Source organism: Oncorhynchus mykiss, chromosome 24 (assembly GCF_057628025.1).
Source record: "Oncorhynchus mykiss isolate SJ-2025 chromosome 24, ASM5762802v1, whole genome shotgun sequence".
NCBI classification, from domain to species: Eukaryota; Metazoa; Chordata; class Actinopteri; order Salmoniformes; family Salmonidae; genus Oncorhynchus; species Oncorhynchus mykiss.
Window position 1 is genome coordinate 40,386,081 of NC_143045.1, and position 72,089 is coordinate 40,458,169.

A 72,089-nucleotide genomic window follows, 5' to 3' on the forward strand; every position below is an offset into this window, starting at 1 on the left:
CTTAAATCTGACTACTATGTGGACTGGACAAGAGTTTTTGGAGAGATTGAGAGCTTTTCAGTGAAAAGCACAATTAATAGGACTCGCCACACACGGCACACACCACACACAGCACACACAGCCTAGCCTAAATCAGCTGGTGAACTGCAGGGGGAGCAGGCAATGGGGTGAGGGCAGACAAGCAGACACATCTCGCTTGGTTAGCTAACCAGTCACCACCAGCCTTCTAGTTAGAAACCCCTTTTGACTGGTTAAGAAACGCAAGCTGTTTTACTAAACTAAAAACAACATTAAGTTTCAATAGTAAAACAACAGTGTAGCTATGGTTTTTTATTACACCCTCACTGTCTCTCAAACCTTGCACTTTTCTCAACTATTTTTCTTAGCCAGGTTCTGTAGCCAACGTAGTAGCCAAGTCTTCCTGTTTTCCTCAGAGAAAACATCTTGATTTTATCCCTAACCATTCAAAAGATATCACCCGTAATATTTTTTTTTACATTTAATTAGTCAAGTCAGTTAAGAACAAATTCTTATTGACAATGATGACCTACCGGGGAACAGTGGGTTTAACTGCCTTGTTCAGGGACAGAGCAACATATTTTTACCTTGTCAGCTTGGGGATTTGATCTAGCAACCTTTGAGAAGTTTAGATAGCTGGCTAGATTAACTAACTATCAAAACATTTCTAGCTGACATGGCTAATTGAGTGACCGACATAAAAAGGAAAAACTGCTGATGCCCAATAATTTTCTTGAAATTTCACCTGGTGTATTCTATTACTCTTACTCTCAATATTAAATTGAGATCTCCCGACTGAGTTCCAAAAATAACTGTCTATGGCTGGAGCCGGCCCTGAGAGGCCAGCAGCCTGGGAGAGAAGAGTGCAACTGCAGCCCGCAATTCGGGGCGTTCCTGCATGTGGGCATTCCTGCATCTGCAGGAACCCCTCTTTATACTTCTATTGGTCAATTATTAAGCTAGAACAGGTGGGAGGCGGGGCCGCTCCGGAACAGGTGGGAGGCGGGGCCGCTCCGGAACAGCTGGGAGGCGGGGCCGCTCCGGAACAGGTGGGAGGCGGGGCCGCTCCGGAACAGGTGGGAGGCGGGGCCGCTCCGGAACAGGTGGGAGGCGGGGCCGCTCCGGAACAGGTGGGAGGCGGGGCCGCTCCGGAACGGTAGGTGACAGCAATGCACCGTGACGTTGGATGCCAACCCACAATTAACCCCACAGATGAAGAAGAGGCGGGGGTACAACGGTAGCTAACTATAGCTAGTACACACCGGTAGAAAAGATTTGTAGAACTAACCCGGAAGTGTCCTTCGCCCCCGCCTGTCAGGCACTGTTTTTCACTGTTTTCCCCAGTTCTGTTAACGATGGTGAGGGCAGGTGCTTGGCAAGCGGGAGCGAAGGACAGTGTCTACCCGGCACATGCTAACTAGCGAAGAGGACTCCGGCACATGCTAACTAGCGAAGAGGACTCCGGCACATGCTAACTAGCGAAGAGGACTCCGGCACATGCTAACTAGCGAAGAGGACTCCGGCACATGCTAACTAGCGAAGAGGACTCCGGCACATGCTAACTAGCGAAGAGGACTCCGGCACATGGGAGGAGGGGGGACGAAACAACTCAGATAATACTTTTATTTCCCATTTTGACCCACATTCATGATGATGTCGCGCTAGAGAGGTGGTGTTCATGAAGGAACCAATGGGATGCTGGAGGGGTGGGGGGGGGGGGGGGGGTTGATGAAGGAATGACGAACTGTGGGCTGCAGTTGCACACTATTGGAGAGTTATTCCTGGGAGGACAGGGGCATGCTATTCCTGGGAGGACGGGGGGGAGTTATTCCTGGGAGGACGGGGGGAGTTATTCCTGGGATTACGGGGGTAGTTATTCCTGGGAGGACAGGGGGAGTTATTCCTGGGAGTACGGGGGGGGGGGGGGGAATTATTATTCCTGGGAGGACAGGGGGAGGCATTTCAGGGAGGACGGGGGTAGGCATTTCAGGGAGGACGGGGGGAGGCATTTCAGGGAGGACAGGGGGAGGCATTTCAGGGAGGACAGGGGGAGGCATTTCAGGGAGGACAGGGGGAGGCATTTCAGGGAGGACGGGGGGAGGCATTTCAGGGAGGACAGGGGGAGGCATTTCAGGGAGGACAGGGGGAGGCATTTCAGGGAGGACAGGGGGAGGCATTTCAGGGAGGACAGGGGAGCCATTCCTGCAGGATGGGACCTGTGTACTTTAGATACAACAGACACGGTCGTCGTATAGAGGAGACCAAGGCACAGCGTGATATGAATACATTCTTCTTTTAATAAAGAAAGACCACTAAACAAACGTTCCACTATATAGACCGAGTGCTGACATCCTACTACACATAGACAATAAGCCACAAAACCAAAATGGAAAATGGCAACCTAAATAGGATCCCCAATCAGAGACAACGATAAACAGCTGCCTCTGATTGGGAACCAATTCAGGCCACCATAGACCTACATTACCTAGACATAGAAAAACCCCAAAGATATACAAAAACCCTAGACAGGAGAAAACACACATACCCACCCTCGTCACACCCTGATCTGACCAAAATAACAGATAAAACATAGATCAGGGCGTGACGGACACGCTCGGTAGTAACTGATTTTAGATTATGTCAGTTGGGGGCGATCTAATCAGAACAATAACGATGCACTGTGTCACACCCTGATCTGTTTCACCTGTCCTCGTTATTGTCTCCACCCCCTCCAGGTGTCGCTTGTTTTCCCCAGTGTATTTATCCCTGTGTTTCCTGTCTCTCTGGGCCAGTGTATGTATTCCTGTGTTTCCTGTCTCTCTGTGACAGTGTATTTATCCCTGTGTTTCCTGTCTCTCTGGGCCAGTGTATGTATTCCTGTGTTTCCTGTCTCTCCTGGCCAGTGTATGTATCCCTGTGTTTCCTGTCTCTCTGGGTCAGTGTATGTATCCCTGTGTTTCCTGTCTCTCTGGGTCAGTGTATGTATCCCTGTGTTTCCTGTTTCTCTGTACCAGTGTATGTATCCCTGTGTTTCCTGTCTCTCTGGGCCAGTGTATGTATCCCTGTGTTTCCTGTCTCTCTGTACCAGTGTATTTATCCCTGTGTTTCCTGTCTCTCTGGGCCAGTGTATGTATCCCTGTGTTTCCTGTCTCTCTGTACCAGTATGTATCCCTGTGTTTCCTGTCTCTCTGGGCCAGTGTATGTATCCCTGTGTTTCCTATCTCTCTGTACCAGTGTATTTATCCCTGTGTTTCCTATCTCTCTGGGCCAGTGTATTTATCCCTGTGTTTCCTATCTCTCTGGGCCAGTGTATGTATCCCTGTGTTTCCTATCTCTCTGTACCAGTGTATTTATCCCTGTGTTTCCTATCTCTCTGGGCCAGTGTATTTATCCCTGTGTTTCCTATCTCTCTGGGCCAGTGTATGTATCCCTGTGTTTCCTATCTCTCTGGGCCAGTTTGTCTTGTATGTCCAAGCCTACCAGCGGTTTCCCCGGTTTCCTGCTTTGCCGTTTCTCCTTTTGCAAGTCCTCCCGGTTCTGACCCTTGCTTGTTTTCTGGACTCCATGCCTGCCCTTCGGTACCTCCTGAACTGGTTGGGACCTTTTGCCTGTCCACGACCATTCTCTTGCCTATTCCCTTTGGATCTATTAAACATCTTAAACTCCAACCATCTGCCTCCTGTGTCTGCATCTGGGTCTCGCCTTGTGTCATGATAGCAATGTGTCTATGTCGTCGAGATATTAGCAAAGATACCTCAAATGTTTAGGCAGACATTTTTAATTCCAAAATTCACTGGAATGCATTCTGCTTTAAGCTAGATATTCATACAATTATTTTTTAATGTTTTAAACATAATTAAAGAGTTTTTGCTACCAAATATGATAACTGTTCTGCAAATTTAGGCTAAAAAAGAGCACATAAACCTATTAAAAATGGCCCATGTGGATAAAACAGGCTCTGCAAGCCCTTATAATCCATAGGATTAAGTGGAATTGTTTAAAAATCCTTAAACATAAACATGAGAAGCAGCGGCTTTGCTTCCCAAGCGCTCTCCTCTTGATAGGGAGACGGTGCTCAGTTGTGATGTTCTACCTCACTTCTGCACGCTTTTTACGCGCACGGTGGGAAGCTAATTAAAGTGGATATCGGACTCCTTCATCCTCGCAGGGGGCCACACGTCAGAGTAACGTTTAAAACGCAGATATCTTTCATGTGCATGATGGTGTGATTCATTTCACTTGAGTTGTTGGGTTAATAAAGCACTCTGTCTTGAAGTCACTCTGCACCATGACGAACTCATGAGCGCTTAGTGTACAGTGGATTTTTGGAAAGCAGTCCCCCCCCCCATCTGGAAAAGAAAGGTTTCAAACGCACATTTTCAAAACTCAACGAAAGCCCTTCAACTAGCACTTTTGAACTCTGTCGAGATGGCAATGGCATCGCTCCCGTGCGCTCTCTGCATAATATGGATATTTCTGATCTGTCATTCGACGGGAACGAGATATATATACCAGTTTCCCGGCGTAACTGATCAACGTGTCAGCTCGGAGCGGAGCGCGAGTACCGGTTCACCTCTCAGCGGATCAAACACCCAGCCCAGGTGAGCGCATTACGGACGGATAGGATCTTTTGCGGGGATGGTCAGGGTTAGCCAAGTAACATCATTTATTTACAATGTCACCATAGGAAGAGTGATGTCAAAATGTTTGACTATTGATAATCAGACCGACGCGGAAACGGGCAAGAGGTGACCCTTTCTATTATCGTATGATCGACATCTATAGTGGGTAAAAATACAGATTAATGGGATTAGGGAGAAGGTTTTGGAGTGTTTGAGAACCTTACTAAAAGGGTAGTAGTCAGTGTGACCTGTGATAGATGTTTAAGATAACAAGTCCGATATGATCTGTCTGTAATTACAGGAACTGGTGCCAGTTCACAGTGTCGAGGACGGTGACATGCCAGGTGCGCAATGGGACAGAGACCACAGTGCAGAGAGTGTTCCAAGGCTGCCGCTGGCCAGGACCCTGCTCCAAACTCATCAGGTAGGACTGGATGGACCAGACGACCCCAGAGTCCTGTTTTTGATATAAATACGGTATTTTATACTGTATATAGTAGTACTCGTCCAAATGATGACTTTCCTGTCAGCTACAGGACCGTGGTCAGGCCGTCTTACAAAGTGGCCTATCGGCAGGTCACTGCTCTGGAGTGGAGGTGCTGTCCTGGGTTTGCAGGAGATCAATGTCAAGTAGGTAAGCATCCACACTTATAATCATGCTCTCTATCTTACCTCGTCCTAATGAAAACCCATATAACCCTGTATCTTACCTCACCCGAATGTAAACCTATGTAACCCTGTATCTTACCTCACCCTAATGTTAACCCATGGGGCGGCAGGGTATCCTAGTGGTTAGAGCGTTGGACTAGTAACCAAAAGTTTGCAAGTTCAAACCCCCGAGCTGACAAGGTTTAAATCTGTCGTTCTAGCCCCTGAACAGGCAGTTAACCCACTGTTCCTTGGCCATCATTGAAAATAAGAATTTGTTCTTAACTGACTTGCCTAGTTAAATAAAGGTAAAATTTAAAAAAATAACCCTGTGTCTTTCTTCACCCTAATGTAAACCTATATAACCCTGTATCCTCACCCAAATGTAAACCTATATACCCTGTATCTTCACCCTAATGTAAACCCATATAACCCTGTATCTTCACCCTAATGTAAACCTATATAACCCTGTATCTTCACCCTAATGTAAACCTATATAACCCTGTATCTTCACCCTAATGTAAACCTGTGTGATCAGTGATGTAGTGGTGAAGATGTGGTATAATGTGATCAGTGATGTGGTATAATGTGATCAGTGATGTAGTGGTGAAGATGTGGTATAATGTGATCAGTGATGTAGTGGTGAAGATGTGGTATAAGGTGATCAGTGATGTAGTGGTAAAGATGTAGTATAATGTGATCAGTGATGTAGATGTAAGGATGTGGTATAATGTGATCAGTGATGTGGTATAATGTGATCAGTGATGTAGTGGTGAAGATGTGGTATAATGTGATCAGTGATGTAGTATAATGTGATCAGTGATGTAGTGGTGAAGATGTGGTATAATGTGATCAGTGATGTAGTGGTGAAGATGTGGTATAATGTGATCAGTGATGTAGTGGTGAAGATGTGGTATAATGTGATCAGTGATGTAGTGGTGAAGATGTGGTATAATGTGATCAGTGATGTAGTGGTAAATAGAAAGATGTGGTATAATGTGATCAGTGATGTAGTGGTAAAGATGTGGTATAATGTGATCAGTGATGTAGTGGTGAAGATGTGGTATAATGTGATCAGTGATGTAGTGGTAAAGATGTGGTATAATGTGATCAGTGATGTAGTGGTGAAGATGTGGTATAATGTGATCAGTGATGTAGTGGTGAAGATGTGGTATAATGTGATCAGTGATGTAGTGGTAAGGATGTGGTATAATGTGATCAGTGATGTAGTGGTAAGGATGTGGTATAATGTGATCAGTGATGTAGTATAATGTGATCAGTGATGTAGTGGTGAAGATGTGGTATAATGTGATCAGTGATGTAGTGGTGAAGATGTGGTATAATGTGATCAGTGATGTAGTGGTGAAGATGTGGTATAATGTGATCAGTGATGTAGTGGTGAAGATGTGGTATAATGTGATCAGTGATGTAGTGGTGAAGATGTGGTATAATGTGATCAGTGAAGATGTGGTATAATGTGATCAGTGATGTAGTGGTGAAGATGTGGTATAATGTGATCAGTGATGTAGTGGTGAAGATGTGGTATAATGTGATGTAGTGGTGAAGATGTGGTATAATGTGATCAGTGATGTAGTGGTAAAAAAGTCTCTTTGTGAAAAGTAACGCTCCCTTATACTTTCAATGCATTTTTGGATAAACTGTTTTTACTCGCATCTACCCTCCACGGGTTACAACCCTCTGCCTTAATCCTTTACCTCAGTAATCTCAGTCATCTCAGTCATCTTAGTTCAGCAAAGTACTGTATGTACTCTATGTGATCAGGGTTTTAAAGGTGTTGGCCAGTTGCTGTTGTATGGGACTGTAACAGACTCGACATTAGTATGGCACATCTGAGGTAAAAGTACAGAGTTTGTGAGATAGCCGTTTCCTGGCACACGAGGGAGAAAAGTAATAGTGTGAAGAATTGAAGCTACTGCATGATATACTGCTGGTTGGTATACTGCTACAGTACTGTAGCTGTGATATACTGCTGGTTGGTATACTGCTACAGTACTGTAGTTGTGATATACTGCTGGATGGTATACTGCTAGCTATGATATACTGCTGGTTGGTATACTGCTAGGTATGATATACTGCTGGTTGGTATACTGCTACAGTACTGTAGCTGTGATATGCTGCTGGTTGGTATACTGCTACAGTACTGTAGCTGTGATATACTGCTGGATGGTATACTGCTAGCTATGATATACTGCTGGTTGGTATACTGCTAGGTATGATATACTGCTGGTTGGTATACTGCTACAGTACTGTAGCTGTGATATACTGCTGGTTGGTATACTGCTGCAGTACTGTAGCTGTGATATACTGCTGGTTGGTATACTGCTGCAGTACTGTAGCTATGATATACTGCTGGTTGGTATACTGCTACAGTACTGTAGCTGTGATATACTGCTGGTTGGTATACTGCTACAGTACTGTAGCTGTGATATACTGCTGGTTGGTATACTGCTGGTTGGTATACTGTTGTAGTACTGTAGCTGTGATATACTGCTAGTTGGTATACTGCTACAGTACTGTATCTGTGATATACTGCTGGTTGGTATACTGCTACAGTACTGTAGCTATGATATACTGCTGGTTGGCATACTGCTACAGTACTGTAGCTGTGATATACTGCTGGTTGGTATACTGCTACAGTACTGTAGCTGTGATATACTGCTGGTTGGTATACTGCTACAGTACTGTAGCTGTGATATACTGCTGGTTGGTATACTGCTACAGTACTGTAGCTGTGATATACTGCTGGTTGGTATACTGCTACAGTACTGTAGCTGTGATATACTGCTGGTTGATATACTGCTACAGTACTGTAGCTGTGATATACTGCTGGTTGGTATACTGCTGGTTGGTATACTGCTACAGTACTGTAGCTATGATATACTGCTGGTTGGCATACTGCTGGTTGGTATACTGCTACAGTACTGTAGCTATGATATACTACTGGTTGGTATACTGCTACAGTACTGTAGCTGTGATATACTGCTGGTTGGTATACTGCTACAGTACTGTAGCTGTGATATACTGCTGGTTGGTATACTGCTGCAGTACTGTAGCTGTGATATACTGCTGGTTGGCATACTGCTACATTACTGTAGCTGTGATATACTGCTGGTTGGTATACTGCTACAGTACTGTAGCTGTGACATACTGCTGGTTGGTATACTGCTACAGTACTGTAGCTGTGATATACTGCTGGTTGGCATACTGCTACAGTACTGTAGCTGTGATATACTGCTGGTTGGTATACTGCTACAGTACTGTAGCTGTGATATACTGCTGGTTGGTATACTGCTACAGTACTGTAGCTGTGATATACTGCTGGTTGGTATACTGCTACAGTACTGTAGCTGTGATATACTGCTGGTTGGTATACTGCTACAGTACTGTAGCTGTGATATACTGCTGGTTGGTATACTGCTACAGTACTGTAGCTGTGATATACTGCTGGTTGGTATACTGCTACAGTACTGTAGCTGTGATATACTGCTGGTTGGTATACTGCTACAGTACTGTAGCTGTGATATACTGCTGGTTGGTATACTGCTACAGTACTGTAGCTATTTTAGTTTGGGACATGTGAGCCTTTTTTTTAATTACATTTAGGAACATATTCCACAATAAAAGTAAGATGAAAGGGATGCTGTGGTTAAGTGGTTGTGTACCTGCTCATCAGGCCTTTAATCAACTCTATGAAACAAATAACAGCAGTGTAGAGATTCTTGTAAAGCGGTCGGGAGGCAGCCTAGTAAAGAGAGAGGTTAGACTGGGGGGTGGGGACCACTAGACTCCCAGCCTAGTAAAGAGAGAGGTTAGACTGGGGGGGAGGGCACTAGACTCCCAGCCTAATAAAGAGAGAGGTTAGACTGGGGGGGGGGGCACTAGACTCCCAGCCTAGTAAAGATAGAGATTAGACTGGGGGGGACCACTAGACTCCCAGCCTAGTAAAGAGAGAGGTTAGACTGGGGGGGACCACTAGACTCCCAGCCTAGTAAAGAGAGAGGTTAGACTGGGGGGGACCACTAGACTCCCAGCCTAGTAAAGAGAGAGGTTAGACTGGGGGAGGAACACTAGACTCCCAGCCTAGTAAAGAGAGAGGTTAGACTGGGAGGGACCACTAGACTCCCAGCCTAGTAAAGAGAGAGGTTAGACTGGGGGGGACCACTAGACTCCCAGCCTAGTAAAGAGAGAGGTTAGACTGGGGGGGACCACTAGACTCCCAGCCTAGTAAAGAGAGAGGTTAGACTGGGGGGGGACCACTAGACTCCCAGCCTAGTAAAGAGAGAGGTTAGACTGGGGGGGACCACTAGACTCCCAGCCTAGTAAAGAGAGAGGTTAGACTGGGGGGGGACCACTAGACTCCCAGCCTAGTAAAGAGAGAGGTTAGACTGGGGGGGACCACTAGACTCCCAGCCTAGTAAAGAGAGAGGTTATACTGGGGGGGGGCACTAGACTCCCAGCCTAGTAAAGAGAGAGGTTAGACTGGGGGGGGACCACTAGACTCCCAGCCTAATAAAGAGAGAGGTTAGACTGGGGGGGGGGGACACTAGACTCCCAGCCTAGTAAAGAGAGAGGTTAGACTGGGGGGGAACACTAGACTCCCAGCCTAGTAAAGAGAGAGGTTAGACTGGGGGGGGACCACTAGACTCCCAGCCTAGTAAAGAGAGAGGTTAGACTGGGGGGGGGGGGGAACACTAGACTCCCAGCCTAGTAAATAGAGAGGTTAGACTGGGGGGGGGGGGACACTAGACTCCCAGCCTAGTAAAGAGAGAGGTTAGACTGGGGGGGGACCACTAGACTCCCAGCCTAGTAAAGAGAGAGGTTAGACTGGGGGGGGACCACTAGACTCCCAGCCTAGTAAAGAGAGAGGTTAGACTGGGGGGGGGGGGGGACACTAGACTCCCAGCCTAGTAAAGAGAGAGGTTAGACTGGGGGAGGGGGCACTAGACTCCCAGCCTAGTAAAGAGAGAGGTTAGACTGGGGGGGACCACTAGACTCCCAGCCTAGTAAAGAGAGAGGTTAGACTGGGGGGGAACACTAGACTCCCAGCCTAGTAAAGGGAGAGGTTAGACTGGGGGGGGACCACTAGACTCCCAGCCTAGTAAAGAGAGAGGTTAGACTGGGGGGGGGGGGACACTAGACTCCCAGCCTAGTAAAGAGAGAGGTTAGACTGGGGGAGGGGGCACTAGACTCCCAGCCTAGTAAAGAGAGAGGTTAGACTGGGGGGGACCACTAGACTCCCAGCCTAGTAAAGAGAGAGGTTAGACTGGGGGGGGGCACTAGACTCCCAGCCTAGTAAAGAGAGAGGTTAGACTGGGGGGGGACCACTAGACTCCCAGCCTAATAAAGAGAGAGGTTAGACTGGGGGGGGGGGGCACTAGACTCCCAGCCTAGTAAAGAGAGAGGTTAGACTGGGGGGGAACACTAGACTCCCAGCCTAGTAAAGAGAGAGGTTAGACTGGGGGGGGACCACTAGACTCCCAGCCTAGTAAAGAGAGAGGTTAGACTGGGGGGGGGGAACACTAGACTCCCAGCCTAGTAAATAGAGAGGTTAGACTGGGGGGGGGGGACACTAGACTCCCAGCCTAGTAAAGAGAGAGGTTAGACTGGGGGGGGGACCACTAGACTCCCAGCCTAGTAAAGAGAGAGGTTAGACTGGGGGGGGACCACTAGACTCCCAGCCTAGTAAAGAGAGAGGTTAGACTGGGGGGGGGGGGGGGGAACACTAGACTCCCAGCCTAGTAAAGAGAGAGGTTAGACTGGGGGGGAGGGCACTAGACTCCCAGCCTAGTAAAGAGAGAGGTTAGACTGGGGGGGGACCACTAGACTCCCAGCCTTGTAAAGAGAGAGGTTAGACTGGGGGAGGGGCACTAGACTCCCAGCCTAGTAAAGAGAGAGGTTAGACTGGGGGAGGGGGCACTAGACTCCCAGCCTAGTAAAGAGAGAGGTTAGACTGGGGGGGACCACTAGACTCCCAGCCTAGTAAAGAGAGAGGTTAGACTGGGGGGGAACACTAGACTCCCAGCCTAGTAAAGAGAGAGGTTAGACTGGGGGGGGGGGACACTAGACTCCCAGCCTAGTAAAGAGAGAGGTTAGACTGGGGGAGGGGGCACTAGACTCCCAGCCTAGTAAAGAGAGAGGTTAGACTGGGGGGGACCACTAGACTCCCAGCCTAGTAAAGAGAGAGGTTAGACTGGGGGGGAGGGGCACTAGACTCCCAGCCTAGTAAAGAGAGAGGTTAGACTGGGGGGGGAGGGGCACTAGACTCCCAGCCTAGTAAAGAGAGAGGTTAGACTGGGGGGGGGGGCACTAGACTCCCAGCCTAGTAAAGAGAGAGGTTAGACTGGGGGGGGGGCACTAGACTCACAGCCTAGTATAGAGAGAGGTTAGACTGGGGGAGGGGGCACTAGACTCCCAGCCTAGTAAAGAGAGAGGTTAGACTGGGGGGGGGCACTAGACTCACAGCCTAGTAAAGAGAGAGGTTAGACTGGGGGGGGACCACTAGACTCCCAGCCTAGTAAAGAGAGAGGTTAGACTGAGGGGGGGGGACCACTAGACTCCCAGCCTAGTAAAGAGAGAGGTTAGACTGGGGGGGACCACTAGACTCCCAGCCTAGTAAAGAGAGAGGTTAGACTGGGGGGGACCACTAGACTCCCAGCCTAGTAAAGAGAGAGGTTAGACTGGGGGGGGGCACTAGACTCACAGCCTAGTATAGAGAGAGGTTAGACTGGGGGGGGCACTAGACTCACAGCCTAGTAAAGAGCGAGGTTAGACTGGGGGGGGGGGGCACTAGACTCTCAGCCTAATAAAGAGAGATGTTAGACTGGGGGGGCCACTAGTCTCCCAGCCCAGTAAAGAGAGAGGTTAGACTGGGGGGGCCACTAGACTCACAGCCTAGTAAAGAGCGAGGTTAGACTGGGGGGGACAACTAGACTCCCAGCCTAGTAAAGAGAGATGTTAGACTGGGGGGGCTACTAGACTCCCAGCCTAGTAAAGAGAGAGGTTAGACTGGGGGGGCCACTAGTCTCCCAGCCTAGTAAAGATAGAGGTTAGACTGGGGGGGGGCACTAGTCTCCCAGCCCAGTAAAGAGAGAGGTTAGACTGGGGGGGCCACTAGACTCCCAGCCTAGTAAAGAGAGAGGTTAGACTGGGGGGGCCACTAGTCTCCCAGCCTAGTAAAGATAGAGGTTAGACTGGGGGGGGCCACTAGTCTCCCAGCCCAGTAAAGAGAGAGGTTAGACTGGGGGGGCCACTAGACTCCCAGCCTAGTAAAGATAGGGGTTAGACTGGGGGGACCACTAGTCTCTCAGCCCAGTAAAGAGAGAAGTTGGACTGGGGGGAACAGGCCAATAATCTTTGTGAGATGAGGTGTAGACCTGCCAGACTGAGGGAGTGATGTCACTAACAGTCTGCTCCACTTTCAGGAGTGTGGGGTGTGATGGAGAGATGTAGGGAGACTGATTAAAGAGAGAGTTTGAGGAGAGGGTTGATAGAGAAAGACAACGGTGTCAGACAGAGAGAGAGACAGAGAGAGAGAAATATTTGAGAGAAAAGGCAAGAAGGGCCTTCTATGCCATCAATATGAACATACAATTCGACATACCAATTAGGATCTGTCTAAAAAATACTTTAATCAGTCATAGAGCCCATTGCCCTTTATGGTTGTGAGGTCTGGGGTCCAGCTCACCAACCAAGAATTCACAAAATCGGACAAACATGAAATTGAGACTCTGCATGCAGAATTCTGCAAAAATGTGGCTCTTTGGCTCTGTTCACAAACACAAACACACCAAATCATGAGAAAACAAAAGATAATTACTTGACACATTGGAAATAATTAACAAAAAAACAGAGCAAACTAGAATGCTATTTGGCCCTAAACAGAGAGTACACAGCGGCAGAATACCTGACTACTGTGACTGACCCAAACTTAAGGAAAGCTTTGACTATGTACAGACTCAGTGAGCATAGCCTTGCTATTGAGAAAGGCCGCCGTAGGCAGACCTGGCTCTCAAGAGAAGACAGGCTATGTGCACACTGCCCACAAAATGAGGTGGAAACTGAGCTGCACTTCCTAACCTCCGGCCAAATGTATGACCATATTAGAGACACATATTTCCCTCAGATTACACAGATCCACAAATAATTCCAAAACAAACCCAATTTTGATAAACTCCCATATCTACTGGGTGAAATACCACAGTGTGCCATCACAGCAGCAAGATGTGTGACCTGTTGCCACAAGAAAAGGGCAACCAGTGAAGAACAAACACCATTGTTAATACAGCCATTTTTATTGTTTACTTCACTTTTGTAGATCTTCTACTGCACTTGCTTTGGCAATGTTAACATATGTTTCCCATGCCAATAAAGCCCCTTGAATTGAATTGAGAGAGAGAACGAGGGAGAGAGAGAGATGCCAGTCCTGCCCCTTACATACTGTATATCCCAGAGGGCTCCATGGTGTTGCCCCAAGCTGCCCAAGCAACACTCGTTTTGTGGGAAAGTGACCCTACTGGAGCTGATAAGTGTGACGTGCTGTAGCCGGGCCTCAATAACGAACTGACTATCCATGGTATCAACATGATAGTTTTGAGGACTGACTATTCATGATATCAACATTATAGTTTTGAGGACTGACTATCCATGATATCAACATGATAGTTTTGAGGACTGACTATCCATGGTATCAACATGATAGTTTTGAGGACTGACTATCCATGGTATCAACATGATAGTTTTGAGGACTGACTATCCATGGTATCAACATGATAGTTTTGAGGACTGACTATCCATGATATCAACATGATAGTTTTGAGGACTGACTATCCATGATATCAACATTATAGTTTTGAGGACTGACTATCCATGGTATCAACATGATAGTTTTGAGGACTGACTATCCATGATATCAACATGATAGTTTTGAGGACTGACTATCCATGATATCAACATTATAGTTTTGAGGACTGACTATCCATGATATCAACATGATAGTTTTGAGGACTGACTCTCCATGATATCAACATGATAGTTTTGAGGACTGACTATCCATGATATCAACATGATAGTTTTGAGGACTGACTCTCCATGATATCAACATGATAGTTTTAACCATGTTTTTACATATACTTGTTAACAAACATTGGCTTAAAACAAGCTTCCCACTGGGCACAGATGGCAATTTTTAATTGAAATGACTAGGAAACAATGTTGATTCAACCAATATGTGCCCATTGTGTCTATTCTTCAAGAATTAAGGAGTACATATCATGAATTTATACGTCCAAAATTAGAGTCAATCTTCCATATCTCCCCTCTAATGGTCATGGGAAGGTTTTGGGAAGGTAAGGTGATCTTAGATCCAAAATTAGAGTCAATCTTCCATATCTCCCCTCTAATGGTCATGGGAAGGTTTTGGGAAGGTAAGGTGATCTTAGATCCAAAATTAGAGTCAATCTTCCATATCTCCCCTCTAATGGTCATGGGAAGGTTTTGGGAAGGTAAGGTGATCTTAGATCACTGCCATCGGTGAGACACCTTCTGTTTATGCCCACTAATCAACTTTGAAGGCCAAAGTCCCATAGGGCGGCTCACAATCGGCCCAATGTCGTCCGGGGTTTGGCAGGTGTAGGCCGTCATTGTAAATAAGAATTTGTTCTTAACTGACTTGCCTAGGTAAATAAAGGTTCAATTTTTAATACATTTTTTTTAAATACGTTGTTTTCTCAGCCCTGTCTGTGTGTCCTCTGGCAGCTGGGTCATGTTGGATATTTCAGAAGACTGGCTGATACATCAATCAAACTGCTCGCTTGTTGTCCTCTCTCCTCTTCTTCTCCTCTTCTCCTCCTCTTCTCCTCCTCTCTCCTCTTCTCTTCTCTCCTCTTCTCCTCTTCTCTCTTCTCTCCTCTTCTCTCCTCCTCTCCTCCTCTCTCCTCTTCCCCTCTCCTCCTCTCTCCTCTTCACTCCTCCTCTCATCCTCTCTCCTCTTCTCTCCTCCTCTCTCCTCTTCTCCTCCTCTTCTCCTCCTCTCTCCTCTTCTCTTCTCTCCTCTTCTCTCTTCTCTCTTCTCTCCTCTTCTCTCCTCCTCTCCTCCTCTCTCCTCTTCTCCTCTCCTCCTCTCTCCTCTTCACTCCTCTTCTCCTCTCCTCCTCTCTCCTCTTCTCTCCTCTTCTCCTCTTCTCTCCTCTTCTCCTCTTCTCCTCTTCACTCCTCTTCTCCTCTCCTCTTCTCTCCTCTCCTCTTCTCTCCTCTTCTCTCCTCTTCTCTCCTCTTCCCTTCTGTTCTCTTCTCTCCTCTCCTCCTCTCTCTTCTCTCCTTCCTCTCTTCTTCTCTTATTTTAGCCTTATTTTCTCTACTCTCATCTTCCCTTCTATAAAATACACCACCATTGATCATTTTGTTCTCAATCAATGTTTCCATAATGGATTCTTGCTGAGGCGGGAAAAATGTATGTGTATGCTTCCTGCCCCTGTGTGCTTCCTGCTTGTGCGTACATGGGTCAGTGTGTGTGTAGTGTAGAAATATTATGGCATGGGAAACATTTGGGAGAAATGTGGAAGTAATTTAGCTGCCGTTGGCCCCTGGCCCCTCTCCACTCTTTCTTAGCAGCACCTTGATGCCTATCTCCACACATTAACAAGGTAATGGGGCTGTGTGAGGAGGAAGCTCTTTAGAGGCAATACCAGGACCTTCCCTGGAGTCGCTTTGCTTTACTGGCAAGACAAGACAACTTCCACATAGTGCACTTCACCAACACTTACTGAATAGACAAGCTCTCAACATCCTGCATACATAACCACAACCTTACTGAGTAGATCTTTCTACTCCCAGCGCGATTAGTTAATATATTCCCATGTGCTAACCTGAATCCTTTTAACAGTTGAACGCCCAGGAGGAGCTTCGTGAAAATGAGGGAGGATTTTAAAGAATATTAACATCCATTTAGGAGGAATTATTCAGCTGTCAATCAAGTATTACTTATTACGTTATAGGTTATCCTTGCTAAGAGTTTTGTAGGGTTTAGTATCAACAGTTCCATTATTCAACACCTCTCCTATCTAGCTCTCATCGCCTCTCCTTCCCCCTCAGCTCTCTCTTCCTCTCCTCCTCCCTCAGCTCTCCCTTCCTCCCTCAGCTCTCCCTTCCTCTCTTCCTACCTCAGCTCTCCCTTCCTCTCTTCCTACCTCAGCTCTCCCTTCCTCTCTTCCTACCTCAGCTCTCCCTTCCTCCCTCAGCTCTCCCTTCTTGTCTTCCTCCCTCAGCTCTCCCTTCCTGTCTTCCTCCCTCAGCTCTCCCTTCCTCTCCTCCTCCCTCAGCTCTCCCTTCCTCTCCTCCTCCCTCAGCTCTCCCTTCCTTTCCTCCTCCCTCAGCTCTCCCTTCCTCTCTTCCCACCTCAGCTCTCCCTTCCCCTCCTCCTCCCCCAGCTCTCCCTTCCTCTCCTCCTCCCTCAGCTCTCCCTTCCTCTCCTCCTCCCTCAGCTCTCCCTTCCTCTCCTCCTCCCTAAGCTCTCCCTTCCTCTCCTCCTCCCTCAGCTCTCCCTTCCTCTCCTCCTCCCTCAGCTCTCCCTTCCTCTCCTCCTCTCTAAGCTCTCCCTTCCTCTCCTCCTCTCTAAGCTCTCGCTTTCTCTCCTTCCCTGGGTTCTCCTTTCCATTTCTCTCTCTCTGTCCTTCTCTACCAACCCTCTCTCCCTCTCTCCTCCAATCTGTATTTCCTCTCTTCTCAGTTGAAGTGATAAAACAGCACCATATCCCCCATGTGGTGTAATGTTTGACTCTTACAGTGAGAGGGAACGATGAGTAATGTGACTGCCTATGGCTGTTCTGAGAGCAGACGGAAGCCAGACAGTCACCATTGACCCCTAGGCGGTTCGGGAGATCCGTACCTGATCCTGGACCTGTCAGTTTGTCTGTTTCCTAAGGGCATCTATCTGAACAGTCTGTAGTTGTCGTGTCCTGATGATGTGTGGAACAACAGTCTGTAGTTGTCGTGTCCTGATGATGTGTGGAACAACAGTCTGTAGTTGTCGTGTCCTTGGCCAGATGATGTGTGGATCAACAGTCTGTAGTTGTGTCCTGGTGATGTGTGGAACAACAGTCTGTAGTTGTCGTGTCCTGATGATGTGTGGATCAACAGTCTGTAGTCGTTGTGTCCTGATGATGTGTGGATCAACAGTCTGTAGTTGTCGTGTCCTGATGATGTGTGGATCAACGGTCTGTAGTTGTGTCCTGATGATGTGTGGAACAACAGTCTGTAGTTGTCGTGTCCTGATGATGTGTGGAACAACAGTCTGTAGTTGTGTCCTGATGATGTGTGGAACAACAGTCTGTAGTTGTCGTGTCCTGATGATGTGTGGATCAACAGTCTGTAGTTGTCGTGTCCTGATGATGTGTGGATCAACAGTCTGTAGTTGTCGTGTCCTGATGATGTGTGGATCAACAGTCTGTAGTTGTCGTGTCCTGATGATGTGTGGATCAACAGTCTGTAGTTGTCGTGTCCTGATGATGTGTGGATCAACAGTCTGTAGTTGTTGTGTCCTGATGTGTAGATCAACAGTCTGTAGTTGTCGTGTCCTGATGATGTGTGGATCAACGGTCTGTAGTTGTCGTGTCCTGATGATGTGTGGAACAACAGTCTGTAGTTGTCGTGTCCTGATGATGTGTGGAACAACAGTCTGTAGTTGTCATGTCCTGATGATGTGTGGATCAACAGTCTGTAGTTGTCGTGTCCTGATGATGTGTGGAACAACAGTCTGTAGTTGTGTCCTGGTGATGTGTGGAACAACAGTCTGTAGTTGTTGTGTCCTGATGATGTGTGGAACAACAGTCTGTAGTTGTGTCCTGGTGATGTGTGGAACAACAGTCTGTAGTTGTGTCCTGATGATGTGTGGATCAACAGTCTGTAGTTGTCGTGTCCTGATGATGTGTGGAACAACAGTCTGTAGTTGTGTCCTGGTGATGTGTGGAACAACAGTCTGTAGTTGTTGTGTCCTGATGATGTGTGGAACAACAGTCTGTAGTCGTTGTGTCCTGATGATGTGTGGATCAACAGTCTGTAGTCGTTGTGTCCTGATGATGTGTGGAACAACAGTCTGTAGTTGTCGTGTCCTGATGATGTGTGGAACAACAGTCTGTAGTCGTTGTGTCCTGATGATGTGTAGATCAACAGTCTGTAGTTGTCGTGTCCTGATGATGTGTGGATCAACGGTCTGTAGTTGTGTCCTGATGATGTGTAGATCAACAGTCTGTAGTTGTGTCCTGATGATGTGTGGAACAACAGTCTGTAGTTGTTGTGTCCTGATGATGTGTAGATCAACAGTCTGTAGTTGTCGTGTCCTGATGATGTGTGGAACAACAGTCTGTAGTTGTCGTGTCCTGATGATGTGTGGAACAACAGTCTGTAGTTGTTGTGTCCTGATGATGTGTGGATCAACAGTCTGTAGTTGTCGTGTCCTGATGATGTGTGGATCAACAGTCTGTAGTCGTTGTGTCCTGATGATGTGTGGAACAACAGTCTGTAGTTGTCGTGTCCTGGGCCAGATGATGTGTGGAACAACAGTCTGTAGTTGTTGTGTCCTGATGATGTGTGGAACAACAGTCTGTAGTTGTCGTGTCCTGATGATGTGTGGATCAACAGTCTGTAGTCGTTGTGTCCTGATGATGTGTGGAACAACAGTCTGTAGTTGTCGTGTCCTGATGATGTGTGGATCAACAGTCTGTAGTTGTCGTGTCCTGATGATGTGTGGAACAACAGTCTGTAGTTGTCGTGTCCTGATGATGTGTGGATCAACAGTCTGTAGTTGTCGTGTCCTGATGATGTGTGGATCAACAGTCTGTAGTTGTCGTGTCCTGATGATGTGTGGATCAACAGTCTGTAGTTGTCGTGTCCTGATGATGTGTGGAACAACAGTCTGTAGTTGTCGTGTCCTGATGATGTGTGGATCAACAGTCTGTAGTTGTCGTGTCCTGATGATGTGTGGATGTTTTGTCTGTGAAGCAGTCTGGATTGTAAACTGATGAACCGTTGCATTCTGAGAGTATGAGAGAATGACAGAGTGTGTGTGTGTGTGCGAGCGAGCGAGAGAGAGAGCATGAGAGAAGGAACGTCCAAGTCTCATTGGCCCTGTTATGACAGCCCCTGGCTTGCTGAGCTGGTAATGTCATGTGACTGGATGGGTCCCTTCTAATGACTCCATAGATATTATGATGAAGTCAGTCATCCAGTCAGTCACTACAGAGCCTGCCCACTGGGCACAGACGTCGTTTCAACGTCTAGTTTTGATTTACATTTGGTTGAGTTGTCAACTAGCATGAATTCAACGTAAAATCAACCAAAAATCTCACCAAGTCTTTGGATCTAGGTTAAAAGTGAGGCGAAAAAATACACAAGTCCCTTATGTAGATGACTTTTTGCAAATCCAATAGTTTTCCACGTTGATTCAACGTCATCACATTACATTTATTGGTTGAAATGATATGGCAAACAACGTTGGGTCAACCAGTTTTTGCCCAGCGGGGGTGGCTTTGGTCCTGGGCATGCTTTAGATGCATCCTCTATAATAACATCCTCTATAATATAATACCGTGCTACTAACCTCTAAGTTCTGGGTTCATACGCGTTAAGACGAAGAGATGAGCTCCACCCTCTTTCTTTGCATGTTACGGGCAAGTCTATTGGCCAAACGTCCCCTCCCCTTACGAAATATGAAAGATGCAAAATCGTCATTGGTCCAAATAACCAGTGATGAAAAGCCCAAGCACCAGAACTATTGTCGCTTGTTAGCTATGTTGCCCATAGTATAGATATATATAACCATAGTGTAGATCTATGGTTCTCTGATCTCTGCTCTAGCAACTTTTCGGTTACTGGCCCAACGCTCTAATCACTAGGCTACCTGCCTCCTCTACACTCTAACCACTAGGCTACCTGCCTCCTCTACATTCTAACCACTAGGCTACCTGCCTCCTCTACACTCTAACCACTAGGCTACCTGCCTCCTCTACACTCTAACCACTAGGCTACCTGCCTCCTCTACACTCTAACCACTAGGCTACCTGCCTCCTCTACACTCTAACCACTAGGCTACCTGCCTCCTCTACGCTCTAACCACTAGGCTAACTGCCTCCTCTACACTCTAACCACTAGGCTACCTGCCTCCTCTACACTCTAACCACTAGGCTACCTGCCTCCCCATTTTATGCAGAAATCCAGGTAATTCCAAAGGGTTCACAAACTTTTTCTTGCCGCTATATTATAACCATAGTCCTGATCTATGGTGCCGAATTTCTGCCCGCGAGCGATTACCGTAGTACTAGCACACTTGGAAAACCAATCAAGCACTTGGAGATCAACTGATTCATTGAATTATCTTTGTTAATATTGGGCTGTAACAAAAGCCTGCACATCTTGTGAGACATCAGGACTAGAATTGCAGAACACTGTTTTGGAGTCTAGGTTTGGTTGTGAGTGGTCAGTAGGCTGGCATGTGGATGAGAAATTCCGTATGGTCTCGCTGTGGAGAGCTGGGCATCCTTGGCATCCTGGTTTGGGCACAGAGCGTTCAGCGCCTCCCGCTCCTGTTGCCAGCGATTGCCGACCACATGCTGGTCCTGGGCAGACACAGCACAGACTGCTGGGATACGGCCAGCCCTGGGAGGCTGTCTATGACATGACACCCTACCAGATAGACACGCATAATGTACACTCGCTGACACTGCCCACCCCTCTGTGTATCTTGGGGAAGTGACAGCATTCTCTTTCCTGTGTCTGTCTCTCTTGTGGGCTGCGTGCCTTAGCAAAGAGGATGGTCCAATGCGCGCACACACACACACACGCACGCACGCACGCACACACACTCACACACACGCACACGCACCGCACACTGCGCGTGCTCCATGAACCTCAAGCATCTTCAATAGAGCTCAGCGGCTGCTTTATCCAATAGTATTAATGAATATAGAGCTTGTTGGCTGTTTTATCCAATAGTATTAATGAATGTAGAGCTCGGCGGCTGCTTTATCCAATAGTATTGAATGAATCAATGCATAGATAATACATAGTTGAAACATTAAATTAAAACATGCTGAATTATTCACAACCAGGTCAGCAACAGGAGAAACGTTGTACTATAACACACAGGGGTTTATCTTTACACTACACACATCTTGCCCTCCAGCTAACTCTGCTGTGTATAACACATTGAGATGTTGTACTATAACACACAGGGGTTTATCTTGGAAGAGAGGATGGGAAATTCAATAAGTAATAAAATATGTGATTTATATTTAGTTAAGAGATGGCTGTAGAACTATGTTATAGTGATTTATATTTAGTCAAGAGATGGCTGTATAACTACACTGTAGTGATTTATATTTAGTCAAGAGATGGCTGTATAACTACACTGTAGTGATTTATATTTAGTCAAGAGATGGCTGTAGAACTACACTATAGTGATGTGTATTTAGTCCAGAGATGGCTGTATAACTACACTGTAGTGATTTATATTTAGTCAAGAGATGGCTGTAGAACTACACTATAGTGATTTAAATTTCGTTAAGAGATGGCTGTAGAACTACACTATAGTGATGTGTATTTAGTCCAGAGATGGCTGTAGAACTACACTGTAGTGTATGTTATGATTGTGGATATTACTTAGAGGACCCGTTGTATCTGATAAGTGATGCGGGTGAGGTTATGACGTCATTAGGACATACCTCCTATTGCCACAGCCTGTTTCTCTATTCCTACTTCTATAGTTAGGTATCTGTAATACATGATCTGTAATACATTATCCGTAATACATGATCTGTAATACATTATCTGTAATACATTATCTGTAATACATTATCCGTAAGACACATGATGCACAACAGGAACCTACAGTATTTATGCAACAAGAAATATTAATGGAAAAATACTTTCCACAGCTGTGTGTGTGTGTGTGTGTGTGTGTGTGTGTGTGTGTGTGTGTGTGTGTGTGTGTGTGTGTGTGTGTGTGTGTGTGTGTGTGTGTGTGTGTGTGTGTGTGTGTGTGTGTGTGTGAACTTCTATATATTCTCTCTGTTGTTTGACTCAACCGTCTGAGGATCTATGGTGATCAGATTACTGTCTGTCTGTCTGTCTGTCTGTCTGTCTGTGTGAACTTCTATATATTCTCTCTGTTGTTTGACTCAACCGTCTGAGGATCTATGGTGATCAGGTTACAGTCTGTCTTCAGAGACTCATTTACATAATAATTTACATAATCATATAGTGCCTGTTACATCCTGGTTCATATTCAGTAATTATATACAGATGTAGGATTTTAATTTGAGCCTGTTTGCTACAGCAGGAAAATAATCCTGCAGCAACAGTAAATGTGAATTATTATGTGGATTATAAGTAATGGACATTTGTAAGGGTTGAAGACTGAAATGTAAATGTGGAAATGACAAAAAAATCAGAATCCTTTTTTCAAAACCCAAATACAATACAAGTTATGCCGCAACAGGGTGATCAAATTAAGATCCTACATCTGCAGTGGATCATAGTGCAGGATCTTCACATGGTACCAAATTAACGCTCATTCTCTTGATGTTAAACACACAAACCTTGTATAAAATATGTTGAATTTGTACCTTTTTAATAAAACAACGTCAGATCTTCAACATTATAGCCACTATCAGAAGAAGAAAAACAACAGGCTGGGCAGCACCTCCTACTGGAGAATGTATCTATCTACAGATACTCTTTGGTCTCCCATCGAGTGATTTAACCAAGCCCTTGCCCTGCCCTCCTTAGCGATGATATTTGTCACTGACAACTACAAATGTACTATTGTGAGAATGATTGTTGAGAGATCTCCACTTTAAAAAAAAAAACTAAATAGATTTATTGTTGCTGTCAAGGTCATTCTAAAGGGTAGGTTTAACAGAGCAAATGAAATGTCACCATAGTTTTACCAGTTTAGTATCATCACTAATATTATTTATGCCTGTATAACATTTACAAAGTCATCAACAGCCGTTGTTTCAATTCAGCCCAGGGTTCAAGTTTAAGATGGTCTTCAAGGAAGTAGGGTTTCAGATGTTTTCTGAAAGATGGGCAGGGACTCCGCTGTCCTGACTTTAGGGGGAAGCTTGTTCCCCCGTTGGGGTGCCCGGACAAAGAGCTTTGACTGGGCTGATCGGGAACTGCCCTCCTGTAAGGGTGGGAGGGCCAAGAGACCAAAGGTGGCGGAACAGAGTGCTCGGGTTGGGGTGTAGAGTTTGACCTCAGGCTAGGGTGTAGGGTTTGACCTCAAGCTAGGGTGTAGGGTTTGACCTCAGGCTAGGGTGTAGGGTTTGACCATAACCTGATTTTTTTTCCTTTAACTTAGATTCTTGGTTGAGATGGAGATGTGAATCCATCTCCTTCAAATGTTGATATTTGGTTGCGTTGACAACCAAACACAATTCATCATCCCTTTTGAAATACACTAAATGACCCATTAACTTGTTGACAAAGTATTTGTTGGGATTCACGTCTCCAACTCATCCAAAACTAAAAGTTAAATAATGGGATTTAGCCAGTGGCTCAGATGGAACTATCCAAGCAGTAGATATACATGTCCTTTAAAATGTTGATATCTGGTTGTGGTGTCAACTTAACACATTTCAATATTACTTTAAACACAGTAAATAGCCTAAAGTTAAGGCTGTCTTATTAAACTAATGTCACATTCAACCTTAAAATATGGCCATGTGACTGTTATTCATTGTAAGGTTACTGTAACTATAAAGGTCTACTTATGTAGTAGTGTATGTTCAATATAACATTTCAAAGGTCGTAGGTCAGTGGGAGATGTTCACAATCTGCGCAGAATCTCCAACAGCATTGATCACTGGCTCTATGTACGTTTAATGTACTCTCAACCAGCTGCAATCCAGGTGATTTTGTTCTGCTATTGAATGAAGCACAGTGATAATGCATTCATGCAGTAAATCCTATAACTAAATTAAATCTGACATTTTAACTCTCATTTGAACTTTGTTGTGCTTTTAAATGGTTGAATGTGCAGTGATAACTCATTTAGATGATAACTAAACCCCCCCCAAAAAATCAGACATGGTTATTCCATTGGAATCTGGTTGTGCTTTCAGATGGTTGAAAACATAGTGATAACTCATAGTGATAACTCATAGTGATAACTCATAGTGAAAACATAGTGATAACTCATAGTGATAACTCATAGTGAAAACATAGTGATAACTCATAGTGATAACTCATAGTGAAAACATAGTGATAACTCATTGTATATTCAGCTAACTTTTGGCTGTCTTTTTGAGTGGGTGTATATAGGTTGTAATCTCATTGATCAACGTCTCAACCAAATATTAGCGAATGATCCACGTTGAAATGACGCGTCTCGATTACCCCATTGTGGGAACAAGTAGATTAGTTGATATGACGTGTCTCGATTACCCCATTGTGGGAACAAGTAGATTAGTTGATATGATCTGTGTCCAATGGGCAGGTGTTCTTGTTTTGCCAGTAAAGTGAAGTGTGTCTGTTTGCAGAACTTGACAAAAACATGACTCCTCTGAGAATTTAAACAGGAAAATGTCGTTTGTTTGTTTATTTAGCGCAATACCTTGTTACTGTAATAACTACAGTATTAAGGACTACGTAATTAAATCCAATCCCAAAAACACATTGTTACTGTAATAACTACAGTATAGAGGACTACGTAATTAAATCCTATCCCAAAAACACATTGTTACTGTAATAACTACAGTATAAAGGACTACGTAATTAAATCCTATCCCAAAAACTCAGATCATTCCAAGAAAAATAAATAGAACGAGACTCCATATCTTTGTGTTGCCATGGTGTCATTGTGTTGCCATGGTGTCTTTATGTTGCCGTGGTGTCTTTGTGTTGCCGTGGTGTCATTACGTTGCCATGGTGTCATTACATTGCCATGTTGTCATTACGTTGCCATGGTGTCATTACGTTGCCATGGTGTCATTATGTTGCCATGGTGTCATTATGTTGCCATGGTGTCTTAATGTTGCCATGGTGTCATTATGTTGCCATGGTGTCATTACAGATCCCAACATACTTCCTCTGTAGGTTGTGGTTCCACTATAAGTGCTGCGTTAGCTTTCACACAACAGAACTTTGCCTTTCTCTGCTGTGATGCTTACACTACCTCCACATGTTGGTATAGATTATCTCTGGCTCACGTTCATGACATGAAGACTCGTCTCTGTGGCGCGTGTTTATGACACAGTAATGACTCCAGATCCCAAGGGGGGGGGGGGGTTAAGGGTGCACCCATCCTGCCCCTGGATGAAGGGTAAGAGCTGATATAACCCTGGGTCAGAACAGAGAACAGAGAGAGAGAGAGAGGGTCATTTGACTTCTGTGCCCTAACCAAACCCCCCCTGAACTGAACACTCCATATCGGTCTGTACATATATCACCCCCATACACCCTACTGTACCGATACTCAGTGCAATTGCTCTTATCACAAGGAGCTAATTGGGTTCATTTTGGTCTCACTGAAGTGGCTAGATAAACAGTACTGAGAATGTGGGAAGATTCATTACAAAGGAATGTGTTTGGTTGAGCCCTTGATTGGTGCTTCTGTTTGTGGATGCTTATACCAATGGTAAACCAACACTTTGGACCCCCCCCCCCCCCCCCCCCCCCCCCCCGCCCCCCACACACACACCCTCACACCTAAACCCTGCCTGTCCTATTTCAGACCATAAACCTCAACGGCAGCCAGTGGAACCCTGTGTACAGTGGTTAAACCATGATGTAGGGAAGCCAGAACCGTTTCAGCTCCTTTTGTTGTTGCAATGACTAGTTATTTATGACTCCTAGTTGTCCATGGCATTCTACATCATTAGGTTTGTGTGGCCAGATGTGTCTGTGGAATGGGGAACATTCCGGAACACTTCTGTTCTTGACATTCTATAACAGAACATTCTATTTACAGGCTACACTCCTAGACTAACGTTCCTCTGTGCATGTCATGTAGTTTACTCAGAGGTGACCAGATTATTATATAAATGGTGTCCTGAGTACCCCATTGACCAGATTATTATACAAGTGGTGTCCTGAGTACCCCATTGACCAGATTATTATATAAGTGGTGTCCTGAGTACCCCATTGACCAGATTATTATACAAGTGGTGTCCTGAGTACCCCATTGACCAGATTATTATATAAGTGGTGTCCTGAGTACCCCATTGACCAGATTATTATATAAATGGTGTCCTGAGTACCCCATTGACCAGATTATTATATAAGTGGTGTCCTGAGTACCCCATTGACCAGATTATTATATAAGTGGTGTCCTGAGTACCCCATTGACCAGATTATTATACAAATGGTGTCTCGATTACCCCATTGTGGGAACCAGTAGATTAGTTGATATGATCTTGACTTTTCTCTCAAAACAATTAAATGCCAATAAAACCTATTGGATTCATTCATACCCCTCAGAATGTTGCTGTTGAAAGTCTGTGTGTGTGTGTGTGTGTGTGTGTGTGTGTGTTGGAGAGAAAGAGGGAAAGACGATGTTTAGTCTGCCTGAGTGTGATTTAATGAAGAAAATATTTAAGAATAGCTAATAAATTCCTGGATATTGGTTTACGGCTATTGTTCTTTTGTGTGTCTTTTGGCTTCCCAGTAGTGGTGGTATTAACCCACTGCCAGGAGAGGGTGTGTGTGTGTGTGTGTGTGTGTGTGTGTGTCTGTCATCTCCTCTCTCCTCTCTCTCTCTCTCGTTGCAGAGTACATGAACTGCACCGGCTTCACTGACATGAACAGCAGACTGAACTACATCGAGTCCAAGGTAAGAAGGCATGACATGGGGAAAAGAGAACAGAGGACATGGAAGAAAGATGGCTGGTTGAAGATGATGACGACGATTAAGAAAATTATGATTATGATGGACGGAAGATTACATGTCACATCAGTATATTTAATCTGACCCTGGCTCTTTTGTTATTCCAGATTAAACTGCTAGACGGGGCAGGTTCACCATCACCATCCTTCAACAACTCAACGGAGGGTTCCAGTGATAACGAGGTGTACACCCCTAACCCCACCCCCATAGGCCCTCCATCCTACCTGGAGCCAGGTAATACCCCTAACCCCTCCCCCATAGGCCCTCCATCCTACCTGGAGCCAGGTAACACCCCTAACCCCTCCCCCATATAGGCCCTCCATCCTACCTGGAGCCAGGTAACACCCCTAACCCCTCCCCCATATAGGCCCTCCATCCTACCTGGAGCCAGGTAACACCCCTAACCCCACCCCCATAGGCCCTCCATCCTACCTGGAGCCAGGTAACACCCCTAACCCCTCCCCCATAGGCCCTCCATCCTACCTGGAGCCAGGTAACACCCCTAACCCCTCCCCAATAGGCCCTCCATCCTACCTGGAGCCAGGTAACACCCCTAACCCCACCCCCATAGGCCCTCCATCCTACCTGGAGCCAGGTAACACCCCTAACCCCACCCCCATAGGCCCTCCATCCTACCTGGAGCCAGGTAACACCCCTAACCCCACCCCCATAGGCCCTCCATCCTACCTGGAGCCAGGTAACACCCCTAACCCCACCCCCATAGGCCCTCCATCCTACCTGCAGTAAGGTAACACCCCTAACCCCTCCCCCATAGGCCCTCCATCCTATCTGCAGTAAGGTAACACCCCTAACCCCTCCCCCATAGGCCCTCCATCCTACCTGCAGTCATACATCACCTCTGGGGAGGTTACCTCTCAACATGGTAAACACATTGTTCTGGTTCCTGTCCATAGGAGGAAGAGGACCACCGGGGCCAATCGGATCACCAGGTATTCCAGGCCCAGCTGGCGAGGCAGGGGTTCCAGGACAGACCGGACCGACAGGTGATCCATCCTAATATTCCTCAGATGGGAATGCATGACATTTGTTCTGGTTTTTCAACATTGTGTCTTGAGTCAGAAGATTCCGCCTGCGAGCGTTGCATAGGAGTGACGGCGCCTGACGTAAGACCATGCATGTTCAGGTCATTTATCTTCAATGTCGGAATGCCTATTGTTGTGAGATGATATGTCCCCTCTCTGATTCCCAGGGCCAATGGGAGAGCGAGGAAGACCAGGAGAGATCGGTTTTCCAGGCCTCCCCGGACCTCCAGGCCCTCCAAGGCCACGTCACTCCCCTACCCAGCCGAGGGGTGACATGTTCGGGTTCGACGAGCAGGGTGAGTGGACCCCCCCCCCCCCACACACACACACACACACACACAACCACCATCATCACCATCTCAGCCTCAGTAGATGGTATTGTTTTCTATGAGCTCTTCCTGTCAACTACGATTGGAACACTGGCCAAGGACCAATGAAAGCAGAACAAGGGCAGAATATATGTTCATATCCAAGAAGGAGAAGCAATTAATTAGAACCACTGAGAGGGCCTCAGAGTATATGTCCTCCTCAAAATAGCCGTGTTTGCTTCAGTCTGTAACAAAGACATCACATTAGTAGTTAAAATGCATCAGGTGGTTATTCACCAGGGTCAAAATGTCTCATGTACAGAATTCCTACAACAGGAAATACTGGGTTGAATGAAGTTGATTGTTTCCTTGTGTGTCCACATTCATACTGCAGCTGCTAACAGCTACCATGGGTCTCTATGGCCACGCAGCTGCTAACAGCTACCATGGGTCTCTATGGCCACGCAGCTGCTAACAGCTACCATGGGTCTCTATGACCACGCAGCTGCTAACAGCTACCATGGGTCTCTATGTCCACATAGCTGTTAACAGGTACCATGGGTCTCTATGGCCACGCAGCTGCTAACCGCTACCATGGGTCTCTATGGCCACGCAGCTGCTAACAGCTACCATGTGTCTCTATGGCCATGCAGCTGCTAACCGCTACCTTGTGTCTCTATGGCCACGCAGCTGTTAACCGCTACCATGGGTCTCATTGGCCACGCAGCTGCTAACAGCTACCATGGGTCTCTATGACCACGCAGCTGCTAACAGCCACCATGGGTCTCTATGGCCACGCAGCTGCTAACAGCTACCTTGTGTCTCTATGGCCACGCAGCTGCTAACAGCTACCATGGGTCTCTATGGCCACGCAGCTGCTAACAGCTACCATGGGTCTCTATGGCCACGCAGCTGCTAACAGCTACCATGGGTCTCTATGGCCACGCAGCTGCTAACAGCTACCATGTGTCTCTATGGCCACGCAGCTGCTAACAACTACCATGTGTCTCTATGGCCACGCAGCTGCTAACAGGTACCATGTGTCTCTATGGCCACGCAGCTGCTAACCTCTACCATGTGTCTCTATGGCCACGCAGCTGCTAACAGCTACCATGTGTCTCTATGGCCACGCAGCTGCTAACAGCTACCATGTGTCTCTATGGCCACGCAGCTGCTAACAACTACCATGTGTCTCTATGGCCACGCAGCTGCTAACAGCTACCATGGGTCTCTATGGCCACGCAGCTGCTAACAGCTACCATGTGTCTCTATGGCCACGCAGCTGCTAACAGCTACCATGTGTCTCTATGGCCACGCAGCTGCTAACAGCTACCATGTGTCTCTATGGCCACGCAGCTGCTAACAGGTATCTCTATTTCACAGAAAATACCTATTCTAGACTTTAAACTGAAATATTATGTGATTAATTCATACCAGGGCCGGTATCTAAATACAAACTGTTTTCCATGGATGAGTTTGTGATGGTGACTAGAATGGGTCAGACAAGGCAAACACAGGTTAATGTGCCATAGTTCAACACTGGGGGGCAGTGCAGGCTGACTGGGGTTACCAGTATTTGGCCAAACTGCAAAATCAAAAGTTTAATTTTAGGGTTAGGCATAAGGTTAGCAGTGTGGTTAAGATTGGGGTTAAGATTAGGGTTAAGATTAGGGTTAAGATTGGGGTTAAGATTGGGGTTTAGATTGGGGTTTAAGTTTAGTGTGGGTCTTGGTCTAGATCTGGGTCTGTTGAGAGGAGAGGAGAGGAGAGGAGAAGAGAAGAGAAGAGAAGAGAGGAGAAGAGAGGAGAAGAGAGGAGAAGAGAGGAGAAGAGAGGAGAGGAGAGGAGAGGAGAAGAGAAGAGAAGAGAAGAGAAGAGAAGAGAAGAGAAGAGGAGAGGAGAGGAGAGGAGAGGAGAGGAGAGGAGAGGAGAGGAGAGGAGAGGAGAGGCTGTGTTAGCTGCTTGAGCCAGCTGGCTGTAAATCACAGCTCATTTGTAAACTGTCAGCACAGCAGTCTGGAAACTCAGAACCAGCCAGGAGCCAAATCCCAGGCCCGTATAGAGAGGGGATGGAGGCAAGGCTCTGCCACTCATAGGCCCTCCTGATGTGGCTAGAGGGAAACTGCAGCAGCAGCTGGAATTAGTTCCAGACGGACGGATGATTCCACCAGTGCACTTTACCTTAGTTTTAGTTAAGTGTGCTGGCCGGGGTTGGGGATGTTTGGGTTAACGCTTACAGTTAGGGTGAAGAGGAAGTGATTCGGGTTTATGACAACACATACTAGACAGGACAACACATACTAGACAGGACAACACATACTAGACAGGACAACACATACACACAGGACAACACATACTAGACAGGGCAACACATACACACAGGACAACACATACTAGACAGGACAACACATATACACAGGACAACACATACTAGACAGGGCAACACATACTAGACAGGACAACACATACTAGACAGGACAACACATACTAGACAGGACAACACATACACACAGGACAACACATACTAGACAGGACAACACATACTAGACAGGACAACACATACACACAGGACAACACATACTAGACAGGACAACACATACACACAGGACAACACATACTAGACAGGACAACACATACTAGACAGGACAGCACATACTAGACAGGACAACACATACTAGACAGGACAACACATACTAGACAGGACAACACATACTAGACAGGACAGCACATACTAGACAGGACAGCACATACTAGACAGGACAACACATACTAGACAGGACAACACATACTAGACAGGACAACACCTACTAGACAGGACAACACATACTAGACAGGACAACACCTACTAGACAGGACAACACATACTAGACAGGACAACACATACTAGACAGGACAACACATACTAGACAGGACAACACATACTAGACAGGACAGCACATACTAGACAGATGCATATATGAATAGAAATGTACTTTAAAAGTACTTTACCCTAGCAGTTTGCCCAAGCAGTTTGCCCTAGCAGTTTGCCCTAGCAACACACACACACACACACACACACACACACACACACACACACACACACACAGACAAACACACAGACAAACACACACACACTACAAGGGGGAAGTGTTGGGTCAGAGGTCCTACAAACTTTAATGAAACACCATTGAGATTTTACAGCAAAGTGGTACAACAGTGGAGGCTTCTCAGAGGAGGAAAGGGAGGACCATCTTCCTCAGTGAATTTCATAGAAATAAAAATTGTAAACATTTAAAAAGTTATTCCTTTTTAGATAAAACTATACTAAATATATTCACGTCACCAAATAATTGATTTAAAACACACTGTTTTGCAATTAAACTCTACAGTAGACTCAACAGCACCCTCTAGGGTAGCACCATGGTGTAGCTGGAGGACAGCTTGCTTCCGTCCTCCTCTGGGTACATTGATTTCAAATTAGAGTGTATCATGTAGTAGCCTAAACCTACCGCTGTTACATCGAACTGGGTGAATGGAATATGAATGACAGTCATCCAATATGCTGTAATGCTGTAAATTTAACATCACTGACCGCCTCTGTGGTACAACTTCGGTAAATACTGTATTTCTTGTCTGTGTTTTAATCAGAGGAAACACCTCTTCCTCCAGCTCTTCCTGAGTTCGTAGCCGGCCCTCCCGGTCCACCTGGTCCCCTTGGACCCCCAGGTACAACTTCATTTCTGTGTGTATCTGTGTCCCTGCAGGTATGTGTCCCTGCAGGTTTGTGTCCCTGCAAGTGTGTGTCCCTGCAGGTGTGTGTCCCTGCAGGTGGGTGTCCCCCTGCAGGTGTGTGTTTGTATCAGTGTTTTTCTCTCTAAGAACTACAAGTACCATCAACACGAATATGTTCTGGAACTGTTTCTGTGACATCACAGGTCCCCCTGGACCAATCGGACCAGCAGGAGTTCCAGGTCTCCCAGGGCGAGATGTGAGTACCAAATAGTCTAGTATAATGTCAGAGATGTTACTATGGTCACAGTCAGGTCAACATTACATAGCAGAGATGTTACTATGTTTACGGTCAGGTCAACATTACATAGCAGAGATGTTACTATGGTTACGGTCAGGTCAACATTACATAGCAGAAATGTTACTATGGTCACGGTCAGGTCAACAATACATAGCAGAGATGTTACTATGGTCACGGTCAGGTCAACATTACATAGCAGAGATGTTACTATGGTTACGATCAGGTCAACATTACATAGTAGAGATGTTACTATGGTCAAGGTCAACGTTACATAGCAGAGATGTTACTATGGTCAAGGTCAACATTACATAGCAGAGATGTTACTATGGTCAAGGTCAACATTACATAGCAGAAATGTTACTATGGTCACGGTCAGGTCAACATTACATAGTAGAGATGTTACTATGGTCACGGTCAACATTACATAGCAGAGATGTTACTATGGTCAAGGTCAACATTACATAGCAGAGATGTTACTATGGTTAAGGTCAACATTACATAGCAGAGATGTTACTATGGTCAAGGTCAACATTACATAGCAGAGATGTTACTATGGTCAAGGTCAACATTACATAGCAGAGATGTTACTATGGTCACGGTCAGGTCAACATTACATAGCAGAGATGTTACTATGGTTACGGTCAGGTCAACATTACATAGCAGAGATGTTACTATGGTCACGGTCAACATTACATAGCAGAAATGTTACTATGGTCAAGGTCAGGTCAACATTACATAGCAGAAATGTTACTATTGTCAAGGTCAACATTACATAGCAGAGATGTTACTATGGTCAAGGTCAGGTCAACAATACATAGCAGAGATGTTACTATGGTCAAGGTCAGGTCAACATTACATAGCAGAAATGTTACTATTGTCAAGGTCAACATTACATAGCAGAGATGTTACTATGGTCAAGGTCAACATTACATAGCAGAGATGTTACTATGGTCAAGGTCAACATTACATAGCATAGATGTTACTATGGTTACGGTCAGATCAACATTACATAGCAGAGATGTTACTATGGTCAAGGTCAACATTACATAGCATAGATGTTACTATGGTTACGGTCAGATCAACATTACATAGCAGAGATGTTACTATGGTCACGGTCAACATTACATAGCAGAAATGTTACTATGGTCAAGGTCAACATTACATAGCAGAGATGTTACTATGGTCAAGGTCAACATTACATAGCAGAGATGTTACTATGGTCACGGTCAACATTACATAGCAGAGATGTTACTATGGTCAAGGTCAACATTACATAGCAGAGATGTTACTATGGTCAAGGTCAGGTCAACATTACATAGCAGAGATGTTACTATGGTCACGGTCAACATTACATAGCAGAGATGTTACTATTGTCAAGGTCAACATTACATAGCAGAGATGTTACTATGGTCAAGGTCAGGTCAACATTACATAGCAGAGATGTTACTATGGTCACGGTCAACATTACATAGCAGAGATGTTACTATTGTCAAGGTCAACATTACATAGCAGAGATGTTACTATGGTCAAGGTCAACATTACATAGCAGAGATGTTACTATGGTCACGGTCAGGTCAACATTACATAGCAGAGATGTTACTATGGTTACGGTCAGGTCAACATTACATAGTAGAGATGTTACTATGGTCACGGTCAGGTCAACATTACATAGCAGAGATGTTACTATGGTCACGGTCAGGTCAACATTACATAGCAGAGATGTTACTATGGTTACGGTCAGGTCAACATTACATAGTAGAGATGTTACTATGGTCAAGGTCAACATTACATAGCAGAGATGTTACTATGGTCACGGTCAACATTACATAGCAGAGATGTTACTATGGTCACAGTCAACATTACATAGCAGAGATGTTACTATGGTCACGGTCAACATTACATAGCAGAGATGTTACTATGGTCAAGGTCAACATTACATAGCAGAGATGTTACTATGGTCACAGTCAACATTACATAGCAGAGATGTTACTATGGTCACGGTCAACATTACATAGCAGAGATGTTACTATGGTCACGGTCAACATTACATAGCAGAGATGTTACTATGGTCAAGGTCAACATTACATAGCAGAGATGTTACTATGGTCAAGGTCAACATTACATAGTAGAGATGTTACTATGGTCAAGGTCAACATTACATAGCAGAGATGTTACTATGGTTACGATCAGGTCAACATTACATAGCAGAGATGTTACTATGGTCACGGTCAACATTACATAGCAGAGATGTTACTATGGTCACGGTCAACATTACATAGCAGAGATGTTACTATGGTCAAGGTCAACATTACATAGCAGAGATGTTACTATGGTCAAGGTCAGGTCAACATTACATAGCAGAGATGTTACTATGGTCACGGTCAACATTACATAGCAGAGATGTTACTATGGTCAAGGTCAGGTCAACATTACATAGCAGAGATGTTACTATGGTCAAGGTCAACATTACATAGCAGAGATGTTACTATGGTCAAGGTCAGGTCAACATTACATAGCAGAGATGTTACTATGGTCAATGTCAACATTACATAGCAGAGATGTTACTATGGTCACGGTCAACATTACATAGCAGAGATGTTACTATGGTCACGGTCAACATTACATAGCAGAGATGTTACTATGGCCAAGGTCAACATTACATAGTAGAGATGTTACTATGGTAAAGGTCAGGTCAACATTACATAGCAGAGATGTTACTATGGTCACGGTCAACATTACATAGCAGAGATGTTACTATTGTCAAGGTCAACATTACATAGCAGAGATGTTACTATGGTCAAGGTCAACATTACATAGCAGAGATGTTACTATGGTCACGGTCAGGTCAACATTACATAGCAGAGATGTTACTATGGTCAAGGTCAGGTCAACATTACATAGCAGAGATGTTACTATGGTCAAGGTCAACATTACATAGCAGAGATGTTACTATGGTCAAGGTCAACATTACATAGTAGAGATGTTACTATGGTCACGGCCAGGGCAGTGTGAGCCTGGCTGTGTGAGGGAGATGTCTGATACCTCTTCCTGTTTGTGTGTTTCAGGCAGAGGGAGGCCTCCAAGGCACGGCTGGGGACCCAGGGTCTAAAGGAGACACAGGGGAGAGGGTGAGGCATAAATGTTACCCCTAATGTTCTCATTATAAAACACTGGACTGCTTTAGAAGGAATTTGTTATGAACGTGTATTCCAACACGGACATCTGTTTTGATCAGGAGGTAGACAGGATCTCTTTTAAAGAGCTAGTGTTCAAATACTAAGTCTGCCTCCCAAACGGAGTACACTAATTTTGACCAGGGAACATTTGCGAAGCATCCATACGTCAGACTTCACTGATCACAAAAGTAAACTTCTCATTCAGCCATAATGAATCAACGTGTGGCCCTGGTTAGACTTCACTGATCACAAAAGTAAACTTCACATTCAGCCATAATGAATCAACGTGTGGCCCTGGTTAGACCTCACTGATCACAAAAGTAAACTTCTCATTCAGCCATAATGAATCAACGTGTGGCCCTGGTTAGACTTCACTGATCACAAAAGTAAACTTCACATTCAGCCATAATGAATCAACGTGTGGCCCTGGTTAGACTTCACTGATCACAAAAGTAAACTTCACATTCAGCCATAATGAATCAACGTGTGGCCCTGGTTAGACTTCACTGATCACAAAAGTAAACTTCTCATTCAGCCATAATTAATCAACGTGTGGCCCTGGTTAGACCTCACTGATCACAACCAGGGGGGAGGTTTCTATGACGACATAGGGATATTGTTTTATGATGTTCATACCAAGAATCATTTATCTATTTTATTTAGATTATTTTTTTTTTAAACCCCTTAAAGGTGTCAACAACAACAACAAAAAAAATGATTGGGTGAAACCTTTGAATTGGTTGTTAATGCTATTAGCCAATAGAAACACATTTGAATAACAGATAGTCCTTACTGCTATTAGCCAATAGAAACACATTGAATAACAGATAGTCCTTACTGCTATTAGCCCATAGAAACACATTGAATAACAGATAGTCCTTACTGCTATTAGCCAATAGAAACACATTTGAATAACAGATAGTCCTTACTGCTATTAGCCAATAGAAACACATTGAATAACAGATAGTCCTTACTGCTATTAGCCAATAGAAACACATTTGAATAACAGATAGTCCTTACTGCTATTAGCCAATAGAAACACATTGAATAACAGATAGTCCTTACTGCTATTAGCCAATATAAACACATTTGAATAACAGATAGTCCTTACTGCTATTAGCCAATATAAACACATTTGAATAACAGATAGTCCTTACTGCTATTAGCCAATATAAACACATTTGAATAACAGATAGTCCTTACTGCTATTAGCCAATAGAAACACATTTGAATAACAGATTGGAACAAATGGAACAATATATAGTCCAAAACAAAATCAAAAGGAAGTTTTTTTCTGACGTGTCTGTCCTATATCGGATATAAGACATTTATTTATCCCCTTATTGTAGACATTATACTATCTCCGTATATTGTATACTTCCTTTCTTTTTTTTAAACTGGTACTTAAGGTCCCTTTAAGATTATTTTTGTGAGTATTGTGGGCATCCTAGCAAAATAGAGAACACCATGGTGTTCGTGAGACTCTCATCTTTCAATAGATTGGTCACAATAGTTTTTTTTAGGCCAAACCGACCGGACAATGCAGATGTTTTCGTGAGAAGACAACAACAACAAAAAATCCTATCATTTTGTGTCTCATGGTCTGACAAACACCGCTCTAGCTCTGTCACCATTCAGAGGACGTGGTGGATTGAGATGGAGCCCACAGAGGGGGAAAAAAAAACAACAGATATCTCTAGCTTAAACAGATGGATTTTGATGAATTAGATTTCCCCAGGGTCGCAGAAATTGTAGGCCAACGGTTAATCAGCATATGGCCCTGGTCCGACCTCACAAATCACAACAGTAAAGTTCCCATTCAGACATAATTAATCAGCCCGTGGCCCTGATCAGACCTCGCTGATCACAACAATAAAGTTCCAATTTGACCATGATGTTAAACCTAATCCCGTTCATCTGCTGTTATTAAAGAACAGAGGGTTTAACCCGTACGTGACCAGGTAGACCCGTCGGTGAGAACATCAAACAGACCAGTCATTGCGGCCAACCTCAGTGGTGTGCTGGTTCTTCCTGTGACACCGCCCTGATGAGCGATTAGACCGGGATGTTATGAATCTAAAGATGGGTTTTTTTTTTGGGGGGGGGGGGGGGGGGGGAGTAGGTCCTCTGATCTGTGTTCCTCTCTCTCTCTCACCAGGGACCTCCAGGATTAACAGGGGAGCATGGCCAGCCTGTGAGTACGGAAAGGCTGTTCACACAGGCACGCAAAGCAAAACGCCAGGGTTTTCATGTTAGCTTTTGGCTGATAAAAAAAAAATATATATAATAATGAAAAGTTGATAAATAAAACTGTTGCCGGCCAAAATGACCGGGATTTAAAAAATCCCATTGCAAAATAATGCTTTTTAGTCATTGATGGGAATACCAGTCTATGGAAATACGTTTTCCCATCATGCCTTATCAGTCTATAGGTTCATTCGCATAAAATTAGTGGAATTAAATTGGCCTGTGTGTAGTCATCATATATCTTATTTATTCCAACACAACTATCGCAGCACACAGAGCCTGTTCTGAGAGGGGTTTCTCCTGCTGCTCCACGGGCAGGTTGCTGCTGGAGGAAAACATGGTATTTTAGAACCCCATTCACTGTGTAACAATTCTAAATGCAAATCGGGTGTTAAAAAAACACAGTTTTTGTTGCACGATTAAAAATAGCTGCTATTGTTTTTTTTCTCTCAACTGGTAATTGAAACGGGCAACAGGCTATCAGCCAGGCAACAGGCTATCAGCCAGGCAACAGGCTATCAGCCAGGCAACAGGCTATCAGCCAGGCAACAGGCTATCAGCCAGGCAACAGGCTATCAGCCAGGCAACAGGCTATCAGCCAGGCAACAGGCTATCAGCCAGGCAACAGGCTATCAGCCAGGCAACAGGCTATCAGCCAGGCAACAGGCTATCAGCCAGGCAACAGGCTATCAGCCAGGCAATAGGCTATCAGCCAGGCAATAGGCTATCAGCCAGGCAACAGGCTATCAGCCAGGCAACAGGCTATCAGCCAGGCAACAGGCTATCAGCCAGGCAACAGGCTATCAGCCAGGCAACAGGCTATCAGCCAGGCAACAGGCTATCAGCCAGGCAACAGGCTATCAGCCAGGCAACAGGCTATCAGCCAGGCAATAGGCTATCAGCCAGGCAACAGGCTATCAGCCAGGCAACAGGCTATCAGCCAGGCAACAGGCTATCAGCCAGGCAACAGGCTATCAGCCAGGCAACAGGCTATCAGCCAGGCAACAGGCTATCAGCCAGGCAATAGGCTATCAGCCAGGCAATAGGCTATCAGCCAGGCAACAGGCTATCAGCCAGGCAATAGGCTATCAGCCAGGCAACAGGCTATCAGCCAGGCAACAGGCTATCAGCCAGGCAACAGGCTATCAGCCAGGCAACAGGCTATCAGCCAGGCAACAGGCTATCAGCCAGGCAACAGGCTATCAGCCAGGCAACAGGCTATCAGCCAGGCAATAGGCTATCAGCCAGGCAACAGGCTATCAGCCAGGCAACAGGCTATCAGCCAGGCAACAGGCTATCAGCCAGGCAACAGGCTATCAGCCAGGCAACAGGCTATCAGCCAGGCAACAGGCTATCAGCCAGGCAATAGGCTATCAGCCAGGCAACAGGCTATCAGCCAGGCAACAGGCTATCAGCCAGGCAACAGGCTATCAGCCAGGCAACAGGCTATCAGCCAGGCAATAGGCTATCAGCCAGGCAATAGGCTATCAGCCAGGCAACAGGCTATCAGCCAGGCAACAGGCTATCAGCCAGGCAACAGGCTATCAGCCAGGCAACAGGCTATCAGCCAGGCAACAGGCTATCAGCCAGGCAATAGGCTATCAGCCAGGCAACAGGCTATCAGCCAGGCAACAGGCTATCAGCCAGGCAACAGGCTATCAGCCAGGCAACAGGCTATCAGCCAGGCAATAGGCTATCAGCCAGGCAACAGGCTATCAGCCAGGCAACAGGCTATCAGCCAGGCAATAGGCTATCAGCCAGGCAATAGGCTATCAGCCAGGCAACAGGCAACAGGCTATCAGCCAGGCAACAGGCTATCAGCCAGGCAACAGGCTATCAGCCAGGCAACAGGCTATCAGCCAGGCAACAGGCTATCAGCCAGGCAACAGGCTATCAGCCAGGCAACCCACCACTTTACAATGCGAGCTGGAGGCAGTATGCAATTTGAAAACATACTGAATTGTTTTAAACGTGAATGTTTTATTTCATATTACGAGGCACGTCTTACCTTGCTTCAAAGTAGCCTACAGGCAAAACCCAACCATGTAAAACGTGGAGGTAATTATTTCATAAAGACTCCAAAGGCAGCGTTTGAGTTTCAAGTTTGGGGAAACAATTTATCCTATCATTTCTACCGTTCTGCGTGCTCGTTATGATTTTCACATGCGCATTTTCGTGGAACAGTTGCATTTCAATACATGAGACATGGAAGCCGAAGATAACGGCCTCCCGCAAAGCCGGCATAGTAGGATTCAATCTTCGTCCTGTATTGACACTTTTCCTGTTTGATGGGTTCGTCTGAGGGCATAGCGGGATTGCTTATAAGCGTCCGGATTAGTGTCCTGCTCCTTGAAAGCGGCAGCTCTAGCCTTTAGCTCGGTGCGGATGTTGCCTGTAATCCATGGCTTCTGGTTGGGATACAGTATGTGCAGATGAGGATGTGCAAGTCGAAATACTGGTGTGCAAAAGAGCAGAAAAACAAAAACAAATATGGGGATGAGGTTGGTAGTTGGTTGGATGGGCTATTTACAGATGGGCTGTGTACAGCTGCAGCGATCGGTAAGCTGCTCTGACAACTGATGTTCAGTGATTTTTGCAAGTGGTTTTGTAATGATAATGAATGTGTCAATGTGTTTACAGGGGCAGTCTGGGCAGAAGGGGGAGCCAGGAGAGGGTTTACCTGAGGTATGCACTGCATTGTGTATTTATGGTTATTTGTCTCTGTCTGTCTCTCAGAGGGGGGGAACTGAGGGAGTGTCTCTCTCTGTCTGTCTCTCAGAGGGGGGAACTGAGGGAGTGTCTGTCTGTCTGTCTCTCAGAGGGGAACTGAGGGAGTGTCTGTCTCTGTCTGTCTCTGTCTGTTTCTCAGAGAGGGAACTGAGAGAGTGTCTGTCTCTGTCTGTTTCTCAGGGGGGAACTGAGGGAGTGTCTGTCTCTGTCTGTCTCTCAGGGGGGAACTGAGGGAGTGTCTGTCTCTGTCTGTCTCTGTCTGTTTCTCAGAGAGGGAACTGAGAGAGTGTCTGTCTCTGTCTGTTTCTCAGGGGGGAACTGAGGGAGTGTCTGTCTCTGTCTGTCTCTCAGGGGGGAACTGAGGGAGTGCAGCAGCTAAGGGAAGCTCTCAAGATCCTGGCAGAGAGAGTTCTGATTCTGGAACACATGATTGGCATCCACGGTAAAGAGGGAGGGGTTTCTGATTCTGGAACACATGATTGGCATCCACGGTAAAGAGGGAGGGGTTTCTGATTCTGGAACACATGATTGGCATCCACGGTAAAGAGGGAGGGGTTTTTGATTCTGGAAGACATGATTGGCATCAACGGTAAAGAGAGATGGGTTTCTGATTCTGGAAGACATGATTGGCATCAACGGTAAAGAGGGAGGGGTTTTTGATTCTGGAAGACATGATTGGCATCAACGGTAAAGAGGGAGGGGTTTTTGATTCTGGAAGACATGATTGGCATCAACGGTAAAGGGGAAGGGAGTTCTGATTCTGGAACACATGATTGGTATCCACGGTAAAGGAGGAGGGAGTTCTGATTCTGGAAGACGTGATTTGCATAATAGTATTGATTGGGTCAAGAGGATAGAGTGAGACTCTAATGTTTGTTTTCGTGGTTTCTACCATTGTCCTTTTCTGTATGCAGAGAGTCCAGTGGAGTCCGGCTCTGGACTGGAGAGCCAACCAGATTCCTTCTCATTTCCCGCCATGAGGACCAGGAAGGCCGAGTTCACCATCAAGACAGGACGACTTCAGCCTCTCCAACTCTCCTCCAATCCTCAAGGAAACAATCTGCCTATAGAGGTGGTCAGACAGAGACAAGGTCTTTTTTAGGGGGGTAGATCAGCTTTAATATTGCAGATAGATTGCACCTTCCATGTATTGTTTAAAAAATATATATATATATACAATGCATTTGGAAAGTATTCAGACCACCTGACTTTTTTCCACATTTTGTTACGTTACAGCCTTATTCTGAAATGGATTTTTAAATGTTTCCCCCTCATTAATCTACACACAATATCTCATAATGAAAAAGTGAAAACAGGCTTTTAAAAATGTTTGCAAATGTATTACAAATAAAAAATATCACACAGGAAATAAAACAAATATTATAAATGGTGATATATGGTGATATATATATATAAATGGTGATATAACTGAGTAGAACAATCCTTCTACACCAGACTGACACCATTACCTACATCCTTCATTGATATAACTGAGTAGAACAACCCTTCTACACCAGACTGACACCATTACCTACATCCTTCATTGATATAACTGAGTAGAACAATCCTTCTACACCAGACTGACACCATTACCTACATCCTTCATCCATTTACATAAGTATTCAGACCCTTTACTCAATACCTTCTTGAAGCACCATTGGCAGCGATTACATCCTCGAGTCTTCTTGGGTATGACGCTACAAGCTTGGCACACCTGTATTTGGGGAGTTTCTCCCATTCTTCTCTGAAGATCCTCTCAAGCTCTGTCAGGCTGGATGGGGAGCTTTGCTGCACAGCTATTTTCAGGTCTCTCCAGAGATGTTAGATCAGGCTCAAGTCCGGGCTCTGGCTGGGCCACTCAAGGACATTCAGAGACTTGTCCAGAAGCCAGGTTTGCCTAGTTCGGTTCCCAACGTGAAGCATGGAGGAGGAGGTGTGATGGTGTGTGGGTGCTATGTTGTTGACACAGTCAGTGATTTATTTAGAATTCAAGGAACACTTAACCAGCATGGCTACCACAGCATTCTGCAGCGATACGCCATCCCATCTGGTTTGCGCATAGTGGGATTATCATTAGTTTTTCAACAGGACAATGACCCAACACACCTCCAGGCTGTGTAAGGGCTACTTGACCAAGAAGGAGAGTGATGGAGTGATGCATCAGATGACCTGGCCTCCACAATCCCCTGACCTCAACCCAATTGAGATAGTTTGGGATGAGTTGGATCACAGAGTGAAGGAAAAGCAGCCAACAAATGCTCAGCATATGTTAGGAACTCAACGTCAAAACTGTAGGAAAATCACTCATCTATGGTTGAGAGAATGCCAAGAGTGTGCAAAGCTGTCATCAAGGCAAAGGGCGCCTTCTTTGAAGAATCTAAAATATATTTAGATTTCTTTAACCTTTTTATGGTTACTAAATGTGTTATTTCATAGTTTTGATGTCTTCATCATTTATTCTACAATGTAGAAATAGTAAAAATAAGAAAACCCCTTGAAGGTGTGTCCAAACTTTTGACTGGTACTGTGTATATATTTTCATTTTACCCCCTTCTCTTTCCAATTTCGTGGTATCCAATTGTTAGTAACACAACCCAACCAAGTCGCACTGCTTCTTAACACAGCGCGCATCCAACCCGGAAGCCACCAATGTGCCAGAGGAAACACCGTGCACCTGGCGACCTGGTTAGCGCGCACTGTACCCGGCCCACCACAGGAGTCGTTGGTGCATGACGAGACAAGGATATCCCTACCGGCCAAACCCTCCCTAACCAGGACGACGCTAGGCCAATTGTGCATCGCCCCAGTGACCTCCCGGTTGTTTGCGACAGAGCCTGGGCGCGAACCCAGCGCCCACTCAGCGCCCTAGACCACTGCGCCACCCGGGAGGCCGTATGTATATTTTCCTTCATTATTTTCCCCTAACCTTCCCACCTCTCCCCTAGGAATCTTTTGTTTGTTTATTATCCCATCCTTCATCTACCCTCGGCCTCTCCCATCTAGCTCTGAAGACCATCCAGTCCTATCCTTCATCTACCCTCGGCCTCTCCCATCTAGCTCTGAAGACCATCCAGTCCCATCCTTCATCTACCCTCGGCCTCTCCCATCTAGCTCTGAAGACCATCCAGTCCCATGCTTCATCTACCCTCGGCCTCTCCCATCTAGCTCTGAAGACCATCCAGTCCCATGCTTCACCTAGGCCTCGGCCTCTCCCATCTAGCTCTGAAGACCATCCAGTTCTATTTACCATATATTTTCAACTGTGCTGTTTCACAAATGTTCTGAACCTGCATCCATTTTATAGACACAGTGTATTTTACATGAGTTATCTTGTTGTTTTTAGTCCCACCCTTCAGCTCCACTATATATATATATATATATATACAATTTGCCTGTGCTGTGCAGTGATGTTTCACAAAAGTTCTGAACCTTTGTATTCTACAGATTGTAAATTAAAGATAAAAAAATGTTTCTAAAAGTGTTATTATTGATTGAAGACTGTGACTTTTCAAGTCACCCAGCAGTGTGATTTGCAGAGTTAGCTCCAGGTAAATGTTGCAATTCTTCAGCCATTTCTGGACCTGCGACCAAAAACAAGCTACATTGTATTCAGAAAGCGAAAAGTAATTCAGACCCCTTGACTTTTTCCACATTTTGTTACCTTACAGCCTTATTATAAAATGGATTAAATACATGTTTTCCCTCATCAATCTACACACAATACCCCATAATGACATCACAATACCCCATAATGACATCACAATACCCCATAATGACATCACAATACCCCATAATGACACAGTAAAAAAAGGTTTTTATAAATGTTTTGCTAACCTGGCACCATCCCTACGGTGAAGCACGGTGGTGGCAGCATCATGCAGTGGTGGTGTTTTTCAGCGGCAGGGACTGGGAGACTAATAATCGAAAGTGAGAGGTTGTAATCTGAAAAAAAAGGGAAAAAGTTCATGCTTGAACATGGGGTGAGACACTATTCCTAATCTGATAGAGAACCAGTTCGGATTTAAGTTCAACTTTTGTATGACTGAAGCCTTTAGTGAGACGTCTAATGCATTCATATTTCATCATTTCTGCCTTCCGAATTCATGTACATTATATAAATAGGCCTGTTTAATTTTGTCTGGGTTGCCGTTCCAAATAAAAAGGAATATATTTTGCTCATATAATTTAAAAAACAGGTAGCTAGGTGTAAAGAAGGCCAAAAGGGGATATGACTAAAGAGTTAATCAGGGTAAACGGGAATATGACTAAAGAGTTAATCAGGGTAAACTGGGATATGACTAAAGAGTTAATCAGGGTAAACTGGGATATGACTAAAGAGTTAATCAGGGTGATTTTTCCACAAATAGACAGGTATTTTCCTTTCCAAGATCTTTCCAAGCAAGATCTTATCTATTTTTGCGAACTTTATATAACACTGTATTCTACTGAGATAATTTCTTTCAGGATATGAATACTGAGTATGTGTAAGGGATTTCCTCCTCTTCGTCTGAAGAGGAGAGGCGAGAAGGATCGGAGGACCAATATGCAGCATGGTTAAAGTTCATGGTTCTTTAATCAGAGAAACTATACATGAACAGAATACAAAACAAGAACCGTGAAAACCCGAAAACAGTCGCGTGTGGCACAAACACTGACACAGGCGACAACCACCCACAAAATACCCAAAGAATATGGCTGCCTAAATATGGTTCCCAATCAGAGACAACGATAAACACCTGCCTCTGATTGAGAACCACTCTAGGCAACCATAGACTTACCTAGACAACTACACTGAACACAACCCCATAAATCTAATAAACCCCTAGACAAGACGAAACACAATAAATCACCCATGTCACACCCTGGCCTAACCAAAATAATAAAGAAAACACAGATAAATAAGGCCAGGGCGTGACAATATGTCCACGTCACCGTCAGACCATTTTATTGGTAAACTATACAGTAAGGTAAAATTTTATATATTTTTTCCTGATCCAATACGTAATATAATACACTCATCATAATTTAGTTGTTGAGTTTATTTCATTTTTACAGGGACGGTGCACATTAATCAACATGTCAGTAGTAAAAGTGCCGGTTTTAGTCAGCCTGCTAATTTTCAACCGCAGTCCCTGGGCAGGTTATTAAAAACAATTACAATATAGACAATCATTGAGCAGTGAGCACACGCAGAACAACATAGGACAAGCAAGATGTAGCATACAGACAGAGCAACATAGAACAAGCAAGACGTAGCATACAGACAGAGCAACATAGGACAAGCAAGATGTAGCATACAGACAGAGCAACATAGAACAAGCAAGACGTAGCAACATAGGACAAGCAAGACGTAGCATACAGACAGAGCAACATAGGACAAGCAAGACGTAGCATACAGACAGAGCAACATAGGACAAGCAAGACGTAGCATACAGACAGAGCAACATAGGACAAGCAAGACGTAGCATACAGACAGAGCAACATAGGACAAGCAAGACGTAGCATACAGACAGAGCAACATAGGACAAGCAAGACGTAGCATACAGACAGAGCAACATAGGACAAGCAAGACGTAGCATACAGACAGAGCAACATAGGACAAAAAGCAGCAAGACAAAATTCATAAAAGCAACAAAGTGTTTCCACACCTCACAAGCTACAGACAACAGACAACATGGAAAGAGGCAACACACAGCTAGGGACCATGTTCACAAATCTGATTGACCTTTAGCCATGTCTTCATGCATTTTGTGAAAGTGTGATAGGTGGTGCAGTTATGTGTGTCTGATGGCAGTGTATAAAAATGCTAATAATGTTGCACTGAATACATAAAAAAAAGTTTGGTATCCTTCCACTGGTATGTCATCCAGCCCTGGAGTTTGGTATCCTTCCACTGGTATGCCATCCAGCCCTGGAGTTTGGTATACTACCACTGGTATGCCATCCAGCCCTGGAATTTGGTATCCTTCCACTGGTATGTCATCCAGCCCTGGAGTTTGGTATACTACCACTGGTATGCCATCCAGCCCTGGAGTTTGGTATCCTTCCACTGGTATGTCATCCAGCCCTGGAGTTTGGTATACTACCACTGGTATGTCATCCAGCCCTGGAGTTTGGTATACTACCACTGGTATGCCATCCATCCCAGGAGTTTGGTATACTACCACTGGTATGCCATCCAGCCCTGGAGTTTGGTATCCTTCCACTGGTATGTCATCCAGCCCTGGAGTTTGGTATACTACCACTGGTATGCCATCCATCCCAGGAGTTTGGTATACTACCACTGGTATGCCATCCAGCCCTGGAGTTTGGTATCCTTCCACTGGTATGCCATCCAGCCCTGGAGTTTGGTATCCTTCCACTGGTATGTCATCCAGCCCTGGAGTTTGGTATACTACCACTGGTATGCCATCCAGCCCAGGAGTTTTCCCAGACTTAAAGGCTTTAATTGCATCAAGAAGTTCCTCCTCTGTAATTTGACCTTCACATGAGTCTTTCTGTCCGGCTGTTAATTTTACAATGTTAAAAGGAAACAAATCCGTACAATTAACTTGAGTTACTGGAGATGGAGGAGACTGAAACAAAAACACATGCTTAAAGTCATTGGCTTCCTCTACCAAAATATCGTTTGGTGAATCATGGGTGACTCCGTCATTTGTAGCAAGTTTCAGTAAATCATTTTTGCTATTATTTATATGTTGAAGAATTTTTTAAAATAATTTGGTGCATTTTCCCCCCATATTCCATCCATTTCACTTTATTTTTATAATATATTACACTGGATCTTTCTAGAATAAGTTCCTCCATTTCTTTTTGTTTTTCCTCTAACTTATTCTGCGCCCGTGTGTGTGTGCATGTTGTCAGTATGAATGAACCATATAGCCTGATGGTCAGTATGAAGGAACCATACAGCCTGATGACATGCTGTGGTCAGTATGAATGAACCATACAGCCTGATGTCATGCTGTGGTCAGTATGAATGAACCGTACAGCCTGATGTCATGCTGTGGTCAGTATGAATGAACCATACAGCCTGATGTCATGCTGTGGTCAGTATGAATGAACCGTACAGCCTGATGTCATGCTGTGGTCAGTATGAATGAACCATAGAGCCTGATGACATGCTGTGGTCAGTATGAATGAACCATACAGCCTGATGTCATGCTGTGGTCAGTATGAATGAACCATACAGCCTGATGGTCAGTATGAAGGAACCATACAGCCTGATGTCATGCTGTGGTCAGTATGAATGAACCATAGAGCCTGATGACATGCTGTGGTCAGTATGAATGAACCATACAGCCTGATGTCATGCTGTGGTCAGTATGAATGAACCATACAGCCTGATGTCATGCTGTGGTCAGTATGAATGAACCATACAGCCTGATGTCATGCTGTGGTCAGTATGAATGAACCGTACAGCCTGATGTCATGCTGTGGTTAGTATGAATGAACCACACAGCCTGATGTCATGCTGCGGTCAGTATGAATGAACCATACAGCCTGATGTCATGCTGCGGTCAGTATGAATGAACCACACAGCCTGATGTCATGCTGTGGTCAGTATGAATGAACCTCACAGCCTGATGTCATGCTGTGGTCAGTATGAATGAACCGTACAGCCTGATGTCATGCTGTGGTCAGTATGAATGAACCATACAGCCTGATGTCATGCTGTGGTCAGTATGAATGAACCATAGAGCCTGATGACATGCTGTGGTCAGTATGAATGAACCATACAGCCTGATGGTCAGTATGAATGAACCATACAGCCTGATGGTCAGTATGAAGGAACCATACAGCCTGATGACATGCTGTGGTCAGTATGAATGAACCATACAGCCTGATGTCATGCTGTGGTCAGTATGAATGAACCGTACAGCCTGATGTCATGCTGTGGTTAGTATGAATGAACCACACAGCCTGATGTCATGCTGCGGTCAGTATGAATGAACCATACAGCCTGATGTCATGCTGCGGTCAGTATGAATGAACCACACAGCCTGATGTCATGCTGTGGTCAGTATGAATGAACCTCACAGCCTGATGTCATGCTGTGGTCAGTATGAATGAACCGTACAGCCTGATGTCATGCTGTGGTCAGTATGAATGAACCATACAGCCTGATGGTCAGTATGAATGAACCATACAGCCTGATGGTCAGTATGAATGAACCGTACAGCCTGATGACATGTTGTGGTCAGTATGAATGAACCACACAGCCTGATGTCATGCTGTGGTCAGTATGAAGGAACCATACAGCCTGATGTCATGCTGCGGTCAGTATGAATGAACCATACAGCCTGATGGTCAGTATGAATGAACCACACAGCCTGATGTCATGCTGTGGTCAGTATGAATGAACCGTACAGCCTGATGTCATGCTGTGCTCAGTATGAATGAACCATACCATACAGCCTGATGGTCAGTATGAAGGACTCCCTTCCCTTCCCTACTGTGATAAACACACACACTGCCTGCCTGCCTGTCCGTCTCCCTGTCTGTCTGTCTGTCTGCCTGTCTGCCTTTTTGCTTTCATTCTGTAAAACTCTCAGAGCTGTGGTTTGACTTCTCTGAGAGCTGAAACCAGACTATGCTCTGTGCTGCTCTGCAGGATTTTTGGATAACCTCCCTTCTTACCTCATGTTGACCTGTCAGAGCTACTTTCCCTTCGGCCCTGTTAAAGCTGAGGTGAAACATGACTGCCAAGCAGCGCCGCTAAAAATAACTGAAATGAAATGGATAGCATCTGGCGCACACAAAGAAAATAAGTAAAAAATGGAACAATCTTATTTTGGCTCAGCTGAAACCACCTGGCTCAAACTCTGAGGCTCTGTCAGATGTCCTGCTGCTGTGGCTAGGTTCTGATCTGCTGTGGCTGGATTCTGATTGGCTGTGGCTGGATTCTGATCTGCTGTGGCTGGGTTCTGATCAGCTGTGGCTGGGTTCTGATCGGCTGTGGCTGGGTTCTGATCTGCTGTGGCTGGGTTCTGATCGGCTGTGGCTGGGTTCTGATTGGCTGTGGCTGGGTTCTGATCGGCTGTGGCTGGATTCTGATCTTCTGTGTCTGGGTTCTGATCGGCTGTGGCTGGGTTCTGATCTGCTATGGCTGGGTTCTGATCGGCTGTGGCTGGGTTCTGATCGGCTGTGGCTGGGTTCTGATCGGCTGTGGCTGGGTTCTGATCTGCTGTGGCTGGGTTCTGATCGGCTGTGTCTGGGTTCTGATCGGCTGTGGCTGGGTTCTGATCTGCTGTGTCTGGGTTCTGATTGGCTGTGGCTGGGTTCTGATCGGCTGTGGCTGGGTTCTGATCTGCTGTGGCTGGGTTCTGATCGGCTGTGGCTGGGTTCTGATCTGCTGTGTCTGGGTTCTGATCGGCTGTGGCTGGGTTCTGATCTGCTGTGTCTGGGTTCTGATCGGCTGTGGCTGGGTTCTGATCGGCTGTGGCTGGGTTCTGATCGGCTGTGGCTGGGTTCTGATCTGCTGTGGCTGGGTTCTGATCGGCTGTGGCTGGGTTCTGATCTGCTGTGTCTGGGTTCTGATTGGCTGTGGCTGGGTTCTGATCGGCTGTGGCTGGGTTCTGATCTGCTGTGGCTGGATTCTGATCTGCTGTGGCTGGGTTCTGATCTGCTGTGGCTGGGTTCTGATCGGCTGTGGCTGGGTTCTGATCGGCTGTGGCTGGGTTCTGATCGGCTGTGGCTGGGTTCTGATCGGCTGTGGCTGGGTTCTGATCTGCTGTGTCTGGGTTCTGATCGGCTGTGGCTGGGTTCTGATCTGCTGTGTCTGGGTTCTGATTGGCTGTGGCTGGGTTCTGATCGGCTGTGGCTGGGTTCTGATCTGCTGTGGCTGGGTTCTGATCGGCTGTGGCTGGGTTCTGATCTGCTGTGGCTGGGTTCTGATCGGCTGTGGCTGGGTTCTGATCTGCTGTGTCTGGGTTCTGATCTGCTGTGTCTGGGTTCTGATCGGCTGTGGCTGGGTTCTGATCGGCTGTGGCTGGGTTCTGATCTGCTGTGGCTGGGTTCTGATCTGCTGTGTCTGGGTTCTGATTGGCTGTGTCTGGGTTCTGATCTGCTGTGGCTGGGTTCTGATCTGCTGTGTCTGGGTTCTGATCGGCTGTGGCTGGGTTCTGATCGGCTGTGGCTGGGTTCTGATCGGCTGTGGCTGGGTTCTGATCTGCTGTGTCTGGGTTCTGATCGGCTGTGGCTGGGTTCTGATCGGCTGTGGCTGGGTTCTGATCTGCTGTGGCTGGGTTCTGATCTGCTGTGTCTGGGTTCTGATTGGCTGTGTCTGGGTTCTGATCTGCTGTGGCTGGGTTCTGATCTGCTGTGTCTGGGTTCTGATCTGCTGTGGCTGGGTTCTGATCTGCTGTGTCTGGGTTCTGATCTGCTGTGGCTGGGTTCTGATTGGCTGTGTCTGGGTTCTGATCTGCTGTGGCTGGGTTCTGATCTGCTGTGTCTGGGTTCTGATCTGCTGTGGCTGGGTTCTGATCTGCTGTGTCTGGGTTCTGATCTGCTGTGTCTGGGTTCTGATTGGCTGTGGCTGGGTTCTGATTGGCTGTGTCTGGGTTCTGATCGGCTGTGGCTGGGTTCTGATCGGCTGTGTCTGGGTTCTGATCTGCTGTGGCTGGGTTCTGATTGGCTGTGGCTGGGTTCTGATTGGCTGTGGCTGGGTTCTGATTGGCTGTGGCTGGGTTCTGATCTGCTGTGTCTGGGTTCTGATTGGCTGTGGCTGGGTTCTGATCTGCTGTGGCTGGGTTCTGATTGGCTGTGGCTGGGTTCTGATCTGCTGTGGCTGGGTTCTGATTGGCTGTGGCTGGGTTCTGATCTGCTGTGGCTGGGTTCTGATCTGCTGTGGCTGGGTTCTGATTGGCTGTGGCTGGGTTCTGATTGGCTGTGGCTGGGTTCTGATCGGCTGTGGCTGGGTTCTGATCGGCTGTGGCTGGGTTCTGATCGGCTGTGGCTGGGTTCTGATTGGCTGTGGCTGGGTTCTGATCTGCTGTGGCTGGGTTCTGATTGGCTGTGGCTGGGTTCTGATCGGCTGTGGCGGGTTCTGATCTGTTTTTGTACGTTTTTTTATTTTAAAAATATATATATTTTGAAGGAAGTCCGGCGTAGTCTCCACTTCCTGTTAGTTAGGATAGCATAATACACCAGGTACCATTTAGACATGGTTGGGCATCAGCAGTTTCCTCTTATGTCAGTCACTGACAGTCACTCAATTCGCCATGTCAGCTGACATTTTATAGATTGCTAGGTAAGTTAGTTTGGCCATCTATCTATATCTTGTAGTAATCATGGCAGACCGGGCATGCACGGGGCCCCCTATCGATTTCGTTAGTGACTCTCACCCAGATATCATATGAACATGACATAAGTCATGACAAAATGTTTAGAAATTTCTGGAAATTACAAAAATGATCTCCACCCCATGGTAAAATGAGTAGATTGCATGAAATAAATTTTAAAAATCTCCTACATTTTCTGCACGATTAAAAAAAAAAGTGCTAGATTTGCAGAAAATGTGCTTGAAAACGACAACATCTTCTCTACACCCCATTGCAGGCAAAATGTGTAGAATTGCAGGACATTAACTTTCAAATTGCAGATTTTTCTCTCCTCTGCCATGAGGGGGGGGGGTCACTAAAATGTTTTGCCCGTGAGGTGGGGGCCTCCACAACCAGATCTCAGTTAGGACCCCAAAATTCTAGAAACGGCCCTGGGTCTTCTTCTTCCCACGACCTGGGACGCATCTCAATCGTCGAAAGTGTCTTACTCTCCTTGTCTCCTCCCTTCATAGGACTGATCTAAAAGAACCGGCTTCCATTCGCTTTTCTTGTAATTTTGGATGAGTGGAAATGAAGGAGAGGAGACGAATAGAGGTAGCCACTATAGACTATTTAGATGTGCCCCTGAACTCCTATATACTAACTCTGTTTCTTCCGGTTGAGAATGGCCTTCAGACAGATTCTCCTACCACCCCAGCATCCCCCCTTCTCCCCCCAGGGTCCCATGAGCCTAAAGCGGAACAGGGTTCCTTTTCAAACACTCCGCCACAAGAATAAGGCTGTCAGGATGTTGTTCCACTTCAGCAATTGAAACGATCGTCTGTTGAAGAAGGACCAAAGCGCCGCGTGGAAAATGTTTATGCTTTTATTTCAACTGAACACCAAATAACTAAAATAACAAAAATAACAAAGATAATAAAAATAAACAAACCCCTAGTCACTACCTGTTGTTATAAAGCCCTAGTCACTACCTGTTGTTATAAAGCCCTAGTCACTACCTGTTGGTATAAACCCCTAGTCACTACTTGTTGTTATAAACCCCTAGTCACTACTTGTTGTTATAAACCCCTAGTCACTACTTGTTGTTATAAAGCCCTAGTCACTACCTGCTGTTATAAAGCCCTTGTCACTACCTGCTGTTATAAACCCCTAGTCACTACCTGTTGTTATAAACCCCTAGTCACTACCTGCTGTTATAAACCCCTAGTCACTACCTGCTGTTATAAAGCCCTAGTCACTACCTGTTGTTATAAACCCCTAGTCACTACCTGCTGTTATAAACCCCTAGTCACTACCTGCTGTTATAAACCCCTAGTCACTACCTGTTGTTATAAACCCCTAGTCACTACCTGTTGTTATAAACCCCTAGTCACTACCTGTTGTTATAAACCCCTAGTCACTACCTGTTGTTATAAACCCCTAGTCACTACCTGTTGTTATAAACCCCTAGTCACTACCTGCTGTTATAAACCCCTAGTCACTACCTGTTGTTATAAACCCCTAGTCACTACCTGTTGTTATAAACCCCTAGTCACTACCTGTTGTTATAAACCCCTAGTCACTACCTGCTGTTATAAACCCCTAGTCACTACCTGCTGTTATAAACCCCTAGTCACTACCTGATGTTATAAAGCCCTAGTCACTACCTGCTGTTATAAAGCCCTAGTCACTACCTGCTGTTATAAACCCCTAGTCACTACCTGCTGTTATAAAGCCCTAGTCACTACCTGCTGTTATAAACCCCTAGTCACTACCTGCTGTTATAAACCCCTAGTCACTACCTGCTGTTATAAAGCCCTAGTCACTACCTGTTGTTATAAACCCCTAGTCACTACCTGCTGTTATAAACCCCTAGTCACTGCCTGCTGTTATAAACCCCTAGTCACTACCTGTTGTTATAAACCCCTAGTCACTACCTGTTGTTATAAACCCCTAGTCACTACCTGTTGTTATAAACCCCTAGTCACTACCTGCTGTTATAAACCCCTAGTCACTACTTGTTGTTATAAAGCCCTAGTCACTACCTGTTGTTATAAACCCCTAGTCACTACCTGCTGTTATAAACCCCTAGTCACTACCTGTTGTTATAAACCCCTAGTCACTACTTGTTGTTATAAAGCCCTAGTCACTACCTGTTGTTATAAACCCCTAGTCACTACCTGTTGTTATAAACCCCTAGTCACTACCTGCTGTTATAAACCCCTAGTCACTACCTGCTGTTATAAACCCCTAGTCACTACCTGTTGTTATAAACCCCTAGTCACTACCTGCTGTTATAAAGCCCTAGTCACTACCTGCTGTTATAAACCCCTAGTCACTACTTGTTGTTATAAAGCCCTAGTCACTACCTGCTGTTATAAAGCCCTAGTCACTACCTGCTGTTATAAACCCCTAGTCACTACCTGCTGTTATAAAGCCCTAGTCACTACCTCTGTTGTAGTAGTACAGTAGTCTAGGAAATCCCAGACCTAGTGTTTGTCAGAACTTTATGTAGAATAACTGTCTGCCTAGGGCAGGGAGGGGCAACTGGCCTTTTGTAGGCCCGCGGACTATTTAAAAAAAATCTTTCTACAAAAACTTGGTTGTGCATCTGCTGTCACTCAATTAGCCCATGTCAGATTGATAAGTTATTCTAGTGGCCAGCTATCGAAACTTGTAGTCAGCATGGTTGAATTACCGACTGGCGTTGATCATCTGTTATCACATTTTTTTTTAAAGTTAACCTTTCTCCATACCTTATGGCAAAAGGTGTAGAATTGCAGAAAATGAGCTCTAAAACTTTTGCATAATTGTCACGAGAGGGGCCGCTGGTTATAGGCTGTTTACACAAGTGGGGCTCCATCCGTCATCCCTTGTCTCCTCCGTTCAACTTCCTGCTCCTCTCCTGGCAGTGCGCCCCCATAGAGATAGATAGAGGACTCATCTTGGCTCCACCCTTAATCTCCTCCGTTGAACTTCCTGCTCCTCTCCTGGCAGTGGCTTGATTGAATAAATGTTGATTTGAATTTAAGCTGAATTTGAGCAGTCCATAAAAAGCTAAACATTAGGTTAACTGAACTATCTTCTGGGTCATAAACAGATAAACATTAGGTTAAGTGAGATGTCTGCTGGGTTATAAACAACTAAACATTAGGTTAAGTGAGATGTCTGCTGGGTTATAAACAGATAAACATTAGGTTAAGTGAGATGTCTGCTGGGTCATAAACAGATAAACATTAGGTTAAGTGAGATGTCTGCTGGGTCATAAACAGATAAACATTAGGTTAAGTGAGATGTCTGCTGGGTCATAAACAGATAAATAAACCACTAACGATGACTAACCCCATTCCATACAAATTTGCACAACATCGACATTCAAACCAGACTGCAATGAAAACTAATGGGACTGTAGCGACTGTGTTGACATCAAAAATCTGGGGCGTGAACTAAGTTTCTATTCAAGCGTTGATTGACACGGTAACGGCTCAATAGTATTGGAGAACAGTTTTAAAAAAACAAACCCCTCCTACTCTGTACGTTAAATTGTGATGTATCATGGCGTAACGTACAGCACCCGTGACGCAACTCATTCTGTGTTGTACAGCCGCTCTCCACCAGGTGTAGCACTTCTCTCACCGTTTAAAGACAAGAAAGAGACAGGGAAAGGGGGAGATACCTAGTCATTCTTTGCGTCATCACTGCAGGCCATCATCACTATCAATAGCCGCTGTTTACTTCCGATGTAACGTGGTGCGTACTGGCGGCAGAGAAGTCAGGCGCAGGAGAGAGAAAACTGATTCACAACGGTGTGGTTTAATAAACATATATTTTTTTTAAAACACTGTAAACAGAACAATCAATGAATGGGTCAAACAAAACCCTTTATCCATCAGCAAAATGTTGCACAAGCACTTACAACAAACTATTACGGACAAGGACATGGGGGGGGGGGGGGGCAGAGGGTTAAATACACAACATGTCATTGATGGGATTGGAACCAGGTGTGATGGAAGACAAGACAAAACCAATGGAAAATGAAAAGTGGATCGGCGATGGCTAGAAGGCCGGTGACGTCGACCGCCGAACAAGGAGAGGTACCGACTTCGGCGGATGTCGTGACGTCCATAACTTTAGCAGCACCCTAAAAAAAACAGATTCAAATTCGACACAAACCTTCAAATAGGTACGTGATGACACATTATATAAACTCTTTATAGTGTTTTAATTTACATTTTAGAGGTGATAAGTTGGACAGATCGGGTGAAAAAAAGCCATTTCCCCACACGACATATGTATTGTATTGAGTCAATAAGTAATCAATAAGTAATCAATAAGTAATCAATAAGTAATCAATAAGTAATCAATAAGTAATCAATCCGTTTGTTTTGGCAAGCCTGAATAAGTTCAGGAGTAAAAATGGGCTTTACAAATCACTAAGAAAGTTTGCATGGACTCACTCTGAGAACAATAGTAGTAGTGTTGAATGACTTCCTCGTCTCTGTGGCCCACACATACAGATCTGTAAGGTCCCTCAGTCGAGCAGTTCATTTGGAGCAATGATTCAACCACAAAGACCAGGGAGGTTTTCCAATGCCTCACAAAGAATGGCACTTATTGGTAGATGGGTAAAAAACAAACAGATATTGAATATGCCTTTGAGCATGGTGAAGTTATTAATTACACTTTGAATTTCGTCCTTCCTAACTCAGTTGCCGGAGATGAAAGAAACCGCTCAGGGATTTCACCATGAGAACATTGCTGATTTAAAAAAAAGTTTGAGTTTAATGGCTGTGATAGGAGAAGACTGAGGATGGATAAACAATATTGTATTAACTCCACAATACTAACCTAACTGACAAGAAGGAAACCTGTACAGAATTAAAAACATACAAAACACGCATCCGGTTTGCAACAACAAGGCCCTAAAGAAGTAACACTGCAAAAAAATGTGGCAAAGAAATGAACTTTTAGTCCTGAATACAAAGCACTATGTTTGGTGCAAAAGTACCACTCTCAATGTGTTCAAGCATGGTGGTTGGTGGCTGCATCATGTTATGAGTACATTTGAATCCCACTTGGTAACACAACAAAATGTCAAAGGGGTGTGAATAGTAACTGAAGGCACTGCTTCTTCATCTCCCTTCATGTCCCGTCTCTCTTTCCCTCTCTCTCTCACTTTGGTTGTTCCTCTCTAGTGAACTGAGGCACGTTGACAAGAGACTAGTGATCTGAGGCACGTTGACAAGAGACTAGTGAACTGAGACTAGTGAACTGAGACTAGTGAACTGAGGCACGTTGATAAGAGACTAGTGAACTGAGACTAGTGAACTGAGACTAATGAACTGAGGCACGTTGATAAGAGACTAGTGATCTGAGGCACGTTGACAAGAGACTAGTGAACTGAGACTAGTGAACTGAGACTAGTGAACTGAGGCACGTTGATAAGAGACTAGTGAACTGAGACTAGTGAACTGAGGCACGTTGATAAGAGACTAGTGAACTGAGGCACGTTGATAAGAGACTAATGAACTGAGACTAGTGAACTGAGACTAGTGAACTGAGACTAGTGAACTGAGACTGGTGAACTGAGGCACGTTGATAAGAGACTAGTGAACTGAGACTAGTGAACTGAGACTAGTGAACTGAGACTAGTGATCTGAGGCACGTTAACAAGAGACTAGTGAACTGAGACACATTGATATGAGACTAGTGAACTGAGGCACGTCTATAAGAGACTAGCAGGTCACTGGGGGAAACAGCTGCAGTCCCTTTGATCACTAATGAGATCAGACGTGTCGACACCACAGTGACTGAACATGCACTGCACACACACACACACACACACACAGAGCCACACACAGACACAGTGGGCCTGTGGTCCATGTGTTGGCTCAGTACACAGCATGATAGCTTGTTTGGTGGACACATGGGAATGAGGGAGGCAGACAGTGGGTGATATTCTCTTTCTTTCATTTTTTTCTTCTCAAATCTGACAGGAAGACGGATTATTGCAAACACAGGAGCCATCAGAGGTCCGGAGTGGAGGTCCATGGGGCAGCGGGACACAGCCATGAGAAACCAGCCATCAGATTACCTCTCCACGCCCGCTGCCATGGCAACCCAGCTCCGTTTATTTGTCTTGTGGTTCTGTTGTTTCATATATTTTCTCATGCCTTTGATGTATGGAGCATGAACGTTTCCCTATAGAAATGTATGTAGGCATTGTGTTCAACAGAGGAAATTAAGGAGAGAGGGAAACAACTAGAGAAGGAGAGAGGGAGACAACTAGAGAAGGAGAGAGGGAGACAACTAGAGAAGGAGAGAGGGAGACAACTAGAGAAGGAGAGGGAGACAACTAAAGGAGAGCGGGAGACAACTTGAGAAAGAGAGAGGGAGACAACTAAAGGAGAGAGGGAAACAACTAGAGAAGGAGAGAGGGAGAAAACTAAAGGAGAGAGGGAAACAACTAGAGAAGGAGAGAGGGAGAAAACTAAAGGAGAGAGGGAGACAACTAGAGAAGGAGAGAAAGAGAGAGGGAGACAACTAAAGAAGGAGAGAGGGAGACAACTAAAGAAGGAGAGAAAGAGAGAGGGAGACAACTAAAGGAGAGAGGGAAACAACTAAAGAAGGAGAGAGGGAGACAACTAAAGGAGAGCGGGAGACAACTAAAGGAGAGCGGGAGACAACTAAAGGAGAGAGGGAAACAACTAGAGAAGGAGAGAAAGAGAGAGGGAGACAACTAAAGAAGGAGAGAGGGAGACAACTAAAGGAGAGAGGGAAACAACTAGAGAAGGAGAGAGGGAGACAACTAGAGAAGGAGAGAGGGAGACAACTAGAGAAGGAGAGAGGGAGACAACTAAAGGAGAGCGGGAGACAACTAAAGGAGAGCGGGAGACAACTTGAGAAAGAGAGAGGGAGACAACTAAAGGAGAGAGGGAAACAACTAGTGAAGGAGAGAGGGAGAAAACTAAAGGAGAGAGGGAAACAACTAGAGAAGGAGAGAGGGAGAAAACTAAAGGAGAGAGGGAGACAACTAGAGAAGGAGAGAAAGAGAGAGGGAGACAACTAAAGAAGGAGAGAGGGAGACAACTAAAGAAGGAGAGAAAGAGAGAGGGAGACAACTAAAGGAGAGAGGGAAACAACTAAAGAAGGAGAGAGGGAGACAACTAAAGGAGAGCGGGAGACAACTAAAGGAGAGCGGGAGACAACTAAAGGAGAGAGGGAAACAACTAGAGAAGGAGAGAAAGAGAGAGGGAGACAACTAAAGAAGGAGAGAGGGAGACAACTAAAGGAGAGAGGGAAACAACTAGAGAAGGAGAGAGGGAGAAAACTACAGGAGAGAGGGAGACAACTAGAGAAGGAGAGAAAGAGAGAGGGAGACAACTAAAGAAGGAGAGAGGGAGACAACTAAAGAAGGAGAGAAAGAGAGAGGGAGACAACTAAAGAAGGAGAGAGGGAGACAACTAAAGAAGGAGAGAGGGAGACAACTAAAGAAGGTGAGAGGGAGACAACTAAAGAAGGAGAGAGGGAGACAACTAGAGAAGGAGAGAGGTAGACAACTAAAGAAGGAGAGAGGGAGACAACTAAAGAAGGAGAGAAAGAGAGAGGGAGAGAGACTAGTGAAGACACTAGTGAAATCAGCAGTGAGGAAGGGCCCTCTTGCAATGAAAACACTAGTGAAATCAGCAGTGAGGAAGGGCCCTGTTGCAAGGAAAACACTAGTGAAATCAGCAGTGAGGAAGGGCCCTCTTGCAATGAAAACACTAGTGAAATCAGCAGTGAGGAAGGGCCCTGTTGCAAGAACAACACTAGTGAAATCAGCAGTGAGAAATGGCCCTGTTGCAAGAACAACACTAGTGAAATCAGCAGTGAGGAAGGGCCCTGTTGCAAGAACAACACTAGTGAAATCAGCAGTGAGGAAGGGCCCTGTTGCAAGAACAACACTAGTGAAATCAGCAGTGAGGAAGGGCCCTGTTGCAAAAACAACACTAGTGAAATCAGCAGTGAGGAAGGGCCCTGTTGCAAGAACAACACTAGTGAAATCAGCAGTGAGGAAGGGCCCTGTTGCAAGAACAACACTAGTGAAATCAGCAGTGAGGAAGGGCCCTGTTGCAAGAACAACACTAGTGAAATCAGCAGTGAGGAAGGGCCCTGTTGCAAGAACAACACTAGTGAAATCAGCAGTGAGGAAGGGCCCTGTTGCAAGGAAAACACTAGTGAAATCAGCAGAGAGGAAGGGCCCTGTTGCAAGGAAAACACTAGTGAAATGAGCAGAGAGGAAGGGCCCTGTTGCAAGGAAAACACTAGTGAAATCAGCAGTGAGGAAGGGCCCTGTTGCAAGAACAACACTAGTGAAATCAGCAGTGAGGAAGGGCCCTGTTGCAAGGAAAACACTAGTGAAATCAGCAGTGAGGAAGGGCCCTGTTGCAAGGAAAACACTAGTGAAATCAGCAGAGAGGAAGGGCTCTGTTGTAAGGAAAACACTAGTGAAATCAGCAGAGAGGAAGGGCCCTGTTGTAAGGAAAACACTAGTGAAATCAGCAGAGAGGAAGGGCCCTGTTGTAAGGAAAACACTAGTGAAATCAGCAGAGAGGAAGGGCCCTGTTGTAAGGAAAACACTAGTGAAATCAGCAGAGAGGAAGGGCCCTGTTGTAAGGAAAACACTAGTGAAATCAGCAGTGAGGAAGGGCCCTGTTGCAAGAACAACACTAGTGAAATCAGCAGAGAGGAAGGGCCCTGTTGCAAAAACAACACTAGTGAAATCAGCAGAGAGGAAGGGCCCTGTTGTAAGGAAAACACTAGTGAAATCAGCAGTGAGGAAAAGGCTCTGTGGAATACCATCCAATTAGAGCAGTGGCAAACTTTAGAACACTTTACCTGTATTTTATAGTCCCGTACCCCTTCAAAACATTCAATCTCCAGCTGTACCCCCTCTAGCACCAGGGTCAGCTGTACCCCCTCTAGCACCAGGGTCAGCGCACTCTCAAATTGTTGTTTTGTTTTTGCCATCATTGTAAGCCTGCCACACACACACACACACACACAAAATACGATACATTTATTAAACATAAGAATGAGTGTGAGTTTTTGTCACAACCCGGCTTGTGGGAGGTGGCAAAGAGCTCTTATAGGACCAGGGCACAAATAATAATATTATAATAATCAATAATTGTACTTTTTATTTAACTATCTTACATATAAAACCTTATTTGTTCATTGAAAATAGTGAATAACTCACCACAGGTTAATGAGAAGGGTGTGCTTTAAAGGATGCACATAACTCTGCAATGTTGTGTTGTATTGGAGAGAGTCTCAGTCTTAAATCATTTTCCTCACACAGTCTGTGCCTGTATTTAGTTTTCATGCTAGTGAGGGCCGAGAATCCACTCTCACATGGGTACGTGGTTGCAAAGGGCATCAGTGTCTTAACAGCACGATTTGCCAAGGCAGGATACTCTGAGTGCAGCCCTATCCAGAAATCTGGCAGTGGCTTCTGATTAAATAACATTTTCACAGAACCGCTTGTTGCAATTTCGACGAGGCTCTCTTGTTCAGATATCGGTAAGTGGACTGGAGGCAGGGCATGAAAGGGATATCGAATCCAGTTTGTGTCGTCCGTTTCGGGAAAGTGCCTGCGTAATTGCACACCCAACTCACTCAGGTGCTTCGCTATATCACATTTGACATTGTCCGTAAGCTTGAGTTCATTTACACACAAAAAATCATACAATGATGGAAAGACCTGTGTTAATGCAGACAGAGAAGAGCTCCAACTTCTTAATTATAGCCTCAATTTAGTCCCCCACATTGAATATAGTTGGGGAAAGTCCCTGTCATCCTAGATTCAGATCATTCAGGCGAGAGAAAAACATCACCCAGGTAGGCCAGTCATGTGAGAAACTCGTCATCATCAAGCGGTCAGACAAGTGGAAATGATGGTCAGTAAAGAAAACGTTAAGCTCGTCTCTCAATTTAAAAAAACGTGTCAATACTTTGCCCCTTGATAATCAGCGCACTTCTGTATGTTGTAAAAGCGTTATATGGTCGCTGCCCGTATCATTACGTAATGCAGAAAATACAAGAGTTCAGGGGCCTTGCTTTAACAAGGTTTAACAATGCTTTAACCAGTTTCACTGTCGTGTCCAGAATGTATTTCAAGCTGTCAGGCATTCCCTTGGCAGAGAGAGCCTCTCGGTGGATGCTGCAGTTTACCCAAGTGGCGTCGGGAGCAACTGCTTGCACGCACGTTACCACTCCACTATGCATCCCTGTCATTGCTTTTACGCCATCAGCACAGATACCAACACATCTTGACCACCAAAGACCATTTGATGTCACAAAGCTGTCCAGTACTTTAAAAATATCCTCTCCTGTTGTCCTGGTTTCCAGTGGTTTGCAGAAGAAGTCGTCTTTCTTAATTGACCCCCATAAACGTAACGTGACTCATCCAGCTGTAATGCATATAATTCACTGGCTTGTATGTGAAGCAGTAATTGTTTCAAAACACCTCCTGCCATGTCACTGATGCGTCATGAAACAGTGTTGTTTGATGAAGTCACAGTCTGTATAGTTGTTTTGTCCTTTTCCCCCAACATTGTCCCAGTCATATCTACAGCAGCAGGAAGAATTAAGTCCTCCACAATAGTATGGGGCTTGCCTGTCCCAGCCACTCAGTAGCTCACCATATAAGATGTTTCTAGCCCCTTCTTATTAATGGAATCTGTTGCTTTTATACTTGTCTTACTACTCAAAAGTCGTCTTAATTCTCACTCAAAAAACTCCTGTGGCTTATTTTTCAAATTGTAGCCTCCTTCAGACTCTTCCTAGCCTCCTTCAGACTCTTCCTAGCCTCCTCGGGAAACATAAAGACAGATGATTAAAGAGACTCATCACACAGAGGGGATTACCAGAGCCAGTGTTCCACAGTCCAGACCGTGAGACACAGCAGGGTTCAGGAGCCAGCCTTAATCAACTACAGGCCTGTGTTTGAAGACAAGGTACCACCACCATTATGCCTGTCGTTATATAAGAGCGACTGTACTTGTTTAGAGACAAAACTTGCTTCGAGATCAAGTCAAGATCAAGTTTAATTTATTACAATTGTATACATTAGTATTGTCACATGTAGTGAAAAAAATATATATATATTTTTTTTTAAACTCTAAAACTTTTAAAACTGAAATATCTTGGACTGAAACAACTGAATCAAATCAGACACCAGACAAGTAAGGAAAGAAATACATGTAAATATATAGTAGCCTAGACAATATTTATGAGGGGATTATTGTGCTGGAAGTAGCTGCTGGTGTGTTTGTGTCAGGAATCTCCTTTGATTGGCCCATGTCTAGTGGGACGGGAGAAGTAGCAGCTGGTCAGCTGATCATGTCAGGGCAGTATCAAGGCTACTGGGGTTAGCATGGCCATGAGAGTTAGCTGGGGGAGCTTAACCCATCCCACTGCCCCGTCCGTTAGTTTTAGGAATGTCAAACGTCAAACAACACACACACACAGACACACACACACACACACACGAGGCAAAATTTCTATGTTTCTTATACAGTCTGACACAACTGACTTCATAACCCTACTGAACCCTGTCAAATACAAATAACTAACAGACCAAGTGAATCACAGTTCAATGATGTTACAAAACGTTCATTCCCGTGAACCACGGTTTGCTAGATGTCGTTAAAGACAGTTGCTATGGGGTCCCTGCTCATGTTCACATATCAGAAGGTCAGAAACCTGTCAAAGGTCAGGACTCAAACCAGCGCTGAAGGTTGGTGATGGTGTTCGTCCGGAGTCTGTGGTTCCGCACTGAGGTCAGAACTCAAACCAGCGCTGAAGGTTGGTGATGGTGTCAGTCCGGAGTCTGTGGTTCCACACTGAGGTCAGGACTCAAACCAGCGCTGAAGGTTGGTGATGGTGTCCGTCCGGAGTCTGTGGTTCCACACTGAGGTCAGGACTCAAACCAGCGCTGAAGGTTGGTGATGGTGTCAGTCCGGAGTCTGTGGTTCCACACTGAGGTCAGGACTCAAACCAGCGCTAAAGGTTGGTGATGGTGTCAGTCCGGAGTCTGTGGTTCCACACTGAGGTCAGGACTCAAACCAGCGCTGAAGGTTGGTGATGGTGTTCGTCCGGAGTCTGTGGTTCTGCACGGCTCGACACGCTGTGCAGTAATGCTCCGCCCAGAAGGCAGTCAGGTGTACGCTGTAGCTCCTCCTCCAGGCCAGGTGTCTCTGCAGGAGGGCAGGGCTCCGGCGTAGCAGCAACAGGTATTGGGCGAGCAGGCGGGGAGAGGGGAAGTCGTCCACATGGATAAAGGCCTCAGGGGGGAGGAAGCGTTCGTAGTTTTCCCGCGGCGGCCCGAGAACTACAGGAACGGCCCCGGCCAGTAAGGAGTTCCAGAGCTTCTCGGTGATGTAGTCGGGGTGCTGGGAGTTCTCCAACGCCAGATAAAACAGGTAACGCCTCGCCGTGCGCACCACAGTGCTGTCCTCTGGCAGTGGCACGCCTGCGCGCCCGAACACATCCACGTCAACGTAGTTAACCAGCCGACGGAAATACGCCACGCGGGCCTGCGACTCCGACCAGTTACTGATGACCCAGGCCAGTAGGTGGGGCCGTCTGGGTCGTGTGTGTGGGGGGGCGTTGGCGTGAGGGCGAAGGCGGGGCACCAGGTAGCCGTAAGGAAGGAATATGTCTGAATCTGCACGGTAGGTCATGGTAAGATTGAACACGCCCTCGAACCGCCGCAGGCCACGAGTGTGAGACGGGGACTCAAAATTCATCCAGATCCACTTCTGGCCACGGGGTCGTGGGTCAGACGGGAGCGCCGTGGCGTTGGTCGTTATCTCACGGTGGTGCATGATGATGGCGTCAGCCCCAGGGTACATGCGCCGGTCGTCGGTCAGTACGCACCCACGGATTCCAAAGCGCGCCTCACAGTCCGGCAGTCTGCGGTAACGACCGAAGGGGTGCGTCCACAGCAGAAGGGTGACATCTCTGGGTTCACCTTCCGTCAGAGGGAAGGGTTGCTGTCGCGGGTCCGGGAGATTGAGCAAACACACTCCAAGGAGGAAAAAGAGCGCACCGCCGAGAGCAGCGAAACATGACGTTCTCAGAACAGTCACACTACGCGTTTTGCTTCGGCGCAGTCCGGGGCGCTTAGCAGCTCTGGGAGAGGTAGAACAACCCCCTGTTACCCACTGGGTGAGCCACTGAGTTATCTCCATGAAATCCAGTCAAACTTCCAGTCCTTATTTCCATTAAGTTATCCAGCACCCTCTTACATTAACTCCAGAAGTTCTAGAAACGTCACGTCCACCTCCCTGTCACATTCTCCTCTCCATTCACCAGGTGGAGTCTAGAACTCAGAATAACTGATATCTCCATTCACCAGGTGTAGTCTAGAACTCAGAATAACTGATCTCTCCATTCACCTGGTGGAGTCTAGAACTCAGAATAACTGATCTCTCCATTCACCTGGTGGAGTCTAGAACTCAGAATAACTGATCTCTCCATTCACCGGGTGGAGTCTAGAACTCAGAATAACTGATCTCTCCATTCACCGGGTGTAGTCTAGAACTCAGAATAACGGATCTCTCCATTCACCGGGTGTAGTCTAGAACTCAGAATAACTGATTTCTCCATTCACCAGGTGTAGTCTAGAACTCAGAATAACTGATTTCTCCATTCACCAGGTGTAGTCTAGAACTCAGAATAACTGATCTCTCCATTCACCTGGTGGAGTCTAGAACTCAGAATAACTGATCTCTCCATTCATCTGTGGTAGTCTAGAACTCAGAATAACTGATCTCTCCATTCATCTGCGGTAGTCTAGAACTCAGAATAACTGATCTCTCCATTCACCGGGTGGAGTCTAGAACTCAGAATAACTGGTCTCTCCATTCACCGGGTGTAGTCTAGAACTCAGAATTACGGATCTCTCCATTCACCGGGTGTAGTCTAGAACTCAGAATAACTGATGTCTTTCACCTGGGATTCCAAGGAGAAAAGTTACGGTCCTCCTCCTTTGTCCCTTGGCTGTGAGAAAAACCAGTCGGCCCGTTCTCAGGTAAACATCAAGTTCCTTTGCCTCTGCTCTGTCAGGAGAGATACGGATCTCTGCCACTGGGTAATGTGTAGACTAGTTTTGAACGCATGAGCAAACGGATACACCGTTCTGCGCAGAATACTTGACGTGGCAGGCAGCGTGTAACTTCCTGTTACCGGTGAATGGGGTCTTTGTAGCCCTGAGAGGGTAAACATGCTGTCCTGCCGGGTGAGGGCTGCTATGTAACCCAAAGGTCCTGCTTGGATCAACAACCATGGTTTACAATCCAGACGTCTTGATAGAATCTATAGAACAGGGAGGCACAGGCTCAGGCTCAGTGAAACTGTACGTTTCAGAGTAAACAACATAGATAGAAAAATGGCCTATACTGTGCTTGGACCAGGGGTTATTTTCCAGTCCGCTTCGTTCTGAAAAGAAACATAATTTTTTCCGCCGTTCCTTTCCACTGTTCCCGACTAACAAAACAAAGTTCTGAACTGGTTCGGTACAACGACAAAAAAAAATCTACGGTTTATATCGTTCCTTTCTGTTCTTTTGAAACCTCTGAGATCGATGATTATTATGGCATGGGAAAGCTATGGATAGTAGCTAGTTGTTTACATGCATTGGACAGACAAGTATAAGGCACAAGATTTGGTTTAACACAAACCCAAGCATAGCTGTGGAAGTAGGGGTGCTGTAGGGTGCTGCAGCACCCCCTTAAAAATAAAAAAATAAAACAAATTAAAAATTAAATAATCTTCACAAAAGCAGTGCACTGGACCTTTACTAGTGCTGTATTCAGGGCTGGTCCCGGCCATTAAGCTGCCCAAGGAGAAACAAAACTAGAAGTCTCAGTAAGCTAAATTAAGTTGAAAATACGTCTAAAATACTTATTTTCCAGACGTTGAATTTAGGTTCTGAATGAAAGATGAAAAGTTATTTTCTGTAAGTTTTAAGGTACATATTTTTCAGGTCGTTGAAAAGGCATCTTTTCTGGAGGTTATAGTAATGAAAACAGCAGGTCACGAACCCTCGACCTTCTAGCCCGAAGTCCAGCACGCTATCGACTGTGCCGCAAAAGCATTCTCCAACGGTCCTTACAGTATTTTCCGGAAGTTGAAATCAGGTTCATTTTCGGTTCTGAATGACAGTTGAAAATAAGTAATTTATAGATGTCTATGTTTGGGCCAAATCAACCTACAGACACCTACAGACGGTGGTCCTACAGACGGTGGTCCTACAGACGGTGGTCCTACAGACGGTGGTCCTACAGACGGTGGTCCTACAGACGGTGGTGTAGGTGTCCTACAGACGGTGGTGTAGGTGTCCTACAGACGGTGGGGTAGGTGTCCTACAGACGGTGGGGTAGGTGTCCTACAGACGGTGGTCCTACAGACGGTGGTGTAGGTGTCCTACAGACAGTGGTGTAGGTGTCCTACAGACGGTGGTGTAGGTGTCCTACAGACGGTGGTCCTACAGACGGTGGTGTAGTTGTCCTACAGACGGTGGTGTAGGTGTCCTACAGACGGTGGTGTAGGTGTCCTACAGACGGTGGTGTAGGTGTCCTACAGACGGTGGTGTAGGTGTTCTACAAACGGTGGTGTAGGTGTCCTACAGACGGTGGTGTAGGTGTCCTACAGACGGTGGTGTAGGTGTCCTACAGACGGTGGTGTAGGTGTAGGTGTCCTACAGACGGTGGTGTAGGTGTCCTACAGACGGTGGTGTAGGTGTTCTACAGACGGTGGTGTAGGTGTCCTACAGACGGTGGTGTAGGTGTCCTACAGACGGTGGTGTAGGTGTCCTACAGACGGTGGTGTAGGTGTCCTACAGACGGTGGTGTAGGTGTCCTACAGACGGTGGTGTAGGTGTCCTACAGACGGTGATGTAGTTTTCCTACAGACGGTGGTGTAGGTGTCCTACAGACGGTGGTGTAGGTGTCCTACAGACGGTGGTGTAGGTGTCCTACAGACGGTGGTGTAGGTGTCCTACAGACGGTGGTGTAGGTGTCCTACAGATGGTGGTGTAGGTGAAGGTGTCCTACAGACGGTGGTGTAGTTTTCCTACAGACGGTGGTGTAGGTGTCCTACAGACGGTGGTGTAGGTGTCCTACAGACGGTGGTGTAGGTGTCCTACAGATGGTGGTGTAGGTGAAGGTGTCCTACAGACGGTGGTGTAGGTGTCCTACAGACGGTGGTGTAGGTGTCCTACAGATGGTGGTGTAGGTGTCCTACAGACGGTGGTCCTACAGACGGTGGTGTAGGTGTCCTACAGACGGTGGTGTAGGTGAAGGTGTCCTACAGACGGTGGTGTAGGTGTAGGTGTCCTACAGACGGTGGTGTAGGTGTCCTACAGATGGTGGTGTAGGTGTCCTACAGACGGTGGTCCTACAGACGGTGGTGTAGGTGTCCTACAGACGGTGGTGTAGGTGTCCTACAGATGGTGGTGTAGGTGTCCTACAGATGGTGGTGTAGGTGTCCTACAGACGGTGGTGTAGGTGTCCTACAGACGGTGGTGTAGGTGTCCTACAGACGGTGGTGTAGGTGTCCTACAGACGGTGGTGTAGGTGTCCTACAGACGGTGGTGTAGGTGTAGGTGTCCTACAGACGGTGGTGTAGGTGTTCTACAGACGGTGGTGTAGGTGTCCTACAGACGGTGGTGTAGGTGTCCTACAGACGGTGGTGTAGGTGTCCTACAGACGGTGGTGTAGGTGTCCTACAGACGGTGGTGTAGGTGTCCTACAGATGGTGGGGTAGGTGTCCTACAGACGGTGGTGTAGGTGTAGGTGTCCTACAGACGGTGGTGTAGGTGTCCTACAGACGGTGGTGTAGGTGTCCTACAGACGGTGGTCCTACAGACGGTGGTGTAGGTGTCCTACAGACGGTGGTCCTACAGACGGTGGTCCTACAGACGGTGGTCCTACAGACGGTGGTGTAGGTGTCCTACAGACGGTGGTGTAGGTGTAGGTGTCCTACAGACGGTGGTGTAGGTGTCCTACAGACGGTGGTGTAGGTGTCCTACAGACGGTGGTGTAGGTGTCCTACAGACGGTGGGGTAGGTGTCCTACAGACGGTGGTGTAGGTGTCCTACAGACGGTGGTGTAGGTGTCCTACAGACGGTGGTGTAGTTGTCCTACAGACGGTGGTGTAGGTGTAGGTGTCCTACAGACGGTGGTGTAGGTGTCCTACAGACGGTGGTGTAGTTGTCCTACAGATGGTGGTGTAGGTGTCCTACAGACGGTGGTGTAGTTGTCCTACAGACGGTGGTGTAGGTGTAGGTGTCCTACAGACGGTGGTGTAGGTGTCCTACAGACGGTGGTGTAGGTGTCCTACAGACGGTGGTGTAGTTGTCCTACAGACGGTGGTGTAGGTGTCCTACAGACGGTGGTGTAGGTGTCCTACAGACGGTGGTGTAGGTGTCCTACAGACGGTGGTGTAGGTGTCCTACAGACGGTGGTGTAGGTGTAGGTGTCCTACAGACGGTGGTGTAGGTGTAGGTGTCCTACAGACGGTGGTGTAGGTGTAGGTGTCCTACAGACGGTGGTCCTACAGACGGTTGTCCTACAGACGGTGGTGTAGTTGTCCTACAGACGGTGGTGTAGGTGTCCTACAGACGGTGGTGTAGGTGTCCTACAGACGGTGGTGTAGTTGTCCTACAGACGGTGGTGTAGTTGTCCTAGAGACGGTGGTGTAGGTGTAGGTGTCCTACAGACGGTGGTGTAGGTGTCCTACAGACGGTGGTGTAGTTTTCCTACAGACGGTGGTGTAGTTGTCCTACAGACGGTGGTGTAGGTGTCCTACAGACGGTGGTGTAGTTTTCCTACAGACGGTGGTGTAGTTGTCCTACAGACGGTGGTGTAGGTGTAGGTGTCCTACAGACGGTGGTGTAGGTGTAGGTGTCCTACAGACGGTGGTGTAGGTGTCCTACAGACGGTGGTGTAGTTGTCCTACAGACGGTGGTGTAGGTGTCCTACAGACGGTGGTGTAGTTTTCCTACAGACGGTGGTGTAGTTGTCCTACAGACGGTGGTGTAGGTGTAGGTGTCCTACAGACGGTGGTGTAGGTGTCCTACAGACGGTGGTGTAGTTTTCCTACAGACGGTGGTGTAGTTTTCCTACAGACGGTGGTGTAGGTGTAGGTGTCCTACAGACGGTGGTGTAGGTGTCCTACAGACGGTGGTGTAGTTGTCCTACAGACGGTGGTGTAGGTGTCCTACAGACGGTGGTGTAGGTGTCCTACAGACGGTGGTGTAGGTGTCCTACAGACGGTGGTGTAGGTGTAGGTGTCCTACAGACGGTGGTGTAGGTGTCCTACAGACGGTGGTGTAGGTGTCCTACAGACGGTGGTGTAGGTGTCCTACAGACGGTCGTGTAGGTGTCCTACAGACGGTGGTGTAGGTGTCCTACAGACGGTGGTGTAGGTGTCCTACAGACGGTGGTGTAGGTGTCCTACAGACGGTGGTGTAGGTGTCCTACAGACGGTGGTGTAGGTGTCCTACAGACGGTGATGTAGGTGTCCTACAGACGGTGGTGTAGTTGTCCTACAGACGGTGGTGTAGGTGTCCTACAGACGGTGGTGTAGTTGTCCTACAGACGGTGGTGTAGTTGTCCTACAGACGGTGGTGTAGGTGTCCTACAGACGGTGGTGTAGTTGTCCTACAGACGGTGGTGTAGGTGTCCTACAGACGGTGGTGTAGGTGTCCTACAGACGGTGATGTAGGTGTCCTACAGACGGTGGTGTAGGTGTCCTACAGATGGTGGTGTAGTTGTCCTACAGACGGTGGTGTAGGTGTCCTACAGACGGTGGTGTAGTTGTCCTACAGACGGTGGTGTAGGTGTCCTACAGACGGTGGTGTAGGTGTCCTACAGACGGTGGTGTAGTTGTCCTACAGACGGTGGTGTAGGTGTCCTACAGACGGTGGTGTAGGTGTCCTACAGACGGTGGTGTAGTTGTCCTACAGACGGTGGTGTAGGTGTCCTACAGACGGTGGTGTAGTTGTCCTACAGACGGTGGTGTAGGTGTCCTACAGACGGTGGTGTAGGTGTCCTACAGACGGTGGTGTAGTTGTCCTACAGACGGTGGTGTAGGTGTCCTACAGACGGTGGTGTAGGTGTCCTACAGACGGTGGTGTAGGTGTCCTACAGACGGTGGTGTAGTTGTCCTACAGACGGTGGTGTAGGTGTCCTACAGATGGTGGTGTAGGTGTAGGTGTCCTACAGACGGTGATGTAGGTGTCCTACAGACGGTGGTGTAGGTGTAGGTGTTCTACAGACGGTGGTGTAGGTGTCCTACAGATGGTGGTGTAGGTGTCCTACAGACGGTGATGTAGGTGTCCTACAGACGGTGGTGTAGGTGTCCTACAGATGGTGGGGTAGGTGTCCTACAGACGGTGGTGTAGGTGTCCTGGAGGGCAGGTAGTTTTCGTCCCTGCCTTTGACAAAGTAGGCACAGCTTTAAAAAACCCACATGCACACTGGTTGAGAGACATTGTTTTAAGGGCAGAATTGTGAGGTTTCATGTGCTGTCTTGGTCAGTTTAGCTCAGAAAATGCCACCCTCTTCAATCTGCGCCATAGGCGGCTGCCTAATGAGCAGCCCGGCTTTACCTGTATTAGCTGATCGATATAGCCCTCTGCAGCACGGAAAACATTGTTTTTCTCTCACAAAAGTAGTGCAGTAAGCCTTTACTACTCCTGTATTAGCGGACTGATACAGCAGTTTGCAGCGTGGGGAGAAATCAACATGCGGCACGATGGCCTGAAGTTTGCATGTTACGGCAAGAGCAGGCAGGCCACTTTCCTGCTGATTTTCCATACAGTCCACCAGGGGGCTCTATTCGCCCAGTATTGCTGTCGTTTACTTCTCGGCCTCATCGATTGCTTTTGGTATTTCAGAGGTATTTGTGAACAGGAGAATATACACTCAAACAGAACACATATAACACAAACAGAACACATATAACACAAACAGAACACATATAACTCAAACAGAACACATATAACTCAAACAGAACACATATAACACAAACAGAACACATATAACTCAAACAGAACACATATAACACAAACAGAACAC

At 46.1% G+C, this 72,089-nt stretch overlaps 2 protein-coding genes across 4 annotated transcripts; one reads left to right on the top strand and one right to left on the bottom strand.

The window, feature by feature from the left end:
• Window positions 1–4,166: 4,166 nt before the first annotated feature.
• On the top strand, window positions 4,167–42,090 carry LOC110503252 (uncharacterized). Of its 3 annotated transcripts, none has more exons than XM_090218968.1 (14): window positions 4,167–4,619; window positions 4,942–5,064; window positions 5,177–5,274; window positions 27,071–27,132; window positions 27,294–27,420; window positions 28,101–28,190; window positions 28,397–28,525; window positions 32,165–32,242; window positions 32,452–32,504; window positions 35,612–35,674; window positions 37,881–37,916; window positions 40,610–40,654; window positions 41,051–41,141; window positions 41,614–42,090. In XM_090218968.1, the coding sequence occupies exons 1-14, from the start codon at window positions 4,447–4,449 to the stop codon at window positions 41,799–41,801; spliced, it is 1,356 nt and encodes a 451-aa protein (XP_090075094.1). In that variant the 5' UTR covers window positions 4,167–4,446; the 3' UTR covers window positions 41,802–42,090. The 3 variants fall into 3 exon arrangements, with proteins under 3 accessions (XP_090075094.1, XP_090075095.1, XP_036817888.1); XM_036961993.2 differs by having other exon boundaries at window positions 4,168–4,619; window positions 5,171–5,274; XM_090218969.1 differs by lacking the exon at window positions 32,165–32,242 and having other exon boundaries at window positions 5,171–5,274.
• Window positions 42,091–62,998: 20,908 nt separating this feature from the next.
• On the bottom strand, window positions 62,999–65,826 carry LOC110507285 (alpha-(1,3)-fucosyltransferase 4). The gene has a single exon (XM_021587168.3). It carries the CDS (start codon window positions 65,193–65,195, stop codon window positions 64,056–64,058), a length of 1,140 nt encoding a protein of 379 aa, XP_021442843.2. The 5' UTR covers window positions 65,196–65,826; the 3' UTR covers window positions 62,999–64,055.
• Between the last annotated feature and the right edge of the window lie 6,263 nt (window positions 65,827–72,089).

What these genes read in the sequence shown, in the direction of transcription:
- LOC110503252 (XM_036961993.2), top strand. Translation starts at nt 4,447, where the DNA reads ATGGCAATGGCATCGCTCCCGTGCGCTCTCTGCATAATATGGATATTT. An exon ending in AGGACAGACCGGACCGACAG is followed by an intron (nt 28,191 to 28,396) that starts GTGATCCATCCT and finishes TCTGATTCCCAG; the next exon opens with GGCCAATGGGAGAGCGAGGA. An exon ending in CAGGAGAGGGTTTACCTGAG is followed by an intron (nt 40,655 to 41,050) that starts GTATGCACTGCA and finishes TCTGTCTCTCAG; the next exon opens with GGGGGAACTGAGGGAGTGCA.
- LOC110507285 (XM_021587168.3), bottom strand. Translation starts at nt 65,195, where the DNA reads ATGGAGATAACTCAGTGGCTCACCCAGTGGGTAACAGGGGGTTGTTCT.